General features: G+C 39.1%; 1 protein-coding gene across 1 annotated transcript; it reads right to left on the bottom strand.

Moving 5' to 3' along the window:
• Positions 1 to 6,167: 6,167 nt before the first annotated feature.
• On the bottom strand, positions 6,168 to 31,648 carry RGMB (repulsive guidance molecule BMP co-receptor b). Its single transcript, XM_011378434.2, has 5 exons — positions 31,380 to 31,648; positions 30,352 to 30,427; positions 26,951 to 27,216; positions 21,431 to 21,939; positions 6,168 to 9,488 (listed from the first exon to the last, which is right to left on the bottom strand). Exons 2-5 carry the CDS (start codon positions 30,354 to 30,356, stop codon positions 8,820 to 8,822), a joined length of 1,449 nt encoding a protein of 482 aa, XP_011376736.1. The 5' UTR covers positions 30,357 to 30,427; positions 31,380 to 31,648; the 3' UTR covers positions 6,168 to 8,819.
• Positions 31,649 to 53,251: the final 21,603 nt, after the last annotated feature.

Raw genomic sequence — 53,251 nt, 5'->3', positions numbered from 1 at the left:
CTTCTCAGAGCTGCCATGCTATATATGAGAAGCCCAATTCAAGCTCATGGGAGAGCCATGTACAGCTGCCTTAGCTCACAGCCCTGGCCAACTTTCCTGCAAACAGTCATCATTGGCTGTCAGCCATTTGAGTGAGCTTTCTGTGATGTCCAGCCCAACTGACCCTTCAGCTCACAGCATCCCCAGGTGACTTCTGACCACCACTGCATGAGAGATCCCAAGGAATAACCCCCAAATGAGCCCAGACAATCCACAGAACCATGAGAAAGTACTTTACCTTACTGAAATTATAGATAGACATTATAAAAATGAATTATACTTGATATATGAAAACCATATGAACCCATTTAAAAACCTTTCCTTTCAAAGTTGAGCACTGAGGGTTAAACATAATATTCCTTTTTGCTAGATTATAAATTCCTCTAGGTAAGGAAATATGACTATTCAGCTTTGTATCTCTAGCATTCAACAGTGTTTTGTACTTTGTAGGTGCTCAATAAACATTGTTAAATGAATACCTCTTCCCTCTTATGTTACACTCAGTCCAATTTTCCTACTCATTGAAATCTTTGTTTAATTGCAATGAGTTATTTTATAAATTGAATTCATAATCTTATCTCATGATTGCCAAAGAATGTAGTTCTGATAAGTTAACAAGTTTCAGCACATATTTGGGAGGTGATTAGTAATGTTGAAACTTACATAAGGATTTTTAAAATCCATGTTTTATATATGTATACACACACACACACACACACACACACACACACATGTGTTTATATAGGTATTTACACCTAAAACAGGCTAAACGCTATTTTTTGACCCCACTGACTCAAATAAGGATAATGAAGTTCATTTTAACAACTAAACAAAGTGTTGATAAATAAGATTATAGATGTACTATTTATTTTCTTATAAAAATATTCTCAAATATTTTAAATGCCTGTAAGGAAACAATTGAAGTAGTAATTTGTTGAATTTAATTATTCATGAAAGAAAGTCTGTTTAATAGGGCTATGTATCCAGATTTTGTTAGCATTTTCTTTTAAGTAGGTACTTTAATTTAAGGTAAATCACACAGCAATAGTAAAACATTACTGAGCTGAAGCATGATTTCATGTGGAAAGCATGGATTAGTCCCATTGAGTCTGGATTTTAATGTAAGTTCACTTCTTGATGATCACAGTCTAATTACTCACCCTCTCTGCTCAGTTTCCTCAAATCTCATAGAATTTGCAATGTGCCTGCATTGTGTCTAGGACAGAATAGATGACCAATAAATATTAGACCCCCTTGCTTCTCCTCTGTTGGAGGCAGGATCAGTCTAGTTCTAGAATCAATTCATTCTCTTTCACACAGCCTCCATCTTGATAGTGCTGATAGATGTATCAGAAAAAGTGGTTACCCTGATTATAAAAATCACATCAGTCAGCTTATCCTTATCTCCCCCATTCTTTGTTTCTTCTAGTTTCAGTCTTTGTTTTACTATCACTAAGTTGAATTTCAGCTTGTCTCCCTCCCTTTCTTCCTCCTTCCCTCTCTTCCTTTCTCTTCCACAAGTACTCTATTTATACACAGTGGGCACCACTGCCTTCTCCAAAGACAGGATGGTAAATAGAAAGCAACAACAATGATGTCTCTGCCCTCATGGAGTCTACATCTTAGCAGGGGAGACAGGCAATAAACACATAAACATGAAATGCACTATGTTGTAAGATAATGAAGAAACAAATAGAGCAGGGTTTGGGGGTAGAAAGTGAGGGAGGGGCTATTGCTTTAGGTCAGGTGAGCATGGTTAGCCTCTAGAGCCTGAACAAAGTGGGCTGCGACACCAACACCCTAGACTTCCAAAGCACTAAAACCTCACGAAGGCCTGCGATGGAGCGAGGAAGGTGCCCGCTGCCAGTTCTGCGTTATGCTCACCTACCAGGCCTAAGTCCGGCCAAAGGGCTGCCCCCGCCCCCACCAGGAATTTGAACTCTATAGGTGCATGGAACCAGGACTCTGTGAGGTGGCCCTGTTCCAACAAGAGTACCTGGGTGATAGATCAGTCTGCAGAGTGAGAGAGAGAAAAGTGCTTGTACAGCCAGAAGCAGAGATGAGACTCTTAATCACTTGCCAGACTCTGTTTCCAGTCTGTGGGCCTGGCTCCAGCCCTTGGGTTCCATGAGATACCTCTATAACCTTTCAACCAATCTTTCCTCTCCCTCTTTGTGTTTGAGGTAGTTCAATTTGGTTTTGATGAAATAAAAAAGTCTTGACCAATTACTATCCCTTCAATAGCTGAGGAATGTATAATAAATTTTTTAAAAGTGAATATATAAAAAGAATGTAATGGTTAATTTTATGTGTCAGCTTGACTGGGCAAAGGGATGCTCAGATAGCTGGTAAAACATTATTTTCAGGTGTGTCTGTGAGAGTGTTTCTGGAAAAGATTAGCATTTGATTCAGCAGACTTGAGTAAAGAGATCTGCCCTCACCAATGTGGGCGGGCCTCATCTAATCCATTGTTGGCATGAATGGAACAAAAGGCAGTGAAAGGACAAATTCTCTCTTCTTAAGCTGGCACATTCATCCTCTTCTGACCTCAGATAGCTCCTGGTTCTCAGGCCTTCAGATTCTGGGGCTTAAATTAGCGGCCTGTAACAAGTCTTGTTACAGGCTCTGGCTTGTGGGGTTATGGAGGTAGAATATATATATCCTTCCCAATAGAATATATGTATAGACTACTGGTTCTGTTTCTCTTTTCTCAAACATTCTACCTTCATGATTTACTCCTCTCTTTCTCCTTCCCATTTATATTATTTTTGTAGTTTTCTTCAACATCTTTTCATTAACTTTTCATTAACTGTCCATGCTGCTTTTTTATTGTCTGTGACAATTTCTCATGATTCCTTTCCTGTCACTTCTTACATCTGAAAAAATCCTAAGGTCAGAGAGCAGAAGTATTTTGCTCGGTTAAGCAAGTTTAAGTCTATCAGCTGCCACAGTAGGCCTCTCCTCTTTTCTTTCTCCCTTTTCTATTACAAGCAGTTCTGAGAGAATAGGAACACTATATCTGGCCTAGTCTGAACAACTAGAAGGGATCCATGGATAAAAGTTAAGGTTGCGATGTGAGTACTGGGGGCTGTGTTTTCAAACCTTCTATATGCAATCCAATCTATAAAGACATTTCAGAATGTCCTTTCACAAAGTTGGTTACTCTCTCCATTGGGACTCCTGCTTGCTGAAGTGTGTAATACATGACCGGAAATCCCTAGCAATAATTTCACTGATAGCAGCTTTTCTTCAGAGTTCTTCCTGTTCCTAGGTCACCCAGAATTCCTGAAGTTCTGTCCAGGGCAAATGGTCGCTCACAAATCAGGATTATTCTCTTTGTAGGAGACTTTAAAGAATTTATTCTGAGATTTTGGGGATGATTGCAGTGAGGAAGCATTAGGAGGTACCGGATGTGCACCAGTTTTGCATTTGGTCTTACCCATTTTCCTAGGAGCCATGGACAGAGTGCATCATCCTCATGGATATGTCTGAACTCAAGAGCTACAGAACTTTGACCCAACCTGAAATTCTGGAATATCCACAGGGGCATAAATGCAAATTTAGTTCTAGGAATAGCTCAAAGATTTTCCAGTTCCCAAAAGTAAACATACATTTTTCCATTTCAGGTACATTTTTTGAGGATTGTGTATTGAGTGCTTAGTCTGTACTAGGTGCTGTCTAAGAACTTTAGATGTGATACTTAATACATTAATTCTCAACAATGAATGAATGTTGGAGGTTTGAAGTTCTAGTAGGATCTCCATTTTAAAGATGAGGATATGGTTTGGCATGTCTCAGTCTGCACAGCTAGGAAAGTGGGTGGATTTTGATTCAGCATCTTGACCCCTATGCTGTGCTGCCTCCTGTAAGGTAGTATAAATACTTACACACTAACGAACTCTTAATAATGGTCATGTGGCCCCAAATGTAATCAGTATGCACTTAATATTTGTCATTCCAGTTTGTGAGCTCTTCCTGTCCTGTTGTTACCCTTGCTCCAAGCTCCCCAAATACACTTTTCTTTCCTAACCTCTAAATATCACCCAAATATCCAACATGACAGGATGCTGAGAATCTGATATTTTGTGCTGTCCCAAGTTGTTTCACTAATCTTTTCTTTTTTCTCCCAAGAAGAAATATGAACTCTTGTGGCGACTCCAGCCCAGAATCCTTCTCTTGTACTTAGAGCAAGCCAATCAATAGCTCTCCCCACAGCCCTCACTGCACTGATGGCCAACGATGCATTAGTGGCATTGCTGTTTGGCAGCTCAAAAGAAGGTCTCACTAGAAAATAAATTTATTGTCCCCCTCATGTTCTCCCTCACTGCTTCCTGCGAGGCGGCTTTGGAACCCTTTGCACCATCCAAAGCACCACTTTCCTTTGGCGGTGCTACATTATTGATTGAGATAATACTGGTTTTTTAAAATGTCTTTTATGGCAGGTGAATTTCCTACTAGGTTAATTCATGTGTGTTTGACCTTGTATATTTAATTAGGTAGCAGAATGCTTACTTTTTTTTCTTCTTCTGGAATTGGAGTTTTCATTATTGAAATAAAAAAATAGGTCATGGAACTGTCACCCATGAAGAACTCTCAGAAAACATTGCCCTGTTGCCTTCTTCTTGCTGGAGTTTGGACTGACTTTAATATATTCTAGTTGACAGGACTGGTTTATTCAGATGGTTTGAACATCATTCTAATGAGGCCAAGGGTGTACATCCCATCTCTGAAGGATCTGAGTGTATCCTCCTGGGCACTGGATGCCCTCCCCCCACCCCCATCTCCTTGTAAATCTGCATGAGAGGGAGGAGACACAAAGGCATTCCCACTCCAAGCACATACCTCAGACATCACATGTTGGGTCTAAGGGACTGTTTATGCTATTATTTAGTTGATAGTGTCAATCATCTTGCTTATAAGAGGTACTTAGGGGGAAGAGCAGTAAATTCGAAGGAAAATCGAATCTAAATAATAATGGTACAAGTATGACTTGTCCATTTGGAAGACACAGAGAAAATGGATATAAGCAGGAACAATATGGTGAGCTAGACAATGAAATAATAGCTGTGAACTGCTTTCTTTATTTCCAATGTCTTGATTACTTTCTCTATGGGAGTGGTGTTCCTTGGTTGATATACAAATAGATATTTAAGGGAATGGGGGAAAACTGTAGCAAGGTACCTTTGCTCAGAAAGGACTAAAGTAATCAAACATTGTGTTATTACAGCTGACTCCAGGCAGCAGAATGCTGTAAATACCTCCTCCTTTTAGGTTTTTGGACAGTTGCTCAAGTTTCAATCTTTGAAAAGCTGGAGATCTAAACATAGCATATGGTAAAAGAGAATTTTTGCCTTTTAATCATAGATTTCATTGTGATGTAGACTATTTCTTAGTGTTCACTCAGTACAGGCATATGTACTAGATACTCAGTGGCTGTATCACTGTCATTTTTATGTGGTTCAGCTGGCATAATTTTCCTGTTTTATTTGTTCTGAGCTGCTATCCACAAACACTAAGTGTAATGTTTAAGCTTTCTATTTAAGAAGTGCTTACATGTTTGTTTCCTTCAATCGAAATTTGCTTCATATAGTATTCTATCTAGTAACAGTGACAGTGCTTTCCTGTGCCTTCATTTTGGGTTTAATTCTTTTTTGAGCTTCTTGATCTTTTGGCATGTTTCTTAAACAAATACCAATTTGTAATCCTGTTATGTTTCTTTTCAGAACACCAAAGCAGCAGGGATTTATACAAGTTTCAAAGCCAGAAAATCCTGCCCCTAAGATCTTCCCCACCAGGAGTAAGTTGTTCAGGACATGCTGCCTTAAAAGAACCAAAGCGCACAGGTCCCACATCTGTGAGGGACCAAAACTGTTACTAAAGACAAGACCTTTGGGATAACACCAGTGGACCAGTCTCAAAGATACTTATTTATTTGCAATTGCTTATAATTTTAAAAAAATTAAAAACTACAGTAGTGATATACTTTAGAAAATAAGTGAGTTTGTTGTTAGGTGGTATGACTTATTGTCAATATCATAAAGGATTTTGCACAGACATCCTCACTTGTTTTCTTCTGCTCCTGTTTCTCAGCTCTTCCAGCAGGTGTCACTATAATCACAGAACAAACATTCCACAGCATGGTATGTAACTTTATTTTTCTAGCATAATAACTTAAAGTATTTACACACTGCACGCTCACTGTTTTACACAGATAGTTATTCATATACCTATGAACCACATCTAAAGGTTTCTTTGTAAAGACTCGACACACTGTGGGGTTTCCAAGCATAACAAAGAGGACAAAAAAAAGTTTTGAGTCTTTTAAAGACAGCCATGTGGAGCATCTGTGAAAACCAGTATTTTCCTCCAAGTTTTAAGCTCCCCCAGGAGACCTTTGAATAGCTACAGTCTGTCTATCCATGTGTTGTTGGTATGCCCCCAAACTCTTCTGGTTAAAGATTTTAGGAACCAACATGTGTAAGTAGCATTTTCTCTAGAAATCCTAGAAAAGAAACAGGAGAAAATAAAGCTGGCCCCTCTCTAGAGAAATACCTGTATTTCTGAAACAGTTATCTGTGGGGATTGTATATGTTGAACAGGGACACTGGCTGTGAAAAGGAGAATAAACACACTGGTCCTGATACTAGTAATGTAGGATGCTTTTAAGCATCCTTTCCAGTTAAATGGTATGGCAAAATGACCCAATTTTCTTTTCCCAACTATTAAAAGAAGTGGTAGTATTGCTTTCCCTGCAAAGGACAAAAGTGTATTAATTATATACACTCCAAACCCAGATAACCGTAGAAATTTTTCACTTTTATACTATTTGCACAAAAATAGTGGTTAGAGGTATCCTAAATATTTTCTCTCCTTCATTCTACTCAATTCCAAAACAAAATCAGTAGCTAATTATAGCTTCTGAACCCAGCACTTGGTTCCATAGGTGAACAAAAGCAGCCAGTTCAGAACTGATGAGGCAGGCCTCTGGTCCAGTTTTTATAAAAGGATGACAGGTCTAGTTTCAACTGATATTGAAACTTTTGAGTAAGAAGTAGGATGTCTTCATTATTTTCCCAGAATGGCCAGATTATTCTCTCATATATCAGGTGGTAGAGAGGAGATTTCACCGCTTCTAGATGAACTCACAGATGAGCTAAGAAAACTTCACAAAACAACATCCTCTTTTCTTGCCGTTAGGGCCTCTGGCAGTGAGTGCTACTACTAATCAATGGGATATGGCAAAAGGAAGAAATTACCTGGCCAGCCAAAACTTAGCACTATCCTGACCCGAATCACTATGGTAAAGTACAAATTCCATCACTTTTTCTTGGAACCAAACACTTACATTTTAGATATAACAATGTAAACCTATCTACCCTGGAGTTTACTTTCTTAATTACTGTGCTTGCCTGTTGGTGTTGTTTTCCTCTTGCAGGAGGGTGCTGGCAATAGAAGAGAAGAGGTAAAGAGATATTCTACTTTATAGGGATTTTACCAAGTACGTGAGCAACTGACTAAATACTATTTACCTACAGATGTTAAGGGGAAGAGTATCTGATTAAAAAGAGACCACTTGGGGAGCAACACTGCTTAATAAGACTGTTTAGATTAACCAGCACCCAGTTAGCCATATTTTAAGTCATGCCAAGGAAGCTGTTGTCATTAACACCCTAGTCCATTCAATCACGCATATGCACATGTCAAAGACTGCGATGAAGAACATGGTGTTGAAGGCAAGAAAGAGTGGAGAACTTTGTGATGGGCTCCGGGTCTCATTGTAAAGACTCTAGCAATCCCCAGTACCGGGGCTCCTAACGTGAGGTTGAGGAGGGCTCACCGGGGTGGAGACAGAGAGCACTGTGCTTCTGGGCCCAAAGAGCCAGAGAAGGGAAGGCTAAGAACAGGGGCTTGCATGAATTATAGAGAACAATGCATGGCCACTAAAGGTATGTCTTTGTGTTTTGTTTGTTCAATGCAGAATGGAGTTAAAAGAGGAAAAAACTATAGTTTAACAGGGATATGAGATGAGAAAAAGTGAGAGCTACTGGAGTCTAGCAAAATGAAACTGCCATCAGTACCTCCTTCTAACAGATAAAAAACAGTTTAGTATGGTTCAACAACATACCAGAAGTGCTCAGATATAACAATCTTAGTTAATAAGGGTTATAGTAATATTCTCCCCACTCTCTGAAAGTGTCAACTGTTAAAGAGGGAGAGGGCTTCCACCAGTGTTTAACAGCCAAAAGCACCTGTAAGGGTGAGTTAATTATCCTTCCAAATCAAGTGAGTGCAGAAGAGGTGAGGACCAAGCGCAATGAGGCTCTACCAGGAGGCAAGTGAAAGCTGGACACTGTGGCAAATCAGCAGCAATGGGGAAAGGGCCAGAGGGAATAGCCAAAAACAGCTACAAACATCATCACTGGTCATCTTCAAAGAGGACGCTGCATATGGTGTCTGTGTATATGTACTATACATACTAACCAGGTACACACATAAATATTTAATATATAAAAAATAAAGTGCTTTCTAACAGGTCCCCAGGCAGGGACATTATAAAACATTTCACAAAACTGCAAAATAAAATTGATACAATCAAAGAACACTACATCCAACATACATGAAAACAGTCAAACACAGTATGTACAAACTGGTGGGTGTCCCAGCACAAACATCCTATCATATACATGGTATATACATATATACTCTTTGACTCAATATATTATGACAATATATATTTTAAATTTTGTTATAGACAAAAAATAAAAAACAAAAGACAACCCCTACAAAAACACAATAAGGATCAAGCATGTGAGTCCTAGACTGACAGACAAACGGCTGCCTCCCTGGGGCGTCCCGTGACCACTGCTTGGGAAAATGTGCCAGCGTTCCTTCCTCGGGTGCAGTGCCTCCACATCCCCCAAGGCGCTGTGGGCTGCAGCAGTGAAGTTGACATCCCCGGTGGTGAGCAGGTCAAAGACACAGGACTGGAAATAGATGTCCTTCACTGGCATCTTCTCGTGGCATTGAGCATTGGCAGTCTCCAGTGTGTAGCCGGGCCAGGCCTGTGCCGAGGAGGAGCGGGGCAGGCTGTGGCCCAGGATGGCAGACACCTGGCCTTGCCCATCATCGATGCGCTCGCTCAGGGGGCAGCCGTTCACGCACAGCTGCAGGTCCTGGCTTTCCTCATAGGACATGGCCAGGTCTTCCGGCATGCGGACGGCAAGGGTCAGGTAGCGGCCCAGCTGCCGCACAAACACCGTGGTTCCTATGTAGCGGGCGTGCATCTCCACGTAGCGGCCACTCTCCCTTTCCACGATGCGCAGGCTCTTGGCGTCACCGTCCCCACCACTGGTGCTGCCATCCACAAAGGCAGCTGGCAAGTCATCTGTCACAGCTTGGTATACTTTCTGATCTGTACACTCACGGTGGGCTTTGAAGATGATCGTGATCTGTGAGAAGAAATGCATACAAAGGTTAACACAGTGGGAAGGAACCAGGATGGTGCATCCCTCTGTAGCAAAAGCTCCCCTCCATTCTGGAGTTGAATGGCTGAAGACAGAATCTCCATATTTAACCCCTTTGTTCCTGTCTCACAAATGAATGGTGAGGGAAAATGAACAAGTCTTACATATTTAGAATGAAAATTCAACATAAATCCAGGGGATGTGTAGCAGGAAAAATTTTCTTTGTTAAAATCGAACAGTGTTGCTGTTGGGATATAGGCAATTTTTATTGATAATTTATATCTTGTCTCTTTCCAAAAACAGAGCAGTAGTATAGCTCTGGGGGAAAAAAAAAGATTCCTAAGTTATGCAGAAACTTTAAGAGGCTTAATTAACAATACACCTACCAGAACTTTGATTCCTAAATAGTTTCTTCACTGGACTGTAAAACCATATCCCATGACTAATCACTACAAACTTACTTATAAACACTGAGGGACGAAGCACAGAATCCAGGAGGGGGCCATCCCAGCAGCAGCTACCAATCATGTGCCTGAGGAAAGATTTCTCTAAGTCTGTTAATCAAATGTTTCACATGACTGGCTAATCCCTGTGACAGAGAAATCACTTGGCAAATATAGTTCCCAAGCACTGGCAGAAAATAAAAACCCTAAACCTAGTTACAGCAAATGTTTTCCCCAAACAGCACATGGCCCTTTAACTTCTCAGAAATTTTTTCCCCCAGCCAACTCTCAAGTCTACAAATTAAGCAGATAATTCATGCAGAAAAAACTACTGATAATACAAAAGCTTCCCTTTAGCGAACCCACTCTCCTTCCTTAATTAGAACAATTATTTAAAAACTGAACCTTTGAGCCCTTTCGCCTCCAACACACTCAACATCAACATCTCTGGTACAGGTGTTGGAAGGAGGAGGACTATGAAGAAACAGGGCCTTCTGGGTCACAAGGTGGGAAAACTATCCCAAAGGAAAAAAGTCTACATTTTGAGATTTGTGTATTGTCAGTAACTGAGGTAACAGCTTATTTTTCTTTCTTCTTGAAGGAAAAAAAAAAAGTATCAGGTGACTTCAGTCAAGGAGGAAGGTAGACAGGCCAAACACTCTACAAATTACTCTGGATGGAGGAAACCTTCTACCTTCTGCAAGGGAACTAATCAAAACAATAGAGCCTTGTTAAAAAGGCCAGAAAATGCTCTGGCCCCCCTCCCCACCCCTCTCTCTACAAGTCCTCACCACCACCCCTCAAGTTTATGTCTGAAGTTTTTTCCTCAACTCAGCCAGCATTTGCTCACACTATTTAATTCCACATGTTCCCACTGGTGTTACTTGACTGGAATTTTCCAGCCATTTCATTTTACTTCAGCCAGTTATAAAGCCAGATCTGAACCAGCTGCGCTGTAGCAACTGGTTAAATTCATATCCGTTGTTTGCAGCTGCAACTAAAATCCAGACAATGTACTATGAAAATGCTTGGATTTCTCCCTTCCTAATTATCCTGAGCCACAATTTAATTTCACTACCAGCCTTCTCATATTTCAACACCTTAACAACCCAAAGGAAGTGTACCAGAGATGATTTCAGGAAATTTGTTGTGCATCCAACCATAGGACCTTCTAGAGTGAAAGGGATTTTGAGCTAGATATCTAATGGGACTATAAAATAGATTTATTTGGTGGCTCTGAAGACAGTTTGACAAGCATTTTTTTTTTTTAAGGTAAGCTAGGAGGTGAAAAGATTAATTCGAGTAAATTCTATACCTGAAAGCTGAAAGTTAATACAGATGGATAAATAACAGTAACAGACTTTTCATATAATCACTATCTTCATTTTCAACTAGAACATTCACACTCACAGATTCAACGAACTCTTCTGAACTCTTCTACAACAGCTAAGTAATTTGTCTTTCTAGTCTAACAAATCTCACATTTAAATCAACTTGGCATTATTTGCAAGAATTAAGTACTTTTTTGTTCACCTTAAGGAAAACAAAGAGGAATTAGTTTTGTTGGGGCAACAAAGCAGAGAGATCCAATTCCAAACAAGTTTCCAAAAAGGGAAACAAGGGTCAATATTAAGATGAGTGGAATCATTCCACATGCCTTACCAAGCCTGTTGTGTTCATTAAGCACACCAATTCCAGCCCAGGACTCATTTCAAACCCTCACAAATCATTGTCCTTTGCTACGCCTGTGGCATACCCTAAGAAGATCAAGTACGACTTAAAGCTTAACCTCTACACAAGTATCTACATTCACAAAATATTCCAGTTTACCTAACAACAGATTTTTATCTGTCCAATTTCTTGGGAATGATTTTCTTTATGAGAAAATGAGGCTATTTCTCTTGTTTCTCTTTTGGGTGAAATAAGTCTCCCAGAGCCTATGCACAGAATTAGCCCTTGAATCAAAATGCTGAGGGTGATGAATCAATCTCAAAGCATGAGAAGGGTTTCCTGAGTGGTCCTCTGTAGTTTGATATCATCGATGTAAAATGTAGAAAAGTCTAGGTAACAATTTCATATGACTGAAGTTTTATAATGTAATTTCATTCCTCATACAACACTAGCTCTTAAACAGCAAGCACTCAGCCATGAAGGGCCGGAAATTCATTTTCAGATTCTGTCTCCCTCTTCTGAGAAATAATTTATTCATTCTTAATAATTCTTACTTTTAAAAGCATTCAAAATTCAATCAGAATTTTTGGAAATTCCAAACGCTTTGTATTTCCAACCAGCAGCTATCAAAATCAGAGCATAAAAACAGAATATTCAAAATTGTATTCTAAAGCTAACAGACAGTTTAAAAACACCAGTGATGCTGCTTACTTTCCCCCCTCTATGAACTGATCCATATGCTGTAATAACTCAATTTGGCACATCTGTTCTATGCCACACCATTTATTATTGATGGATGGCATTTCTGTGCATTTAAAACATCAATGCCTTTTGTTAAACCTCCCCCAGCCCAGTCCCTCTCCACCCCCACCTCAGACAAACTACTCCAGTTCTCCTCATTCATTTTTAATGTTTCACTCCCTGAGATCTTTACCACCCACAAGGTCTGTTAGGAAGAGAAAGACAGCAGCTACAAATCAACCTTTCCACACACAAAAGGCAATAAGGATTTAAGGGTTTCTGAGAAATACCAAAATTTAGAAGCACCTGCCTCTCTTTTTTTACCAGGGGAGAAAAAAGAAAAAAATTACATTAAATGAAAACAAGGAAGCCAACAAAAAAGGAAAACCCAGCCACTGCCTTGCCAAGATACAACCATATCTTCCCCTAGCTCAATAGCTTTGTAAAGTGCTGCACATAGGTTTCCGAACTGCAGAATTCCCCAAAGGCCGTGCACTTGACTATTTGTGTTTATTGCATTTTGGAAAAAACATTTATTAGTGTTTAATCAGGCTGTTTGGCACTGCAAGTGCAGGACCTTACTGGAATCCTCCAATACCAGAACTGGACGTTTAGATCAAGGGACTCACATCTCTTGGATTAAGATGGGCCACCAAACTGAAGTGAAATAGGCATACAAATTAGCTTGGAAAATAGGGAAACAATTTTGATATGTACCCAGTTAAAGTTCTGCTTGTGTTTAAGGAAGCTAAATGAATTTTATTCCATATAATGAGCTATTAGGTCCACTTCATCACATTCTCTTGGTGTATTACAACTTGAAAAAGTAGGTGACTCTGAGGGAGGATAAGAGATCGCTGTGCTCACAGCCCTTTTGCTCTTACACAGGTAAGTGGTTTACTGCCTCTACATTCAGCCCTCTGGGGTGAACAAACAAGAAACCATTCCAACAAGAACACATGCTCTATATCCAGCTCTAAAACACCTAATCTTTACTTTTGAGGGTCAGTTTTTCTAAATGTTGAGAAGTCAGAGCCTAGAACTTAGAAGTACCAAAAAAAGCAGAGGCCTTAGAAGGCACTGCCCTCCACTGCTTCCCTGATGCAACCCCCACCCCCACCTAGCCCTCCAGCCCAGGAAAACCTGGGAGTGTGGATCTCTGCTGGAGCTGAGCCACCCATCCAGGTGGGAGGTGCCTGTCCTTTGATTACATAAGGTGGGAGAACTGTGTCTCCCCTTTTTCTTGGAGCAAACTTTCTGTTTGAACATAGGGCTAGGACAAGATCCTAACAGGAAGACAGTACATGTATTTAAGAGGAGGGTAGCAGATTAAAAATCTTACCCAAGGTTCCTTTTACGGTTTGAATGAGACTGTAAGAATCTGCTACCTTCAAGAGATATCAAAATAGGTTTCTCTACCCTCACAGACTCTCTTTCCACAGAGCTCTGATCTAGGAACACATACAGGAATTCAGAGAAATGGAATGGATTGGCCTTATTTATTCTTCAATATTGCCCCAGGTAATACATGCAGGAACAAGGGCTGCCTTGGCTGCTGGAGGGGTTCTTGGCAGCAGACAGAGAAAGAAGAAACCAAACTAGAGGGAAGGACACCCACAGCTGAGGCTGCTAGGGTGGTCCAGGGGAGAAGCATTAAGCTCAGTGGCTGGAAAGAGCATGCCAGAGTGGAAGGGAAGCAGGCCGAGGGACGACACATAAAAGGGACAGCACAAAAATGTCGACTTCCAGAGAGTAATTTCTGTATACTTAAAACAAGGAAGGCTAGAAATATAAATAGGCTTAGAGACAGGGAAATTGGCTAGCTTTGTTGTGGAGACCAGAACCTCACACTGTGCTGAACAGGAGGAAAGGCCTCTGGTTCTTAAAGTCTTAGCCACTCAGTGAACTCCACAGGGAATTTCTCATTTGTTTGTTTGTTGTGTTCAGACTTTGCATTACAAGGAGCCCAGCAAATGTAGGAACTCACTATACTTCTAGGTGTGAAGTTAGGCAGTGTGAACAACATTACAAGCCTAGGCAGCCACGCTTCAGACCAGAGGCTAAAAGTATTTTGAAAGGTGAGAGGCAGGGCAGAGGCAGTAACTCTAGGGGTAGCTATCACTTTTAGGGACCTCACTCCCCAAGGGGGGCAGGGGTAGGGCCACAGAACCTGAGCCCTCAGAGAAACGCTGGGCAAATGCTCTGGTCCTAGGTTCAGCACAGCTGTTCTCCAAACGGATGAGGATTAGGAAGTCATAGCCTTTTTGATCATTTTTCAGTTTGGGGAGGTGACTAAAAATAAAATGGCTTGAAGATCTTCACAATACACTCGCACACACATATAAACACATGTGTACTTACATATACCTTTAAATACAAAGATTAAACCCTGACCCCCAGTTCAGAGTTTATGAAAATGTGTTTAAATGCTGTCATATCAATTCTATCCACAGTATACATACTACATGCCAATAGGGAAAGAACCCCACCAGAATTAGCCAAACCTTCTTTTGGCTCCATTTCTTAAAATAACCAGCTAATTGGAATACAAAAAACCCCTCACCCCACAGACCCAGATTCACTTGAAGTTCCTTCTAGACCCAACAAAACCATATTCTCATGGCAAGGCTGTGCAGTTAAATTCTGTATCTTAGGTGGGTGTTGCTACCCCACTTAGTGATCACTTACTGACAAGTTGAGCAGTTTACAAAGTCCTTAAGTTACCCCATTGCAAGAACACAAAATTCAAAACAGTGGACGAGCAAGTTCTACTGCAGTCAAAACAAACAAAGACAAAATGGGTAAGGTAGTATTTTCATTGTTCAACACTGTAGGTAAGTCTTCTTACATTCCACACAGGCAGAAACTGTTTGGTTAGCATTAACTGAAGCCAACAAAAAAAGTACCAACCATTCAATGTTTCCTTCTTGCCCCTTCCTCTCAGAATGTTGACTCAAAGAAAATTTAACAGGGCAGAGAGAGACATTTGGAAATGTGACAGGAAAACAAGTTCTAACTCTCAGTTGTGTATCAGACTTGGCCTCGTGCCTCTGGTTTAAACTATGGAGGAGTGTGGATTTGTTTTAAAGCAGCAGAGGCCCGTAGCACTGCATGGAATCCTGCCTGGCTCAGGCAGGGCAGGCATCGGGTTAATTTCATTTACAAATGGGGGATTTTGGAGGTTCCCTTCTCCCAAACCATATCTGGGACAGAATGGCACAGTCTTGGAGATTTAAAATATAGGACTTAAAAGATACGCAGATATGGACTTTATACCATTTAGACGGTTTCTACTAACATCAGCTAAGTCTCTTCATTCCAGAGAAAAGACCGATGGTAAAAGATGTGTTATCCAGAACATTTTAATGTGCATGGACAACATAAAAGTGTACCTTGTTTGGAAAGTACAGCACAACGCATAACCAAGGTAGGCCTATTCATCTTACAAAATGTTTTACACTTATCGGTATACATCGTACAGCTAATAATTTCTCCTTTCTGCTTTCTTTCTCCACATACACTTGGAAATCCTTTTACCTTCAGGCAATTTGCTGAAACTATATGAAGCAGAGTTGAGTAGTTCCTGGGCCTAAGACCTTGTAATCCAGTACAAACAAGAGCTATACTGGAAACAGAAAAGGACAAATAAGAACATGACCACCTGGAATTATAGCTGATTTCTGCTATTCCAAAAACTAGTCTTTAATGTTTCAATATTGTATCTATAATAAATTCAGAAAGGATAAAGATATCTAAGACATGCTTTCATGAGTTTTAAAGATAAGCTGGGACCCTGAAAAATGAATTTAATTAAGAACTGGTGACTCCAATTCTAGAAAGCTTTTTGATATTAAGTCAAAGACCAACAATCTTTCAAAAGTACCATCAGGGTTCTAGACACTACTAGATTGTAGGGGACTGAGGAAATACAGAGTAGGCGAGGGGCCACTTTGACCATGGGGGGTGGAAAGGGAGACTGTGTCAAATACCAAGAGTAAAAACAAGTGACCTGTGACAGTGACCAGGGCAGAGGAATGTGCCCTGGGTACAGCAGCCCATCTCTCTGGCCTACTCTCCGGGCTCTTGATATCTGTGACAATTTGTTAAGTAGCAGCACTTGGAACCAGCTTATGAATGTGGGTTCTAAAAAGAAATCCTAAAAATGGCTAGTTTTACTTACAAACCCCACAATTCTCCACTAATTGCTGCAAATTTTAGTTATGTACTTAGTTTGAGGCAGAGACTGCATGCGTCTCTGTATCTCCCCCATACAGTAGGCCCTTTAATACTTGGTGGTTCAGATGCAGCATCAAATCAATTATACATTTTGTCAGAGAAAGGATTATACTTAGCAGGGAGATCAAGTGCATACTTCTTTCCTATCTGTTCCCCAATATGCCTCAACTGGTCTTATAACTTTTTTTTTTGGTAATTTTTGTAAAACAAGGAGGACCATGACAAGGAGCTAATGAGAAAAAGATGGCAAGAATTACCTGCCTAGTATAATGGTTGTCTACATGAGTACATTCTGTTAACTTACGTACTGGAAAAATAATGTTATTTTATGAAATTACTGAATTTTATAAAAATACTTTACGTGCATAAAAGATGTGTCAGTTTTATTTTTAATTTTGTTACATTTCCGCTTGTATCTACAGCAGTAAAGCATTATATAGTTTATGCAATGTTTACTTGTCTATTGAGTTTTTAAAGATTTAACATTAACAATTAAAATAGTTTTACTATTAAAAACAAAAAGAATTACCTGCCTTACAGATAAATCACAACAAAATATAGAGCAGTCTCAGATTTTACAAACTGGTTACAATGTATCTGCAAGGTAATTTGTGTTCTCTGGAAGGAAAGGGCTCTACATTTTCAAATCGACAGGTGTCCCCTCTAACAACACTGCATCCAAAAACAGAATCCTGCCAATAGGAGGATGCAGCATCTTCCTTATTCTGTAAAGATAGGAATGACAACCTATCAATGTGAGAGTGTAGCTCACATTTTCTCTATAAAGACACAAAATGCACAACAGGTGACAAAAACTTGGCTACAAAAAAAATGTACTAGGCTTGGGGTCAAAAGAGGACAGATTTCCAAACCTTGATCCAGTGATATGTTTAAAACGACAGTTGAAACCTTCACAATGCAGGCATGTCTGGCTCTGATTTTGCAACCAACAGAGAATGAGCTAGAAACATTGGTTTACATGCCCACATACTGCTATAGAACACTAGTTACATACTGAGAGGCATCAGAAAGGAGAGGAACCAACTCATGCTCTAGGAGCCTACAAGCTAAGTGTTTTATTATAAGAGAATGTCTAGAGTTTATAGTTTGAGGAAAACAGTAAGCAAGAATGAACCAAATCAACTCAGTCTTCTTACAACTCTAGTATCATCATCCAGTGAAAGTTTTCAGAAATTTCCAAAAAGTAGCTAGAATTCAAGTATTAGGGATAATTATGGATTTTAATAAACACATAGATGCCTGATGGGCAGGGCCTCTTCTCATGCTTTGGACAAGCTAAGTGCTATTGTCAGTAGGATAACCCGAAGCTGGTGGACCATGGGAGGAAGAACATATGAGGGATCTTAGAGTGCCCACTTACCTGCCCAAGTCACCTGGCTTGGTCATGCACAAAGGACACACCTCTTTCCCAAATGCAAACTGCCTTAAGGTATACCACCTTCTCTCATTAAAGGACGAAGCACAGAAAAATCTGAAGCAGAAGATCTCTAAAACAACTTGCTATCATTCCGTTACCCCTCCCACTTGTCAACTGTCTTACTGAGATTGAAAGATAGGATAAGAAAGCTAGAGTAATGGGAAAGGACATGATTACATTAAAATAAAAGGAGAAATAAAGCAAAGGTATACAAATTATTTATGAAAAGTAATTTTAAAAATATTGCCATTGTTTTCATGTGCAATAAATGTATTCTTGAAATTTTCTGGAAAAGGAATCATTTTAAATGCACCTGAGAGACTGGCAATTTTAATATATGCTATTAGGTATATAACATTATCTGTAAAGTACAGAACCGTTTCATAAAATAATTTATTTCAAAGTCACCTTCTATAATCATGGCATATGCAAAATCCTTATTGAGTCCACTTAAACAGATCCATAGATACAGAGAAATAAGTAAACAGGAGTTGAGACTGCAGAGCTGGTAAAGAGAATGTGGAGAAGGTACAGAAGTCAAGCACTGCCACAGATGATCTGGTTTATTGGTGTGAGCCTCAGGACAGCTACTGACATGTGTCTTCTCTGGAGTCTAGTGTGAGCTACCTCCTCTACCCAAACAAAAACTGCTTTACTTTTCCTTGTAGCCAGCCCTGCCAGTTCTAAGCCTGTCCTCTCGTCTCTCTTCCTCAGTGCTTACAGGTTTGAAGCACCTCTCACAAAGGTGGGGAAGATGGCCCAGAGCTGATGTGGATCTCAGCCCAGGTGTGTAGGTGTGCCAGAAACCCTTGCAGCCCCCAGGGTGGAGAGATGAAAAACCAGCCCTGGCCTTGGAACACACCTATCTGGCAAGGTGAAGAGGAGGGAAGCCTGGCAAAGGGCATAACAAAAACCCAACAGCCCTGAGAAAGCACACCTGTGCTCACCATGACTAGAAAACCACCCTGCATTTCCCAGGGGAAAAGAGAGTAGAAAAGGGAAAATAGGGCTATATTGTCCAGCACTGCAGGCCTACACTCACTGCTTCCATGTGGAAAAAGGAAGTCTTAGCTAATAAATGGTACCTTGAATAGAGAGGACTTCATTTTCTTTAATTTTGTTGTTTAGGTATTTTTCCTCCTAAGCTTTGTCACTTTGTCATGAGGGAAAGGCAGGTACTTAGGGGCAGGTTGAGCTAACCTCACAAAGACAGGCTTAAAGACGGCTTGCTCAAGTCAGGTCCCAAGATGAGGGGCTGTCTTAGGGACTTCACTGACCAAAAACCCAGGTCTAGGTAAAAGGAAATTGCACTGCAAAATTTTAGGCCTTTGCTTAGTTTCATCAGCACAGGCTCTACCAGCATTGAGACAGTCCTTCAACGGTAACTTTCCAGATGCTTCTGGGGGCTTTGGAGAGAGTTACAAAAAGAAGGGAAAAAAAACAAGTACTAGAGGTCGTGAAGCCATAGAGAAATTTGTTGCTGAACAGCATGGTCACCAGATGTGTGGAAAGTTTTCCAATAGTGCAATTAAAGACCAAGCATTCTCATCATCGGCTTGAATTTATGTCAAAAAGACAACTACCCGTACCAACCCCTTTTGGAATGGGTAAAATCTTTGATCCTTAACAAACTGAGAGAGAAAATAAAGTTGTACATTTTATTTATTTGCTAGAAACTATGACAGATTCAACCGCAACGGAAATTGAATGATCTAAAGTACTTCGGTGTCAATTGTTCCACTGAACCAATATTTTCCCATGCATACAGCACTTATTAATCTCAACAGTATTGCTTGAAGGTTACTCCTCCAAGCCCTTAATTATTTTCACAATCGATGATGATTTTCTCCATTCCCAATTGAACTGCCTTCTTGAATTTCCAGTGTTATGTTTTCCTAAAGACTATTCCCAGGTTTTATGCCCTATGATTCTTGCTGTAATGATGAATTGTTGGCCATGGTTTGTCTTTTAACTTCATATTTATATAACTTTATGTCATAACTTATAGCAAACACATATTTTAACATACAGGTAAAAAAATTATTTGCATACTCATAAAAACCAGAGGAAGAAAAGTTTGTTTTGTAGGATTTGGAAAGGCCAGTTTGGGCTTGTATTGCAAGCTGAAGTGTAAACATTTTTGAGTTCCCCTAAGATGTCTGGGCCAATGTAATAGTCTTCTTTGTTCAGGGCAATGACTTCTAATCTCAGACTTGTGACACCCCTGGGTATCTCCAGGTATCTCCAGAGGTGTTGTAAAACTCCCTCCACAAAATGCCAAGTAAAATATTTAAATTAAAAATATGTCACACATGTTTGGAGGCAAGGGAGGGTGTCCTGAAATAAAAAAGAACAGTCATGGATATTACAAAAACTTGATCCTTGGTCAATTATATTTTAGTCTAAATCAATGACGAATAGATAAAATAATCAAAGGAAATTAAGCAAGATGAGATAGTCTGTATGTGTGATTTTGTGGTTGGGGGTGATAGGGAAGGAGCTGGTTACTTGCAACACTATTTCTGTGGAAAACTCTTTGATCTCTTTATTTATTTACTAATAACTGGTTAGAGCTGATCAGCAATTGAAAACCCAGTTCATAGCTCTTCTCTACTTTCTTGCACTAAGATATTGGTGGCTTAAAGCTGACTTAGAGGATTCAGTATTAGTTTCTTTAAAACAAACAAACAAATTGACAACAAATAAGAACCACAGACACTGGCAGCTAGGCAGGGTAAGCTTAGCATAATTTTGTCAGTTTTCCCCTGAGCTTCTGACTTAAATTGTTATTTTGACATTATATGGGGAGGCGGGGGTGTTATACATCGCTGCTCTCAATATTCAATTCTTAACTTTCTTGGTCACTACTTGGTAACTAAAAAACCTTTGTGGGCTTGCCATTGGGAAGCTGACCTACAGCCATTATATTTTACAATATCTTCCAAATTTCCAATAAAATATGCTTCCTGATGGGTTATTGCCCTCAAGCTTCACAGCTCTCTTTATTCAGAACACCCACTTCAGTCACTTGATAAATCTAAACATGGATTTCCGTAAAGAAGAGTCACACACATATGCACTCAAAAAAGATATCACTAAAAAAAGTACACATTTTTTTCATTAGACAGGCTTATCCTTTTCTCTAGAGAACTCAACTTCTCTGTTTATTTTTTATTTTTCACATCATGCCTATTTAAATTTAGGTCCACATTTTACATTAAGCCCTAGAATTCCAGTAAGAAATTCTTAATTTTCATTTAATCCTTTATCTACTCTGTTAATTGCTTGCCAAGACCAAGCAAAGTTCCTTTAAACTAGGTCGTTTGCATCCCACTTCCAAAGTTATCTAAAGAATCAGACACCTGAAAGGTATAAGAAAAAGAAGAAAGTATTCTTGCCTTATTTGTAGCAGTAGCACTGGATCCAGGGACCACGGGCACATTCGTCACTTGAACTGAAAGATAATTATTATCTATGAGTGGCCAAGCCCCTTCCACTTTGCACGTCTGGAAATGATCCTTGAAAGTTCTAAGGTGAGGATCTCCGAACAAGCCACAAAAAAGGTAATTGGGAGGATTCTGGTCCCCTCCCCTGTGTTCTCTGGCTCCTGTGTGGCTGTGATAGTTACAAGGGTCATGGGTCACTTCAGGGTTGGTAGAGGATGTGGGCCCATCTTTGGAACAGTTCCTCTGGCTCATAAGGTCACTGATACCCAACACAGCAGAATGGTATACCAGGTTGCCACGGCAGGCTTTTGAAGTTCGCTGGGTGCAGCCAGCATAGGCACGCAGGGCCTTGCAAAACTCAGAGTCAAAGCCATCAATGGCAGAGTTCAGGTGTGAAGTCAGGGACACAAAGTCCGTGGTACATTTCTGGATTCGACATTGGGCTGGCTGTTGGCAGTCACCTATGGGAAAGAAGATAAGACCACACATTTTTTAAATGCTTCATAACTTCCTGGGCTACATGAGAAAATGACATTCTCCTCTGGGAACTGTTTGTTCTATTTCATATACTCCTATTTTAAGAATGCCTTCAGAAATAGGATTGCATTGTGCTTCTCTGATTCCTACAAATTAAGCCACTGGGAGAAAAATTGCATGCAGTTAGTTAACTTAAAACTTTAAAGCATGGGCCATTGTAGGTGAACATAAGTCTAGTCCAGTGTTCTTAGGTTAAAATTACAAGGGAATGGTCAATACTTATTTTATCAACTTTGCTCTTGTTTATAGATTTTGAGAAAGAGTCCTCTTCTCTAAGGACAAGAAAAAGATGTGAACTCTGATTTTGGAAACTGCATAAGGAATTTGCTTTGGAAAGCACTGTCTATGCAAAAAACCATGATAAAAGCTTCCACGCCTCAGGTATAATTGGTTAAAACACTTTTACCTGATTCTAGTATGGATACAATGCAAGAATATTAAGAAAAAATCCAGGCACTAAGTTATTCTGCATTTCCTGACAGAAAATTTATCAACAAATTGTATATAAACTAATAATTAACCTCCTGGTTTCTACAAAGCGTAGATGTTCTTTTAAAAAAATAAAGTGATTCATCTGACCAAGTTATATATTCACTTCTCTCAACATCCATCACCCTAAGATTCCAGCTCCCACACAGTTCATCAGTAAAAGTACACTAAATTAAAAAAGATGTAACATTGAAATCATGTTGCAGAAACAGATAATTCCATTTTTTTTTCCCCAGAAACACAACAGGACACAGACATCTCTGGGTATATAAAAAGGACTTTTTTCTTTAAATCAACAATTCATATAAACTTAATGACTGAAGCAAAGCTCAAATGAAGTAATGAAAAATCAAGTATTACTGCCCTCGTATTTAAAATTAAGCCAATTTTTACATGATGTTTAGCCATTAGCTTCTCACATAAAAATTTATAAAACCTCTCAAGCACCCCCTCTCCTCCCCCACCAAAAAACACACACAAGAATTGTCAACACTAGGTCAGGAATGTGTGCCAATCAGTTTAATATTCTGTTCTATAAAGTAGAGACACTAGAATTAGTGAAAAGAAAAATCCTTTTCTTTTTCATCCACCTCAAATTTTATAGACATGAACTGGAAGATATATTTGTGTTACTTAAACATTCTTTATAGGTCTGTAAACTATGGAGGAAGTCTCAATCTCTTCAAGTCTTAGGTTCCTCATCTGAAAAATGAGGAGGTTGTTCTAAAATGAACTTTGTAACCTTTTTCATGCATAAAATACCTTATAATTCCTATTCTAGGTGGGGAAAAAAATCAGCAGAGTATTATTAAATATGTAATAACTTAAAGATGTGGGTATAACAACCTCTAGGATAATATCAAGATTTAGAACTCCTGATAAAGACTTAAAACTAAACCTATTAAAAAGGTTTTTAGGTAAACATAATTAAATATATATTTTAATCTTTTCAGTGGCAAATTGCTTTTAAATCTGAATTAAGAAGCCTGTAATCTCTGTTTCTGGCTTCAATTGGGGAGAAAAAGGTAGGAGATGACCACCTTTCAAGATACTTCCCCCATTTTTCCATTTCAAGGACCAAAATGGGAAAAATGTAGTCTAGATTGGACATTCACTTAAACATGAGAAAAGGAGAAGATTAAATTAATCACAGAAACACTTTCATGTTTGGCCTATTTGGTTTTTGCACATTTCAAAGTTGACAAAAGCAGCTCTGATATTTATAGAGTTCCTCTCTCCAAAGTAGATATATCATTTCAAGTCTTTTTACTCAAAAAAGCAAAAGCAAAAACAAAACAAAATCAAACAAAAAACCCCAAAAGTCATTAAAGCCATTTTACAGATGAGAAAATCAAGGCAAAGGATTTTAAGGCCTTGTCCTGGCTGGTTCATACACAGCTAGTAGTATGAAGCCTTTTCTCCAATTCCATTTTCCTTCCTGCTGTCTCCCCCAATTCCTGACTCCCACAATGGTACTTGATAGCTTTAAAAAAGACTTAAGTAACTGTTGTATCTATTTTTTCTTTTCCGTTTTAAGTCAGAGTTACAGCAAAGAGAAAGCAAGAAAATAAAAACTAGGCCAGGATCACTCAGTAATGAACAGTCTTTAGACTACAAATAAATGACAGCACAAGAACTTTCCGCTAAACTTGCAGTGGCTATTTGTTCTTTTTATGGTCTATAAAATCTATCTGAGCGTACATATACTTATAATTATTTCAAATAGTCATAAAATATTGAAAGTAAGAACAGCATGTAAATGCAGATGCAACTGTTCAGAAGAGAAGCAGAATTTAGATTTCAGCTCCTTTCCTTTCCTTCCTCCTTCCCTTTTTTATAGCAGGTAAGTGGTGATTCTTCAGAGAAAACTCACATCAAACAGAGCTCCTTGGGTTCTTTTGTTTTAGATGAGGTTTCTAACAGCCTTTTTGAATAGAGATGCTGGGAGGGAGGAGGGCTAACTAGAGACAAAGTGCTTTTGGGTCAGCAGTTTCAGCCCCATCGCAGGCTCCTGTATAATGACTAATTTGCGGCATACACCCAGAAATATTCAGGCTTCACGAATTTCTAATGACAATGAACACTTTGCTTGTTACAAATGGTAAAGTAAGCCTCCTGTCAAAATGCCAAAACAATGCGGAGCAGAAATAATCTCAAGGATGTAGCCAAGAAGGCCATGAAGTGTATGAGTAAGCAAGTAACTCCCATTTGGATCTCCATTCAGGAACTACATAGGTTTGCTTAAGAGAAGAAAAGTAAATGAAAGTACTCTTTTCATTTCTCATGAGCAGGATTCAAAATCTGCAGTTACAGATCTCTATTTTTCGAGTCAGATCATCTGTAATAGGTGTGACAGTATTTTCATTCCAGTTAATGAAAGTGCTAAAGGATTTTCAGATCTAGGGCTCTTGATAATGATTCAGACAAAAAGACTTCTCCACTCAAAGTCAGTTTCCTCAAGGCCAGGACTGCACGTGTGAATTTGCAGCACAATCACCAGTTTATAATAAAAGAAACAAGATATGCTGAAGCTGAATTAAGTGAAATGTGAAACCATATGGGGTGCTGAGGCAAATTATATAGATCCAGGCAAAAAACATATGGTAGCCCATCTACAAAGAGCACTCTGCTAGGCTCCCTGCTCTGAGAAACAACCCCTGCATTTCAACAGCACTACTCTTCAAAGACATCTCCCAAAAGGAGGCCTCGTTTCTATAACCAGATTAATTGCTCCATTCCAACATTTTGTCCACAGAAATCACTCATCACAGCAACTTTGGCTATAATCTAATGGTGACTTTAGTGACGACATACTAAGATACTGAGAGGAGGTTCACATTCCAAGTTTTTGAACTAAGTAAGGAACTTTAATTTTCTAAAACTTCAAACCAACTTCTTAAGTCTTTCATGGGCCAGCAAAGAAATCTTCGAAGACCACATTCCAATTCTGTCATAAGAACCTATGGCAACTAAGAGAAACAATATCCAAGCAGTCAAGAGGGACACAGTCCCATCTATCACTTCAATTCTCATTTCAAGAAACCTAAACTTTGACATTGTGGACACATATCTTTCACAGAAAAAACTTCTGAATATATCTGACACGTCATGAAAAATCTTCCATGTAACTGTAAGCAGATTGGTATTATTTTCTAAGGTTCTAAAGTCATTAATTTAATGCCTTAATAGTTCTTAATAGTTCTAAAACTTGCCATTACACTCTTTGTTAAGACTTCAATTTATGTTTTCCCAAGTGACAGTGTTAAAATGCAGATGTTACATCACAATGCAGTTACACAAAGTAAATTAAGCTGTCTCTTCAAATGCCATATTCCCCCCCCCCCATTATTTAAAAGACCTCCCAGATTTTTAACATGGGCTGGTACAACTTAATAAATACAAATTAGTCCCCACATTTGGGTAGCATTAAAGTTCAGGATTCCCCAAATCAGAACATTGTGACTGTTGCCATACAAACCCAGGACAAAAAGATCTTGCAGAAAAAATTATCTGACGCTCTAGTTGTTCTCAAACTAAAAGATGATTTATCTTTCAATTTGGTATTTAAAAATTCTTTGTCTAGACAAACTCCTATAAGTGGTCTTATTTGTAAAGAGCGTCCTAGAAACCCCCAGCTTTACTGAGATAATATAATTGACACTTAACATTATGTTGATGAAACGAAAAAGAAAAACAGTGTCACAGGCAGGCGTCCTTCGCTAAGAACAGACTCCTCACTGCTGCTTCCATAGGGGAAGCGCCGACCTCCAGAAAGGAGCAGATCTGTCAACTCCTCCTGGAACACGCGGCTAGCCACAAAGCACGAGTTTCTCCAAAGAAGTTGTAAGCTGAATTAAAAGCGGCTTTCTTAAATACTAAAGAAATCCCTGCTTAAAGAAGTTTAAGTTATTTCGAGATTAACCTCCAAGTTTACAAACTCCCGAAAATCTTTCCATCTGGTGCGATTTCTTCGCCTCGCCACCACCCCCCAACTCCAGAGCAGCAGCACAAGGCTCCTTGTCTCCCCTCCGAGGCGGCGGCGGAAACCTGATCCCAGCCTGACTTTCGGTAAACACCAATGCAGAGAGCAATAAAGCATCCGGAACATTTGTCTCGGGCACGCAGCCCTCACCGCCTGCGCCTGCTAAATCTTTGATAAGCGGCTGTTGGAAGGGAGATTTATCAACGGTCCTAGCCGAAGGCGGGGAAGGCCGGAGGGAGGGAAGAGGCCTCTCCTCTGCGCCCTTGGGCGCGCCGCACCGTCGGCGGGTGTGTTCCTGCAGCCGCGCCGCGAGCTGGGCTAAGGTGCGCGTCGGGGACTTGCGAGGCCTTTCCCGTTGCGACATGCCGCCCTTCCGCCCCAGCAAGCGCCTTCAGAGCCCGGGGTGTTTGGGAACAAAGCACTTGGCCCTGGGGCTGGCTCCCTCGCGCGCGCGCGCCTCGTACCTGCGTGGAGCAGCCCAAGGCTGAGCAGCAGCAGCAGCAGCAGCGCCAGGGGCGGCGGGCAGAGCCGTGGACCGCGGCGCTGCTCAGCCCCGGCGGCGACGGCGGCGGAGGCGGCGGCAGCGCAGGAAGGTGCTGCTCTCAAGCCCATGCCCGTCCATGCAGGTCTCGTGGGCTCCGGCGAGGGCGGCGGCGCGGGCGCCGTGGCGGGTCCGGGGCCGTGGCTGCTGCATGGGCCGGGGGACGCGCCTCGCTTCCTCTTCTTCTTCCTTCAGGCCCGCGTCGGAGACGGGCCGCCGCCACCGCCGCAGCGAGCAGCGCGCCGCGGGCGGAGCGAGTTGGCGGCGGCGGCAGCGGGGCGCAGTGGCATCGCAGCGGCCAGAGGCGGCGGGCGGAGGGAGAGGGGGCGGGAGAGAAGACACAAAGACCGTGAGCGAGTGCGGACCCCGGCTCCAAGTGCGCAGACGTCCGGCCCCGGCCAGCGTGGGCCCTGCGGGCGTGGAGCGCGGGCGTGGACTCACAGGAGGCGCGCCCAGCCCTAGCTAAAAGCAGCCAGCCGCCCGGATATCTCTGCGTCGCGGCCCCCGCGGTCAATCAATCTCAGCCCCTCACTGCCGCCCCGCCCACCCGAAGGTCACCAATCCGCGTCGTCCACACCCAGCGCGCGCCCCGCCCTCCCGCCTCATTGGCTGAGAGCGCGGGTCCGTGGGACCCAGCCCGCCACTCGCAGAGCCCGAAGCGCCCGCCCCCCGCGGGTCCTCCAGACGCCTGCCTGCTCAGTGTAATTCGAGTTCCGCGTCCGCCCGCTGCGGGTCCTGTCTGCTGATCTCGGACCCAGCCTCCCTCTCACTACCTCCTCTCTTCTCCCATCCACCCGCTTATGCGATTTACTGTTTCCTCGAACCCAACAGAAACAGGCGGAGGCCTCTCTCTCTTGGTGACATTACAAAGGAACCGGCCTTTTAGCTTATCCTTGAATTAATGTGATTGGGTTCAACTTCCTTCCAACTTTGTTTGTTTTAGGTCACCCTACTTGCTCTCTACCTCTGGCTGCGGCTCCGGCTCTTTGGAGAAAACGGGAGCTTTTACCGAGTCCCTTCGCAGCCAATCACATCTGCGGAACCGCGTTTTGAGCTTATTGCGAACGTTTGGTAAAGCTAGCATCCAGCCACGCTGGAAATCGGAATGTGACCCGCGGTACGGAACAGATCAGATGGGCTGAGAAGGGCCCCGCCAGTTCCCGGGAATTCGCAGGCAGCTGTACGAGGCTCTGGTGTTCTTGTTCCTTTGACATTTCCCTTCCTGAAAGCAGTCGGGAGGGGTCTGAGAGTGGGCGAATTTCAACGTGTTGGGTTACAGTGTAATTAGATTAATGAGGATTGTCAGTTTTTAATCCAGTGTAGAGTAATTATGCCATGATTTGTTGCTGCTCAGTGGCATAGTCTATTAGATTAATTCAATGGCAGGCCAGTTTCTACTTTTGTGATTGGATGGATCCAAAGATGAGAGGAAAAACCAACTGCTAGAAAAGAAGTTGCTAAGCAGAGACATAGGAAAGAATATTATGACATTGATAATAGGTTCTAATTTATTTTCAGTAGGTGTGAAGTGGTATCTAATTTCAAGAACGGCCTCAAAGGCTGAAAGCCACTTCCTAATACCCTCGCCTTTGCTGTTCCCCAAACAGCTCAGGGTTGCCATTTTAAATTCACTTACAGTATATCCAAATCGTAGTTTGCTACTCTACCCGCTACACTACTCAGAACCTCTAGGGATTTCGTATCAACCATGGACACGTTAATATTCCACATGTTCCAATGTGCTAATCAATGGACCAAGGTAATTGGTGACAAACCTATCGCTCCAGCTTGCTTGTTAACACATTATGAATTGTACAAACCAGTAGGTCCCTAATGAAGGATGCCAATCTTTTCACTGTAAGTTTTCATTACTTATTACATACTAAGATGACTCAAGTGGTAAACACACCTTTCACTGCCCAAGATATGACCCAAACCTTGTGTATATCCATAATATGCTTAATAATAGCTTCAGAGTTGCCTGGAGAAATGACTTTTTTCAGGAGAATTATCTGATATGATTTGTAGATAATTCTATGGAGTAAATACTATTATGCCAAAAATTTAGTCTCTTGCAATTACTACGTATAATCAATGAAGTTAATGAAATACTGGCAAACGTCTTTTAAAAGTAATCAAATGTGAACACTGTTTTTCAAAGTATTTTGCTAACAAAGACTAACAGTAAAATCTTTCATTTTATTTAACTCAACATTTAATTCGCCCTGTCTGAAAGTAGCATCTCACTTTATTAAGCATATTTCAGAACACACAACCAAGAGTTAAGGATCAAAATCAGTTTAGTTGGGTCTTTTCACCTGTCACTTTTCTATGATTTTTTCCCCTTTCTCGTTTTCCCTTCACCACCCATCTTGTTCCGTAAGTCCACGGGTGCTCTCGATTTTCTTATCAAGAGAGGGCGCCCTCGAGTCATCGCAAATCCTGGTGTGAAAAGGAACTGCTCTAGAGGAAAAACTTCGTTTCTTCTAAGGTGCTTTATTGCTCCTCTGTTGTAAAATTTGACAAGCTCAAGATTTATAGGCCTAACAATTCACTTTTTATTGCTGCATAAGTGTTCAGCTGGCTAGAGGAAAATGTTAATTTTCACAATTAAACCGCAAGTTGGTTCCTATTTTCAAGACTTTAGGTCAATGGGGACACACTCTGGGTAAATTCGGCCTGCTAGCAAGATTCTGAATCTGCTTGGAAGAGCAAGAGCGCGGTGAATAGTCACTTATAGCGGATCCACTCCTCCACCTCGTATGCTTCAAGTTAAGGAGGATTTTAAGACTCCACAAAGAACAATCTGGGGAGGGAGCTAGAACACAAACATAAAATCTATGACTTATAAAAGTTTTACATGTTAATAAGAAAAAATATCGTGAACTGACAGTTTATACAACTCACAAATCCACCCTGTTTCTTGCCACTTGTACTCTTTCCCTTCGCCTTTGTTTTCAAGAAGGAAAGATGAGGCCAGAACAGTACAATTAGAGGACTCAGCAAACCAACAGTGCAAGTGGATAGAATTAAAACACATGCTAGCAACATTAAGAATTCTAAACAAGATACGGTTTCTCTTCCTGCCCCCTGTTAATATATCTCTATTTCCAGAAATCTAACACGAGGGTTTCTGTCTGCTAAACATCTAGATTAACTGGGGCAGAGGAGCCAGGAATCATACCCGGGGTTGCGATTTGTACAACCCATTCTAGAGTAAGGGCTCCCTGGCTGCTCCCCAGTCCACGGTGTACGCAAAGCAAGAGCTGAAATAGCCCGAGAGTCGGACAGCCCAGCGGCAAGCAGCTCATGGATTGTACTTACATCATTCTTAACCCTTCCGCTCCTGGAGGGGGTTCGTCGGGATCAGGGGGCTGCCTTGCTCCGGAACACGCAGGACCTGGGTGTGAGAGAAGAGCCCCAGACCCCGGCGTGAGCGCCGCGCCCCCGGAAGGAGAGGGCCTGGGATGTGCGTGAGGCTCATCACCCGAGCGTACACACCGGGACCCCGCGATCCCTGCGGGCTCCGCCGCGGCTCGCACTGCTCCAAGCGGCAGGTGCAAAAAGCATTTGGGAGCCGCTTGCCAGCGCGCGGAGGTAATGTGTTTCCTGTCCATTTATCTCAGGAAACCAGCGCAGCCTTCCCTTCGAAACAAAATTAACCTCTCATTAGCCAGCCACTCACTCCGGAGAAGGCCTTAAAAGCTTTACCAGCTCGCTAATGTATTTAGGCTTTTCTTCCAGGCAAACGCAGCCACGGCCGTGACTGCCATCAGCCCTGGCGGTTCCTCTGGGTTCCCCCGGGAGCCATCCGCCGACTTCCCCACAGCCTCGAGTCTGAGAAACTCTGGCCAACTCGGATCCCAGTTTATAGCACTGGGCAGACCCGATACCCCAGAACGGACGTCGTGCCAGAAGCAGCCGAAACTAGTTCCCGCCTAATTCCACCAGCGCCCTCATATCAAAACCTCAGCTCCCCTGTCCTCAAAGGTAGGGACTTCCATGGCCATCTGTTCCCCAGGTCGTGGGCGCTAACTGTCCTTAGGAGCGCCAGCCCTGTCCACAGAGGGTTCTGGGAGCGCTGATCAGGGACATGGAGGTAGTGTAAGCTAGGATCTAGACGATTCCAGGAGCGGAGAATCAAATGTGGTTCTTGATCTGCAAGTGACTAAAAGGGGGACTTTTGGAGCAGCTTGAGTTTTCTCACTCTGGCCTCCCACCGCCCTGAGGCTAGCTGATTTATACCACACAGGTGGACGGAGACCTAAACAAAACAGTCCCGGCCGCTGCCTGCTGGTCGCCCCCCACGTCCTCGTGGCCCACCGCAAACTTCAACAAAATAAACAACTCACCACAGGCATTCCCTTGTCTGCAGCGCGACGCTTGCCAGCTGGGAAAATAAGCCGCAAGACACGCGGCAGGGGCGCAGAGGGAGGGCAGTGCGGCGCCCGCCTCTTTCCCCCAGGTTGGGGGTAGTGGTACTCGGGGACTGGAGGGAGGCTCCGCCTGGAGGGCCGCTTTCTCCGCACCCCGACAGCGGAGTGAGCGCCAGGCGAGGGGCTTCACCTTCTAGCCAGCGCGATCTCTCTGCCACCTAGGGGATGGTACGGGGAGGTAAATCCCTCAATTTTCTGCTTTCTCTACCCGCCACCCTCTCTCCCCATCCCCTCTCCCCCCAGTGTCAAAAAAAGACCAAACCCAGAGGCCTCCACCCCATGGCTACAGCAGCACCACACCGCCCCCTGCCGGCACTATCCGGATCTCTCTAGTGCGGCTGACGAGTGGCGACTAACGGCGCCCCAGAACACCAGCCTCCAGGTCCCCACTCAGCTCTCGCCTCTCTCACCACCCCTTCACTCCACCGAGTCCTGCACAAAGACGCCTTTCACGCTACCAGAGCCACCCTCCGCGCCGCCCTGTAGGCGGGCTGCATTGCCTTTGCCCACCCGCGGCACCACCAACCGATTCCTGGCTGGTGATGGTGCCAGCCGTCGTCGGGGCAGGATGGAAGAGGACCTATGCAGGCTGTTCCTACTCCGCACCTGGATTCAGATGCGGTTTTCCGCCCCTCTTTCCACCGCTTTCACTAGCTGTCCACCAGCGGCCACAAAACAGACCCTTTCTTCTCCATAAGCAATCTTTGAGGGTCTTCCTGGTGTTTCTAAATGGGGGTAGGTGGGTGGTAGGCATGGTCCCTCTGGACTTTCGCCGAAATAAAACAAAAACCAAAAAACAGTGGTGATCTTTCCTGTCCACCTAAGGTGCCAATGTGGCTTGAGTTTACAGTTTAAGGAAGCCCAGAGTAATGATTTGGGAATTACAGGAGAGGGAAGATTCAAAGAGACAGATCTAAGACACAGGTGAGGAAGTGTGTTAGAAAGAACAAGCCCACGAAATGTCCAAGGAACGAGTCACTTGCATGTGAAGTATGCGTGGAAGCTGAGAGGGAAGCAATTCATTTTCTTCCCTACCCTGATCTTCCAAAATTGAAAATAAGCATCACAGGTATTCGTTGCTATTCTGTGAGTTCATTACCTGAGACAGGCAGGCAGCTTCTCTTTATCCAGGCAAATGTTCAAGCATTTTGACTTAGGTATTTCAAGTATCTGACCTGACCCTCTCCAGCTTTTCTTCGCTTTTTCCCGCCTCCATTCCCCTTTACAGTTTCTCCGTTTACCGCTAGAGGCAACATAAGGCAGCATAAAGAGGGTGCATTGGGAATCCAGTAGGAGTATCTCCTTCTGACTTTCTGAGTAGCAATCTTAGGCAACTGATTTAATGTCTTGAGACCTTAAGGTCACTATCAAAGGGTGTGTTAGGGGCAATGGTTGGATTTCTTCCCGTTCTGAAATTCTATGACAAGGGACGCCTTCTCGCATCCTCTGTAGAGTCCCTTTTAAAGTGTTTTCCCAACTTGCTTTATCTTCTCCAAGTGCTAATCAAATTGGGAAAAAAAATTACTAGGGATGTTTCAGGGTAAATATAAGATACGTTAGAAAATGCTCTTTTTGCTACTGAGAATTTAAAAACAAAACCAAAACCAAAAAAAACCCCTCAGCTCTGGGTCTACAGAAGCAAGTGTAGAGTCCCCACTTGCTTTGCCTTTGAAAAGCCACTCCAACAATCAGCAGAGCAGAGCTTTGATTTAGAACCTAAAGGCAGTCTCCTGTGTTTTTCTTTTCCCTTCCACCAACACAAAGACAAGCTGCCACATAAAATAATGATGAACAAGAGTTCAAAGCAAGCCTAGAAAGCCTGCCCAGAGAATGTTTTCTAATGCAGCCCCAGTCCTTCACCACTTCCCTGCTAAGCTGGCTTTGGACAGCACATAAAGAGTAAGCACCAGAACTCCTTTCCCCTGCACCCTTTCCCATAAAAAGTTGGGCTGTGGAACTTGGATGATAACTTGTCAATCATCATGTAAATTCATTCAGCAAATCAATACATTTAATTTTTCCTTAGCATCATGATATTTTTCAGGATTTTCAATTCACAAATTACTTTAGAAACTTGATGCTCAGTTTTCCCCTGAGCAACTTTCACTGTTTTCTCTGAAATCTTTTCTGAAACCAAGACAAAAAAAGTTAATTTTTCATAATGAAGTATTATTTTTTTAACTACAAATCTCTTGCTTCAATTTCAACAAAAGAGTTTCAAAAGTGCTTAGCTTTTCTCACTATGTACACTTTAAAATTGTCCATTAAAAAGAATTCTTAAGTAGACTTTCATTGGGAAAAAAGTTTCTTTAAACAATAGTAAAAAAAATATTTTGAGCTTGTCTAATTCTGTTGCTTTCATCTGTAACAATCCCCGCCCCGTCCCACACTATCCCATTCATATATGCTAAAAATGTTTATATTTCTAATTAGGCACTGGATGTTTCATTTGTAAAAAGACATAGCTTATTTTTTTTCTACCCAAAGTCTTTGTCTTGCTCAATGCTCCAAAACCTTTTTCTCTTATCTCATTTTAATCTTTCTTTTTGTTCTCATACTGACCAAAATAAATCAAAGATGGGAACAGAAACAAGAAATCACTTTTCAGTAAAATTGACAGCATTTCTTTATTGACTGCAAAGAAAACTTCTGATGTTACAATGCGTATTTGTACCATCTTTTAAATTTCCCCTTAAAGGTGATAAAATGTTCAGCTAATGTTTACATCCAGTTAAAATCTGCTTACTTTTGATGTTTCTATGTTTCTCTTTTTGCAAATTGGGAGAGTTGTCTTAATTATTAAACAGTATAGTGATCTATTTTTTAGTATTTCCTGTTTTGTTTTTCTGGCATGTTTTGTTGACATTCTTTTCTAGTTTCAGATTGATGCCCAATTTAATTATTCCTCTATTTACTTATAATGTTTGAGAATTATTATTATTGCTAACAAATTACACCATATTAAATATTAGTAGCACTAATAAGATTTGTTAAGATTGGAATATTTATAAAATAATAGTAGAAGAAAATGCTACTTATTGAATGTGATGAATAAAAATATTTTATTTAGGTGAATGTTATTGAAATTCATCGAGATCTTTTTTGTTTTATAGGATCAGTGTTTAAATTGAGTAAAAACATAAAGAATCTAAAACATACTTCTACTTTTAAAAGGATGAGAGTTTGCTTTGCTTTTTTTCCTCTTCTATACAATGATGTAAGACAGCTGTCTTGAACCATCAGCTCATATGATGGTTAAGGTAAGGAATTCTGGTAATTGTAAATTTAAAAAATGAAACCTCTAGACACATAACTACTAAACGAAGGAAATTAAAAATAGATATATACTTCAGAAAATGAAACTGTCACATTCTATCAGCAAGACAAACCTGATTTTCTAGAGAAATCCTGAAATTCTAAGTATTTCTACATTTGTACACAATAAAATAGGCAAATGAATGCATACTAAATTAATAAAGTCAATATTCATAAAAATATGCGATAAAAAAGAAAATAGACAATAATCTGCTTGAAGTGCCAGGTGAAAAGCTATTTTTTTGTCTGCTCACTATTAGGAAAGCTCCTGTCATGAATCTTTTAACCACTCAGGACAGTGTAGACAGTAGAACATGAAACATTGGGACTGGACTGTCCCCTATTGTATTTGCTGATGATTTCAATTGCAGTCATTGTACACACACACACACATACACTACCTTTTCTAGGTCTCGTAAGTCTTAAGAGGCAAAATATATATTCCTAAAATAGTCATTCTTTTACATAACATTTGCTCTAGAAAAAATAAACTTCAAGAAGCTGGAAAACAATCTTTTTAGAGAGGTAAATAACTGAAGTTACTCTTCTATGAACCAACGTAGACTTACCATGGTAATTTATAGTTTTTCTTAGAGGCAAAATCTGTCTTCACACTCATCTGTATACACCAGTGGCAAGAACATTATTAAAACATGGTAGAATGGAATATACCGTAATCCTTAAAAGTCCATGAAATCTAAGATATTTGGGAAATTGAATACCCTTGATTCTAATAGCCAATACTACCAATTAAGAGTTTAAATAATATAAAAAAACCTTGGGGTATTCTAATATACAGATGACATGTGTTTATACCTTACCAATATTAGAGAAAATTCCAAGGAAATGGGCTTGAACTCAATAAATTAAAACAATAATGGGACCAAAGAAATCCATGTTCAAATAATAGCAAGTACAAAAATAATAAGTATTCTCCTTTTTTTTTCTCTTCTTATATTTCATCATCCCATCATTTCAAATTGGCCAAGCCACATAAAAAGACTCAGGTAGTGTTTATGCCAGAAGCAAAGTTAGATTCAAACCTGAGAATGAACTCAGAGATGAAAACAATGCATGTTCGTCAGAAGTTTGAGTGAAATAAATGTGGCTGAATTCAGGAGTGGGACTTGTTTCAAAAGAAAAGTAATATAGTTTAGGAGTAGGAAAGGATTCTCAGAGGTCAGGCTCTTGCTGTTGACTTGCTAATGTGCTCTTCAGCTGTCCCAGCTGGGACTGTCCATCAACAAAGAATGTGAGGAATGCATGACTGGTGCAGGGATCTATGTGAAATAGATGAAGTTTCCTTTTCCCCTGTCCCCTGTAAGGGGTGCCCCCCTGAGGGAGATGGGGGTGCATACTGCCCAGACCTCCTGGTAGTGATCAGCATCCAGGATACTTACTGGCTCCTTATTAAAGGACTGATATTGATACTTTCTTTTAATTCTTTCATTAAGCAAATGATTTTTGAGCACCCACTCCTGATCCTGCCAGTCTTCTAAGTCCTGAGGATACTGCTGTAAACAATTCAGACAAGGCTCTTAAGAATGTAATTCTTAAGAATTCTGGTGGTAGGAGAATAAACAGGTGAACAAGTCAATAAACAAAATAACTGTAATAATGCTATAGAGTTTAAGAACTAGGGGGCTATGGTAGAGAGTAGAGAAGGAACCACCATTAATGGAAAGGATTTTCTGAGATATCATACCAAGGCCTGTAATGAAATGGGGTAAAAGGTTCCAGGCAGAGGTCAAGGTCTCAAGGCATTGTCAACAGTTCAGAAATAAACACAAGCAAAACCAACGAGTCACTGAAGTAGTAACTGGTAAAAATTTATTGTGTATACACCAAAGACAGTTTTCAAACTGGGAACACTCAAACCAAAACATTCAATGAGGCCGAGATATATATATATTATAAAGCAGTTTATGTAGTATGGAAGCAGCGACTATATATTCTTCATAGCTCTTGGTTACAATATTAGAATTTTCTTAAATGAAAGGGGATTGGTTAGTGATTGCCTTATATCATTTTTGGGGAATAATTTAAATTTCTATGTATGATTTTCAGAGGCATAAGCAAGAAATGACCCAGGTCAAGTTAGCTTCGCTCATCTTTCAGAACAAGCTAAATTAAGCTTTGCTTGTCTGACTAAACTGGGTTTGTCTGCTCAGGGAGTTTTCAAGTCTAATCTCTGTTTGTGTTGATTTTAACAGCATGGAAAATATTGGAAGGTTCAAGGAACAGAAAAAAACTACAGCAGAAAGCACCTGCCGGAAGAAGTTTTAGCAATCTAAGGCAGAGTTCTTTAATTTCCAGTTGGCCTTTGAATGAAGGACCTTGGTTGTTCCCAAACCTCAGAAAGATAAGAAAAAGAAGTAGCATGTCGTTAATTACTAGTAGGAGGGACATCTGGTGTCTGGCTCTCAGGGGAATCTAACTGCCCCCTGAAAATCTCCCTCTGAAGCACAGATTATTGTTCTCATTTTATAGAAAAAAAAAAATTCAGGTCGAGAGATTTAAAAACCTGCTCAGAGATACATAATGAATAGTTGGCTCAGGATTTGAATTGAGTCTTTCTGATTCTAAAGTCCTGTTGTTTCTTAGACTTCATTGCTCTATATTATTTACTGCAAGTCCTGGTATTAGAATGTACAGAGATTCATCATAAAGGCTTTGAATCACTGACAAATAAAATGAGTGTAATAGGGAAATTGAAAATGAACTAGTTGGAAAAAACCTTAAGAATTATTTTGAGAAATTGTAAATGAACTCTGTGGTCCTTTTCTAGCCCAATCAAGACTCTCTTATCAATAGTAGAGAGAGCTGAAGAGTCTCTTATTTTCTCAATTTACATTCTGCTGCTCTATACAGCTCTTGTCAAGACTTAAATGGACATTTTTGGCTGGGTGAAATGTACAGTAGCGTATGGCTTGATTTTGGGATTATAGGTTTTGATACACACTTCTTCAATGGGAGGCTTCCAAGTTTCTGATGAATTCACAAGTAGAATTATCTTATGGACATACTCTTGCCTGTTTCACATCTTAGATTGTGCCATTTCCTATTTTCTCCTTATTTGGGGCTGTGTGACCATGCTAATGCATAAGTGGTTTCCATGGTGCCAGGTACACAGTAATCCTAGTGGTTTCCTACCACATTCAGACCCTGGGGAGAGAACTAGGAGTAATGACGTGGAAAAAGTCCAATAGAATCATGATGGAAAATAATCCTGATCATCAGTGTGCAGCTTCATTACTGCACTCATTATTACTTTAAACAGATACTAGTATTGTTATATCCACTTATTCATTCATTCATTAATTTTGTTAGCTATTCAGCCAATCAATCTTTCAACAATATTAATTTAACTACCTACTATGTGCCAATGCTCTTCTAGGCACTAGGAATATATCAATGAAAGAGAAAAGAATGAGGAACTAAGAAATACATTAATGAATAAAACATAAAAATCCTTCTCTCTCTTTGAGAGAAGAGACAGACAATAAATGTAAACATGAGAACATTCAAGAACAAATTAAAAGGAGTAAAGTGAGCTGGGAAAGGTAGAGCATGACAGTGAGATGTAGAATGCTGGTTTGTGTGTACAATTTTTAAAAGGTGGGCTTTACCGAGAAAGTGACATTTGAACAAACACTTAGGAGAGTTGATTAACTTTGTAGCTATTTGAAAGAAGGGAGTTCAAGGTAGAGGCCAAGATTCTGAGGCAGAAGCATGGTTAGCATATTCAAGAAAGAAAAGAGGCCAGTTTTGTTAGAATAAAGTGAGTAGGAAAGAGTGGTAGGTTATGAGTTTAGAGACATCGTGGGGGCCCAGATCACAGAGAACTTTAAGTCCATTGTAAGGATTCCGACTAAATTTGGGAAACTTTGAAGAATTTTGACTAGAGGAATGACATGATCTGAATTTTAGGAGTTCACTCATGTTGTTTGTTAAGACTATTCTATAGCCGGGCAAGGGTGAAAGCTGAGAGTCCAGTGGGATAGTTATTTCAATAATATATGTTAAAGATGATAGTGGCTCAGACCAATGGTGATAGTAGAGAAATTGTTTAGAAGTGGTTAGATTCTGTAAATATTTTGATATTTGAAACAAAAAGATTTCTTGACAAATCAGATGGGGATATTGGAGAGGAAGAGAGAAGTCAAGGATCACTCTTTGACTTTTGGCCTGAGCCATCATCCAGATGGGTTACCATCAATTGAGCTAAGAATTGGAATAAGTTTTTGGTCTGTGAAAGACAAAATGCACGACAATTAAGAAGATGATTTTACTCAGTTTATTGCAATAGGGAGAATTAATGAGGATCATCTGAAAGAAAAAGAAAGGGGCCATGGGAGAGAGCAAGTAGGCAAGGGAGTTATCAGGTCATCTTATGGGAGTCATGGGGGAGGATGGAGAGGGCTCGTATCTGAATTATTGAGGAAGGGTGGAGGTGAGTTACCTTGGAGGGCAGAGTACTTTGTGGTTAGCCATTTCTTTGAGCACAAAAGGATGGGAGCAGAAGGCTCAGGCAAAGTTAAATCTTGTCTGGGGAGAAAAGCAAGAATGTAGTGTTGCACTTATTAGATTTAGGTCTGAACTTACTTCTGTTAAACTTCCTAGTAAAAATCCCTTTAATATTTCCTTGCCTGATATCAAGATGTTTGCTGTATCCAGCTGCAAATTCTCACATTGCATGTAAAAATATGAGATTCAAAGAATCAATTTCATTTATTTTCAGATAAAATCTGGATTATTTTCTTTTTTCATATATATATATATTTTGTTTTTAACAGCCTTCCTATTACTAAATGATCTATTCTTAAAAAAACGGAGCCACGTTTTCCTTCATCTGACACTTCAGATAGTCCAGGTCTTAGTGATAGGATTCACAAATCATGAAAGAATGCTGGGTGCTTGCCATGATTGCTTTTATATTCACACCTAACCATGTATATAATATGTTCTCTCTCCTCTAGGCATGCAGATATCCAATGTATTAGAAAAGATGTACCTTTTTTTAGTAAGTTTACCTAAAATTACATAAAAACCTTTTTGATAACTATATATAGTAAAATACATGAAATGGTGCAATTAGTTATAGTTTTACAGGTTATTGGTCTACATTTTTCCCAAATGTTCCACCAACACTGCTCATAGAGTGCACACATTACATATGCAAATTAGGATAGCCGAAGTTTGATCAAAGCAGTCAGAGAAGTGATAAGCAATGTAGGCTTTTGGGGGAAGAGACTAGAAAAAAAGTAGACTGCAAATTATATGTATGTGGAATGGGAAAAGAGTGAGGATATACAGGTTTAGGTAGGAAAGAACATGTCAAGTTTAGAAATCTTAGAAGTTAAATTTAAGGCACAAATGATGAAAAGTGAGAGCAAACTGTAGTTTTGTCCAAGGACAAAAGGTGCTTGTGACATGTAATAAAATATTATAAATGATTTCTGTTTACAGGTTTGGAATCTGATTTAGACCATTCCCTAAATTTGGGGGTAAGAATGTCTTTGTTTTAAAATAACCCATAATTGGGTTTATTTTTTGTATTACTTGTTTTGGGCTATAGAAAAACATAATTATAAATAAATTCTCTTAACTCAGGAAACGAGCTCAGAAATCAATATACACTATTATCTCACTTAATTCTCACGACAATCCTACAATCTTAGATACCATGATTTTCTGCATTGTGCAGATGAGGAAATTTAGAAGGTGAGGTAACTTATCAAGTCATGGTCTTTTTTTTTTGGTGTGGACAGAGGAATTTGAAGAGGTAGTATTCAAACTCATGCCTATGACTTAAGTTTCTTAACCATTACACCTAGTACTACTTTCTATTTATAAATTATACAAAAGTTTCATCATTTTTGCTATGTCTTCTTTTTTTTCTGGACTAACAAATTTTATGTAACTTTTGTAGGGAAGGGATTTCTTTCCTAACTTTTTATTAATTCTTCTATTTTCTTCTGAATGATATAATGTGTTTATTTTATTACATATACTCCCAGAATGAACTTCACTTGGTACTAAATGAAAACAATGAATAAAATTCAATCAACTGTGTTTAAAGCAATATTTAATGAAGGATAAAATATATAGATTTTTGTATCAGTGACATATTATCGACATCTTTAATTTTTCTCATGCATTTGGTGGTCTTTTCTCATTGGCGTTTTATTGCATTTACTGTTTTCTATGTGAACCACATTTTTCCTTTAGTGAATTAACTATTTTTATTATTTTTAACCCATTTTTCCAAGAAATTTAGTCCTAATTTTTAAAAACATTGCAATTATCTTAATGATTTATAAATTTAATTAATATTAAAATCTTTACTCCAGACTTTTTTTTTTTTAGGCGAGGTAACTCTTGGTTGACCTCATAGATTTCAAGAACCTTGACAGCTTACAATCCCTTATTTTTTTATTTGTTTTTTAACTTTTTTATGTTTTACGTCTACAGCACCTGGTCTTCCTAGTTGGTCTCCCATCCAAGCCAAACTTTTAATAAAAATGTTGAATGACAGTGACTCCTAAAGAATTTCTGTAGAATTATAAGTAGCATTTTCTTCTACTCAGTTTATTTTATATTTATAATTTACTTTCTGGCCTTGATTTTTCCAAATGGCATGTTTGTTTTGTTTTTGTTTTTGTTTTTTACTTTTTTTTTAAGCATTGTTGTCTAAGCAATAATTTAATTTTAGTTTCTTCCATCTCTTGTCACAGAAGCAATTATATACACTTAGTATTGGCTTGAATGATAATACCTTGGTAGAGATATTTTGGTTACAGGTGCTTTTTGTCATTTTGCCTTCCCAGGTGCCAAAATTCTAATTGCCCTAAAGGGTTGCCTGCAAGGGCTAATTCACTTAAAAATATATCGCATTGTGTGTACCTGCAATACTCATAACCTGGTGACTTTGGGAATGCAGTTCCAGGCATGGATTCTGGAGCTGGTCAATACTGGGTAATCCAGTTAATAAGTCGAGAAAGAAATTACAAAACTGGTTGCATGCTATAGCTAACTCTGAGAAAAAGACAATTCAAAGTTTCACTGTTCAAATTTACCTTTCTATCACAAGGAGTCTGAATCTTGGTAAATACACTTTGGTTTTTCTATACTTCTTTGCAAGGCACTCCATGTTAACTCACTGATTTTCTTAAACCGACAAGACTGATGTCAAGCAAGATGTCAATCAATTTCCATTTTCAATGTGAAACTTCTAGTTTTTGTTTGGGTTTCTGCCAGAATAGATTTATTGTGAGTAAGTCCTCAAGTCAATCTTTCTCTTCAATTTTCTTAAAAAATAACTCAATAAAATGGAGCTTGAAGGGAGATTTTTCTTTTTTCTCTTTGGTTATCCTTCAAAGGATGTTTCTAATCAGAAGTGTTAAAAAAATAAAGTAATTTGACATTTTAAATTGAATAGGAGAAAGAACTCTGTTATGTACCTTTTATTATTCTCTTTTGTTCTGAGAATAACAGGTAATTAATAGAGCACTTGGAGCTTTCCAATCATCCACCCTCCCATGTCGGGTTTGACAAGCATGCAGTTTGCATCTTCGTATATAATTTCGAACTGTAAGAATCCATGCTATTTTGAAGTGAATTGTACAATTGTTCAGGATTTTTTAAAAATAGTTTTGATTATATTATAACCATATGAATGCTTAACTAATTCATAGAAGAGTGCTAAGCTTGCTACTTTTTTATATCTATATTAGAGACAGTTAATCATATATTATTTGGTAGTTCTTGGATATCAACAAAATAATTATTGAATAAACAAGTATTTATATAGGGAAAATAGAGACTTCAGGTCTAGTATTTTAAGCACGTACTATTAATAAGGCAATTTAAATAATCATTTCTCAAATGATACACAGAAAAAGGAAATAAATGATGTCACATCAGAAATATATATAACTGATGAAGTATAATATATCTATTAACTTTTTGTTATGTAGATGAGCCTGAAAGAAAAATATTATTCAGAAAGATGCTTAGTGAGAAACACTTAGTGCTGGAAGACCAATTCATTTACTTCTCTTTATAGTACTCAACTCTCCTCAGTTTAGTAGCATATATTTTTATTAGTTTGCATTATAGAAATGATAATAAATAAGAAAATAAACAAGTAAACAAGATAATTACAGATCACAGTAGGTACCAGGAAGAACCTAAGTAGGCTTTTTTTCCAGAATGGACTGGGAGAAACTGAGTGCACAGGGAAGGCATTGTATCTGAGTAGAGACATAGAAGTTGAAGCTCCACCCATGGAATAAGCCGAGGGGCGGGGGGTGGGGGTGGGGGAAGCACTTCAGGCAGAAGAAACAGAAGGTGAATTCACTCCCAGATACGAAAACTCTCAGTGATCGAGAAACATAAAGGTGCTGCTGGTTCGCGAGGGTGAGAAAGGAGAGGAGCAAAGGGTACGAGATGAGGTGGGAGAGGTACACAGCACCAGATCATGCAGAGACTTGGTAAAAGGCTTAGATTTCTTTCCAAATGCAAAGGCAAATGACAGGCATGAGAGTGATAAAATCTGATTTACGTTTAAAAAGATCATTCTGGCTGCCTAAACGTTACAAATTCCTGTAAACATTTCTCACAGGAATGATTTGTGTTGCTTCTCTTGGTCCCACCCCACTAAATGTGCTCTTGTTTTTCTGCATTCTCCAGAAGGGAGTGCAGAGCTGAAGGCAGTGCTTTGGGTATGATCGGATCATTTTACTGTAAGGTGAAATAATCACCTCTCTTACCTGAGATGATCTTCTTCTATTAATATAACTGAAGGTTAAGATTTCCTGCAATGTTAGAAATCCCATGAAGAAGCTTGTTAGAAACAAAAGTAAATAAACTTTTTGAAGGCTTAAAGCAGGGTTTCTCAGCCTTGCCTGAGCATTAGAATCACCTGGGAGCTTTGAACACTTCCTGGCATCCAGATTACATCTCAGACCAGTTAAATTAGAATCACCAGGTGGTTTTATTATGTACCCAAGGCTGAAAACCATGACAGAATGGCGAGCCCTATGGTCCCAAACTTTAATGTGCAGAGAAATTATCTGAAGGTCTTGTTAAAATGTATGTTCTGATGCCATAGTTCTGGGGTAGGGCCCGAGAAACTGAATTTCTTAATAACTTCAGGTGATACCTTTGCTGCTAAGAATCACATTAAAAGTAGCAAGGGGCTAGCCCAAAAATTCTCATAGCATGTACCAGAAACATTGGAAAGCTTGTTAAAACATAGGTTGCTGGACCCCACCCTCAGAGATTCTGATTCAGTAGGTTCAGAGCCAGGGTGAGGCCTGAGAATGTGCATTTCTAATAAGTTCTCAGATGATGCTGATGCCGCTGGTCCAGGGATCATACTTTGAGATCTACTGCGCTCTCCAATGAGGAGGAAACATATGACCTATGGGCTCTAATGTTTGGAGCACAGACTTTATAATTTCGATTTTCATTAGCTAGAAAACTTTTCATCTCTTTTTGTTCTTTCCTGAATTTCCTGAATTCTTTATTTGCATAAAGGAAAGGTTTAAGGTTGGAATGGTCATTTACTTTTCTCATTTTCGAGTTAATATCATCAAAAACATTTCCTAGGGAATTTTTCTTTTATTTTCTCTAGTAAACATTCATGTATTATTTTCTTGATACTAGAATAGAAATCGTCTATTAAAACTAAGCCAAATTAGCAGGGAAGAAGAATATGTTACACTTAGAAAAAATGTTTTGGTTTTTTTTTGCCCTGAAAGATAATCTGAGTCCATCACTTGTAAATCCAGCCCATGTTTTATATACTAGTCTGTTTGTCCTTTGGTCTAAAAAGTATTTTTATTTAACTTTTTGTAACCATTAAATAGATTTTACCCTCTCTTTCTTTAGGAAACAGAAACCTCAGGTTTGTTTTTGCATGATGATGACGATGAAAATGAAGATGAATATGAGTCTCGTTCATGGCGAAGATGAAATCTGATGCAAGCTGTGTAATTTTCAGGAATATTGTTTAGAAGAACAACTTTTAAAAATTATTTAACGAAGTCAATGAGTCAAGATTTTTAAAAATTTTTCTTTTCAACAAAGTAGATTTAAAGACAGCAAGTTAGCTATTTAAACACATCTCATAACTGTTCATGATATTAAAGCACCAAAGGCCTAGTGACTGTTACACAGTTGTGAAGACCCACAGGAATGACATGGATAATCTCTAGAGCCTTATTTTCCATACCACCTGTTTTTGTTGCTATTGGTATTGGATTATGATGTAAATGACAGGGTGTTCAGAAATTTTATTTTGGATTATAATCTGCTGATAAAATTTCATTAAATGTCAAAATTGCCTGGAATCTCTTAACGTTTAGCTATTTATGGATGGGTCGTCAGGAAAAATTCCTGAATTTTTCTAGGCATACTGTTATATATATTCTTATAAGAAAATATTTTGAATTATGTTTTTTTCATAGAATGTGAGTTTGATGAGGATAGGCACCTTATTGGTCTTAGTCACTACTATAGTTCCCGTGTCTAGGGCAGTGCCCAGCACAAAGTAAAGAGTAAATAATGATTCATTGAATGAATGAAAAATGAAGACAAAGAGAAGACCCTGGGGACCATGATAGTTATTTTCAAATATTTAAAGAACTGTAACTGGCATGGAGCTCATATTTGAATGGTCTCAAGGGCTATCACTAAAACCAAAGGGGAACATTGTAAGGGGAGAAATAAGCACTTCACAAAATTAAAAAGACCCATGGAAGCCAGAGGAAGAAGCGAGTTGTCATAAGTGGGTAGGTACAAGGTTCAGCTGGATGACTTTTGGCAGAATTGTCAGTGAGGTGACTTGAGCATTCAGGTATTTGTTTTCAATGATCACTGACATCCTATTCAATCTCATGATTCTAAGAGAATGAAAATGGAGAAGGGCTGCTAAGGACATGTGCACTGTCAATAATGCAAAGATAGAGTAGGCAGTCCTACAGCAATGGAGAAAGGCAGAAACAAAAGTTAGGTGCGAGAACTGAAAAGGAAAATAATAAGGCCTGTTTATTTTTTGTGTGTTAGAGCAAACAGCTCTATGCTCATCAGGAGGTCTTAAGGCCACCACTGTATCATTGCACAATATCATAATTAATATTTTCATAGTAACATTTATGTTTTTCTTTCTTAAAAGTGTGACAGGTTCATTGTCATTTTTCATTTTGTAAAAATATTGTAAATGTTTCATATTTATACTATTTTAACGGCTTTTGAGTGTACATTTCATCATTTAGGAAACCAATTTTATATGAATGTCCTTATAGTGAAAACTTTATGCACTTTTCTGGTTATGCAATAAAGATAAATTCCCAGTAATGAAAATATTAGTTTAAAAGGTATTCAAGTATTTCAGGCTTTAATAATTGTTATTTATAATGACAAATATGGGTCATTAATATTCTTTGTTTAAAGAGTCAGGCAAGTAAGTGATTTATTTTAGACAGACTTTCACCCAAGATAATTAAAAGAATACATAAAATTATGAAATCAGTTTTTTTAAAAAAGTCAGTCATCCAGAAATGCCCATTCACAATGGTCCTGTAGTCAAGATGCTACACCCTTTGTCTAAATTTGTGTACATGGATTTATATTGCTTGAAGAAAAATGTGGTTAATACTGTAGATAATCTATATATAATCTCATTGAACTTATTGGCACTGTCCACTCCATTAGCAGAAGTGGATTGTCATAATTAAGCTTAACTCTTTTCTTGTAATGAGAACGGTATATGTGGGCTAAAATAGTTCACTCATTGATCTGTACAACATCTGAACAGATGTTTCAACCTCTACTTCATTTGATATTTAGACTTATTTAATATTTAGACTTATTTACAGTCAGCAAATCTCATCAGAAGGGTTCAGCGGAAGTTCTGTAGGCTGGCCTGGGACATTAAGTACTTAGGAAGAGAATTGTACCAACTAAATACTAAGGTGATTTTTTATAAGGTTGCTCTGCTTCACTTTGGATATTCAGCTGTTTCTTTTTTGTTGTGGTGGTATACTGTGTGTTACCGTTAAATTGTTTATCAATGAGCTTAATGCTTACAGCTAATTTGGGCAATTAGTTACTGGAATGGCTGACAGAGACCCTAATAGAGAATTAAAGTCTGACTAATCAACATGTTCACAGCAGTTCAATTACAGTTTATCATTGCTACTTGCAGTTACATTATTAGATCGTTGAAGGAGGACTTCTTAATCAGCTGATAACATGGTCTGTGCTTTTTTCCTCGGTCATGATGAAATCATCAGTGGTCTCTCTGGGTCCTCGAATCTTCTTGCTTACATTTAATTATTTGTGTTCTTCACTCCATCCATTTAATTCTTTTTGTTATTACTTTACATTATTTCTTAAGTTTGGTCTTTTTTCCCCCCTTTAACTATAGTTCTCTATCACGTACTTACTACCTTTTGCTTGAATTATTAACTTATACAATGTTTATTGGGAATGCAGTTGAAAAAAACTAATGATTATTGAGGACTTTCTGTAAGCTAGGCATCATATAGCTATATTTCAAACATTATTTAATTTTCACTGCAATCATAAAAGTTACATTATTATTTCTATTTTATATGTGGGGACAGTGAGGTGCTGAAATGGTCACAAGTATAGACAAGTGGCTAGTATGAATATAGTTGTGCTTGCTTTAAGCTCTCTCCACAGCACCATACACACTGTCTCTACAATTAGTTCGAATGCCTACTAAGTTCCAGAAAATAAACTGAGTAGGCTCTGTGGTTATAAAATGAATAAGACACAATCCCTTTCCTGGTAGAGCTCATATTTTAGAAGGAAAACAAGCCTACACACAAATAAGACAATTCTGGAACACAAGTATATTGGGAAAGGGGTAGAGTGAGCAGACTCACAGAAATTAAGGAGGGTGGTTTTGAGGACCAGGAATCACTCGTGGATGAGTGAAGAAAAGAAAAAGGTATATCAATGAGATTTGGCAACAGCAGAGAAAACTGAACACTGTGTAACATGAAGAAAAATAATTACTTTTTCTTTGCTGAAAACTGTGTTTCAAAATAACACTGAATGGCAGATATATGGTTTGGCTGGATACAGGGACTAGAGCTAGGGTTTTTGTGTCTCTCATCTCTACATCGTCTTGGTGGACTTTGACCCCAGGACGCCTCTCCCCTCATGATCAGCAGCAACTGTTAATCTTTTTGTGGTCTGATCTTCAAACCCCATGCAAAAGAGTGAGAAACATTGTCCTTGGATATCTAGAAGTATCTGTCTATTATTGGATCAGGTGCCCATCATTGAACTAATCAATCTGGCCCAGAGTAATGTGCCGCGCTGATTTGCTTAGGTTTGTGTCACACAAGCCTTAAGCTATCTGTGAAAGCTCACCTGAGCCTATGTGCTGAGAGGGTGGGAGAACGAGCATCAGAGCACTATTACCAGGAGAAACAAAAGTGGGTGCTGGGTAGTGAAAACAGCCATTCAAGGATGTCATAGTTCTCCACACATGTGGCTTTCCTAGTGTTTCCTTTGCATTTCAGATCCAATTAAATGCATCAATGCCTTCTTACTTCAATTCCACTCAAGAATCAAGTATAGAGTACCGGTTTTATGCCTGGACATGTTTCAGTTCCTAGAAGAACTGAACTGAAAAGACATGGATCCCACGTTCAAAAAAACTCATAGGCAGGAAGACATTTAAACTCTCTTTTCTATAAATAATAATTTTTTTTTGTATTTTATTGACATAATTGCATCTTTTGATCTCATCAGTATTGCCTGGCTTCGGTGGTAGGTTTATAGAAGACAGGAATCTGCTCTTTTTAGCTCATTGTGTACAAATTCTAAGCTTTTCAGACATCTGCTTTTCAGTGAAGAATCTACCAATGTCCGCTGATTTTCCAAGGGTTAAGAGGATACTGAGAATTCATGAATTTATCTGTTTAGCTTTGGTGACAGATCAAAGTAATGGGAAAGAACTCAACGACCTTTGTGAACTGCATTACTGTTTAATTACTTTTGTTTTCAAAGCACTAAAGTACTTAATTTTTCTTTAATTCATCATATAAGCTGTCAGATTTTACATATTTTTGCGATGCAGCTCATTTTGTCTTCAAAATTTAAGAAAAGCTTCCACCAAAGCAAGTGCCTTGTGGAATGACCTCCTGACGCAATCCAATAAAAAATTATTTTTTATCAAAAGAGATTTCAGGAGATACTTTGGAGCCAAGGATTATGTCTGTTTTAATGTTGATAACCTATTCATTTTTTGAAATAGTCAAGAATGTTGCTTGTTATTTACTATGTGACTTAAATAATGTAAGCTCCCAAAGAAAATATATATTTTTATCTTAATTATTTTTTGTAGCTCTTTGCATCCAGATCTTTGTAACTAGTTCTTTCTTTTCTTCTTTCCAGTGTCCATCATGATTTTGGTAGTTCCTTCTCCTTCCTCCTGATTTACCCATTTCCTCTGTGTAAGCCTCTGTACATGATGGTACTTAAATTTTTATGGTGGATCTTTTCTATTTCTTTTGTTTTTCCTTCATTTTGTGTCTATTAGTATCACATGTATAAATATACATATAAACATGCATACATATATATGTCAGTATATAGTTGCTTATTAAGCTTTATCTAGTTAAAATAAAAACGTTGCATTTAGTAAGGCAAAGGTAAATATCATCATTTTGCAAAGAGGGAGTAGAATTTGATTGATATGAGGTATCAATCATTTAATTAGTCATTTCTTCAGGCAGCGGGAGAGATAAGTTCTTTTTGATATATATTTCTATTTTATTTTATTTTTTTATTATGGTGACACTGCTCAATGAAATCCAGTAAGTTTCAGGCATACAATTCAACAGTAAGGCATGTATATATTGCATTGTGTGTTCACCACCCATAGTTAAATTTCTTTTTGTTACCGCATATTTGACCTCTTTCACCCTATCTTCCTCCCCTCTTCCCGCACTCTCCGGTCTATTGTTCATGTCCATGAGTCTCTGCTTGTTTGTCTTGTTCATTTGTTGCTTTTGATATACATTTCTAATAAAGGTATTTAAAAGTGTCTGCTTTTTATGTTTATGCCCATGCTATTAGGTACATACAAGTTCATGAATATTATTTCTTAGTGTATTCTTCTTTTTATTATTATATAGATTTCTTCTTTATCTTGGTTAATGACTTGATCTTATTTTGCCTGATTCTAATATTGGTAATCAAGCTTTTTGCAAGACTAGTATTTTGATAGTATCTCTGTTCCTTTACCTTTATTTTCAATTTTCCAGTTTGGTTTGGTTTTAGTTAGGCGTTTTGAAAGCAGAGCATAGGTTGAAATTAAACAAAATCAGGTGATTACTACAATTTGAACTATTGAATTTTTTTGGTGGCGCTTCATATATTTGGGCTTATTTCTACTATCCTACTTTGTATTTTGTAGTTATTGTTCTTTTTCTTTTCACCTTCCTGCTTTCTATTAGACTGAAATAATTTTCTTTATTTTGTTATTTGAAAAATGAATTTAGTGAGTATTTATATGTGAGGTAGAATATCAAGGAGAAGAAGGGATAGTATTTGTGAAGAGGAGACATAATCATTTTGGGGTTAAGATAACAGACTGTGGGCTACAATCCTGGCTCCACTATGTACTAGTTCTGAGATGCTAAAAGGGCATCAAACTGCTCAAAGTCTCATATTTGTCATCAAAATCTAGTTGGTAATAGAATTCCTATTATTGAGGAAACTTCTTATTTTCGTTCAGAAAAAGACCTTGATGTGCCACTTGGTATAGATGATAAAACCCTTAAGGTATGAACAAACATGTTGCTCCAGGGCAAAATAATGGGATAGTAAATTTCTCTGTAGGAGAAAATAACATACACTTTTTTTTTTTTTTTTGCTCCTGTGTGAAGCATGGTGGTGTGAGGCCAAGACATGATGAAGGAGGACTAAGCACTGAAAATTCTTTAATGATGGTGTGGCTGAAGGATATCTTAAGAATAAAATGCATAATTTTTACTGTAAAGTTGCTTTATCTGAACTATGATTCTGTCTTGTTTCCACAACCCCAATACTTCAGTTGACATCACTAAAGTTGTCAATGGCTTATACGAGATTTTTGTGTATTTATCATTTTTGATGGAAATGGGATGGTAAGGCAGTCCATGGACTGAATGAAATACAGAACCAGTAGAATGAGCCAGAGGTGAGGAAGAAAACATACAATCCTTGGGTATTTGTAAAAATTTCTGGAGGGCTTCAGATTTCTATAGGGATTTGAACCTATTGTATTAAGTAAGAGACTCCAAGTTAACAAGTGGTTACAAAAATGAGGTGGGATGGGAGGTAAAGTGAGCAAACTTCTTGGTTAAGTGGGAAGATGTAAAAAATTGACTTAAGGCACCCGTGGGATTTTATTGAAAAGCAGCTTGAGAGTATACTCATCATCTGATCATCTGTAGACTAATTCTGACTACAAATATTTACAGTAGGTTCTTGTTACTCACAGTAGTGGTGTTCTATAAAGTTGCCTAAAATACTAAATTAATGAATACCAAACTAGGAAAAAACAGGTTTAGGTCCCTGTGAGCCTCTCATCACAACATTGATCAGTGTATGATTAATAAATACATAACCTTCTTTAGTGTGTGTTTCTGTTTAAAGACACCTTATTTAATATATACTGTTGATTCACTAACACCGAACTCCTGGTTACCAGTGCTGTAACTCAGGTGTCCCCAACTCCCAGGCTGTGGACCGGTACTGGTCTGTGTCCTGTTAGGAACCAGGCCACACAGTAGGAGGTGAGTGGCAGTGAGTGAGGGAAGCTTCATCTATGTTTGCAGCCGATCCCCAGGGCTGCATCACTGCCTCAGCTCTTCTTCAGATCAGGCATTAGATTCTCATATGAGCGTCGGTTCCTAGATTCTCATAGGAGCACCAGTTCCTGGTACAGAAAAGGTTGGAGACCGCTGCTATAACTCACGTCTGATGAAAGCTTATCCAACACATGTATTTTCTCTGCGAGGCCCATCAAGCATTCTTGTGCTTATGAACACTAGATAGAACTTTATTACTTTGCTCGGGGGGCTATTTTAAACAGCAAAATAACCAACAAAAGCAAACGTGAAAAATATGGCACTAAATAGACCATAAAAATGACACTTGTTTATAATATGAGAGCTGAAACAAGAAGGCAGAGTGTTTCCTTGTTCTTCCTCAGCTGAGAATGTGTCCATTGGATGACTGAGATTTTTTTGCTGCTCTGTGCATGTCTGTGAATGTGAGAGCACAGCAAGTATTGATTTTGGGGTTACACATAAATTGTAGCAAGTCGATGAATTTGCAAATACAGAATCCATAAATCTTCCAAGTGAAAAGAAAAAAAAATACAATATGATCTTTAATTATATACTTTTACTTAAAACTTGGTTAGAGAAAACAAGACTAGTTTAGCAACTCTATTTCTTTTAGAGGTTTTGTTTTTTGCAAAATGTGCATCTAATCTAGAAAACTGGTGAAACAAGTTCTTATGAATTTAAAGCTCAGAATTTTACAGCCTTATGAGTTCTTTCTAAGTAAAAACTGAGTTAAAATCAATTTCATTCTGTACTCCCAAAAGTCCCAATTGCTTTTTAAATTTGAATACTTAAAAACATTTATGAAAGTACAATGATTACTAACAGAGTATATAAAAATTTGCAAAAACTAAAGATTCCTCCTTTGCACCCTCAATTTTAAAGTTGAACAGTTATCTGACTCAACAATTCAGACTGCACTGACTCAATCAAAAACATAACATTCACATGAAAAAAATTTAAAGACATTAGTGATAAAAATACAGTATTGGTATCTAATTTCAGAGAAAGAATCATATTTTTAACACTTTGGCAAACAGAGCCTATCAACTGTTCTGGCATCTGTTTCTCCTTCCCTTTTATTATTCTTGTGCAGCTAAGATTCATCTAATATAAAAATTACTTACAGTAATGGAGAATACTCTTATTTTTAAAAAAGTATTTATAAGTGGTATCATTAGGGTAAGCTGCAAAGAAGGATATAATAAGGCCTCTTTATACAATGTCAGCATAAGACTGTTGAGCAGAAGAAAAATTAGTAATGATCATCTTTTAAGGATTAGAAATGAAGCTCTGAGGTCCTGGCACATTGGCTGCTGTCTGAGTGTGGTAGTAAATAGAAGTTTTAATCTGACTAAAGCTTTAAAAAGCTCAGAATTATAGGTACTGAATTAGTGATTGGATTTCTCTATCAGGGATGTGAAAGGAGAGAACTTGAAATTATAGCGAGTAGATGACTGATGTCTTGCCTTTAGAGGGTACTAGCTCACTCTGTAAGATTTGTGCCTTGATTCTGTTGTCTAATGGAGCCACAATCTCTTGCTTGGTCTTCCTTTTCTCCAAGGAATGGATGTCTTCAATTTTATAGTC

This window comes from Pteropus vampyrus, unplaced genomic scaffold, assembly GCF_000151845.1.
Source record: "Pteropus vampyrus isolate Shadow unplaced genomic scaffold, Pvam_2.0 Scaffold11, whole genome shotgun sequence".
NCBI lineage: Eukaryota > Metazoa > Chordata > Mammalia > Chiroptera > Pteropodidae > Pteropus > Pteropus vampyrus.
The sequence above is the reverse complement of the archived record's forward strand: the minus strand, read 5'-3'. Positions and strand labels throughout refer to the sequence as shown.

Bases quoted from the DNA above. Each gene is read 5' to 3' on its own strand.
- RGMB (XM_011378434.2), bottom strand. The intron at 21,940-26,950 runs GTACGAGGCGCG...TCTTTCCCATAG, and splicing joins CCTTGGGCTGCTCCACGCAG to GTGACTGCCAACAGCCAGCC. The intron at 9,489-21,430 runs GCAAGAATACTT...TTCTTCTCACAG, and splicing joins GTGCTACTGCTACAAATAAG to ATCACGATCATCTTCAAAGC.